General features: G+C 37.1%; 1 protein-coding gene across 1 annotated transcript; it reads right to left on the bottom strand.

The window, feature by feature from the left end:
* Positions 1-18,358: 18,358 nt before the first annotated feature.
* LOC131901568 (probable alcohol sulfotransferase) lies at positions 18,359-56,133 on the bottom strand. Its single transcript, XM_059252682.1, has 6 exons — positions 56,001-56,133; positions 54,718-54,926; positions 52,955-53,081; positions 33,789-33,883; positions 22,655-22,832; positions 18,359-18,471 (listed from the first exon to the last, which is right to left on the bottom strand). The coding sequence occupies exons 1-6, from the start codon at positions 56,131-56,133 to the stop codon at positions 18,359-18,361; spliced, it is 855 nt and encodes a 284-aa protein (XP_059108665.1).
* Between the last annotated feature and the right edge of the window lie 15,956 nt (positions 56,134-72,089).

Genomic DNA, 72,089 nt, shown 5'->3' on the forward strand with positions numbered 1-72,089 from the left:
CACAGGAGGTTATTCCAATTGTTTTGTATCTGTTGAGATTTGCTTTTTGGCCAAATATGTGGTCAATTTTAGAGAAGGTTCAATGGGGTGCTGAGAAGAAGGTATATTCTTTTTTGTGAGGATGGAATGTTCTGTAGATTTTGATTAAGTCCATTTGAGTCATGACATCAATTAAGTCCTTTATTTCTCTGTTAAGTTTCGATTTGGGAGATCTGTCCAGTGGTGAAAGTGGGGTGTTGAGGTTTCCCACTATTAATGTGTGGGGTTTTATATGTAGTTTAAGCTTTAGTAATGTTTCTTTTACATGTGTGGGTGCCTTCGTGTTTGGGGCATAAATGTTCAGAATTGAAAGTTCATCTTGGTGGATCTTTCCTGTGATGAGTATGTAATGCCCTTCTTGATCTCTTTTGATTGATTTTAGTTTGAAGTCTATTTTGCTGGATGTCAGGATGGCTACACCCACTTGTTTCTTAAGACTGTTGGATTGGAAAGTCTTTTCCCAGCCTTTTATTTTTAGGTAGTTGTCTGTCTTTGAATTTGAGATGGGTTTCTTGTATGCAGCAGAAAGATAGGTCCTTCTTTCATATCCATTCTGTAAGCCTATGTCTTTTTATAGGTGAATAAAGTCCATTGATATTGAGGGATATTAATGACCAGTGATTGTTCATTCCTTTTATTTTTTGGTGGTGATGTGTGTGTGTACTTGTCTTTGTTGGGGTTTACTGCTGTGGCTTTATCTATTGCCTGTATTTTTGAGGGTGTATCTGACCTCCTTAGGTTGGAATTTTCCTTCTAGTGCTTTCTGTAGGGCTGGGTTTGTGGATAAGTATTGTTTAAATCTGATTTTGTCATGGAATGTCTTGTTCACTCTGTCTATGATGATTAAAAGTTTTGTTGGGTATATTAGTCTAGGCTGGCATCTATGGTCTCTTAGTGTCTGCATTACATCTGTCCAGGTCCTTCTGGCTTTCAAAGTCTCCATTGAGAAATTGGGTGTTATTCTGATGGGTTTGCCTTTATAAGTCACTTGGCCTTTTTCCTTTACTGCTCTTAATATTCTTTCTTTATTCTGTTTGTTTAGTTGTTTAATTATTATGTGTGGAGGGTACTTTTTTGGGGGTCTAGTCTGTTTGGTGTTCTATAGGCTTCTTGTATCTTCATAGGCATTTCCTTCTTTAAGTTGGGAAAGTTTTCTTCTATGATCTTGTTGAATATATTTTCTGTGCCTTTGAGTTGGTATTCTTCTCCTTCTTCTATCCCTATTATTTGTAGGTTTGGTCTTTTCATGGTGTCCCAAATTTCTTGGACATTTTGGTTCATGACTTTGTTGGCTTTAGTGTTTTCTTTGATGAATCCATTTCTTCTACCATATCTTCCACACCAGAGATTGTCTCTTCCATCTCTTGCATTCTGTTGGTTGTACTTGCATCTGAAGTTGCTGATCATTTACTCAGATTTTCTATTTCCAGCATTCCCTCTGTTTGTGTCATCTTCATTTTTTCTATTTCCCTTTTCAGGTCTTGGACTCTTTCCTTCATTTGTTTCATTGCTTTTTCATGATTTTCTTTCAGTGCTTTATTGTTTTCTTCCAGGACTTTGCTGTTTTCTTCTACTTTATTTGTCCTTTCCTCTAGTTTTTTTATAGCGTTTTTCCCATTTTTTTTGTCTTTTCCTCTATATAAGCCTCTACTTTCTTCATGATGTTATTCATAAGACTGTTTTCTTCTGCCTCTTCCAATTTTTGATGTTCTCGTCTAGATGTTGGAGGAGGGCTAGGTTCTGGTGATGCTGTATTGCTCTTCATTTTGTTATGTATTTCTGCCTTGACATCTGCCCATCTCCTTGTGGTTCGTTCTTGGTCTTATCAGCACACTTGTTTCAGACAGAGCTGACAGATTCAGGAAGTCTCTCTCTCTTGTCCAGATGGGAGCTCTCTTGTCCAAATGGGAACTCCGGGGCAGGATGGGAACTCTTGTCCAGATGGGAAGTCCGGGGCAGGATGGGAGCTGGGGGCCGGTCTCTTAGGCTCAGGAAGTGGCTCTGGTCTTGGGCAGATGGGCAATGGCCAGGGCCTGGAGATTTCAGTGTCTGCTGGTGGGTCTTGGAGAAGGGGATCCTTCCCAGTAGGGCTAGAAGGGAACCTGCCTGGTGGCCAGAACCTGGGGCCAAGTTGGGCAGGTCTTCCCTGGAGTGGCTGGTGCCCAGGGATGGGGTCTAGGCTGAGCCTGGACACTCACCTCTGGTCCAGAAGGGAAGTCTGGAGGCAAGATGGGAGCTGGGGGCTGGTCTCTAAGTCTCAGGAAGTGGCTGGGGTCTCTGGGGGATGGGCGTGGGGGCAGGGCAGGATCTCAAAATAAAATTTTGCAGCTTGATCAGAATACTGTCTTGCTGTCAATTCTTTGTGTCTCTTGTCCCTTTCATTTACCATTCCCCCTTCTAGGGTCTCTGCTGAAGATCCCGCTAGCCGGGACATCAAACTATCTTGTAGAACACTCTGGGCATGGATATGCTCAACTATCAATAGCAGTCTTTTCTCATACTAGTCAAACAAGTCATGCCTCCATTTCCAACATACTTGTATCACTTTGCTACTCCGTTTTTCCCACATCTCCATTAATTATTTGTTCATCATAATGGCATAGGAAACTGGGGTGTGTCATGCAGTATATCACTTTGCCCAAACAGCTTTACTTACTAATAATGTACATTGCAATGAGCTGTTGGTCTGGTTCAGGGCCTCTGCATTCTGTTACACCATCAATACTGGACCCTCACCTAAACACATCTTGGATATGCTACTATTGCTCACAATCATGGATATCCTGTGACTAGGTTCTGAAGGACCAGATCTTTTCACCTTCTCCACCAGCTCATAGATAGGGTCAATGTTGGGGTGACCCAGCTCAAAGCCCTAGATTGGGCCTCACAGGTAGCTAAGTTATTTAGTGCTGGTCTTTGCTGTGCCTTCTCCCACCCCAGAGGTGACAGGCAAGGGGCAGAGTCAGTCCTGACTCTTTTTAAGCGTCATTTTATTTTATGTGTAGAAGTGATTTACTTGCATGTATGTGTTTGTTGCATACGTGTCTGGTGCCCAAAGAGTCTCGGCAAAGGCATTTTGAGTTGTCATATAGGTACTAGATATTCAATCCTGGTTCTCTATAAGAACAGTGAATGCTTTTAACTGCTGTGCCTTATCCCCATCCACACTTGATTAAATGTTTAAAACATCATCTTAGTTTAATTTTGGTAGTTTTTAATCTATCTAGAAATTCATTCATATGTCTTAGATTTTCCAGTTTAGTGGAAAGTTCTTAAGGTAAACTCTAATAATTTTCTGAATTTGACTGTAGGTTGTCATAATGACTCCATTTTCATGTCTTACTGTATCAGCATTGGCATTCATTCTTCCTTTTGGTTAGTTTATCTAAAGTTTGTCAATATTGTTTGTATTTTAAAGGAGCAAAATCGATTTCATTGACTCTGTGGTTTGTTTCCTTGTTCAGCTGTTTTCATCTCACTAATTTCGTTAATGTCAGTACTTTCTTTCCAGCTCTTGATTTTGATGTGTAACTTGTTCTTTTTCCAGCGCTCTAAGGTGAAACATTAACTAAATAATTAGAAATCTCTTTGATTTCTTAATGTAGGCATGTTGACCTTTAAATATCTCTCTTAGGACTATTTATTTTACATCTCAGATTAAATGATGTTATGTTTAATTTTCATTTTATTGAAGGAGTCTTTCTACTCTTGGTTTCTTCAAGAAATCGTTCATGAGTATGTTGTGATTTGTTTAATCTCCATGAGTTTGTTTAGCTTTTAGAGTTTCTCTTAATTATTTGAAGCTATTTCATTGTTGTCAGGTTGAATAAAAGGAAATATTTCAGTTTCCCCATATTTGGTGAGATGTTCTTTGTGTCCTAATATATGATGTATTTTAAAGAAAGTTCCATGGGCTGCTAAGAACAATTTGTATTCTGCAGTGTTTGTATACAATATTCTTTAGTTGCCTTTTCAGGCCATTTTGCCTTTGATTTCATTTAATTCTGTCTACTTTATTTTGGTATGATGGATTAATTCTTAGAATGAACTACTATAATACCCAGTGATAGCGTGTGGCTTTACATCTAGTAGTATTTTCTGTATAGTACTGGATGTACCTGTTTGTGGAATTGTACAGTTCTCTCCATGAATTGTTCCCTTAATTAGTGGGAAGTGATATTTATCATTTCTCGTTAGATGTGTTTTTAAGTCTATTTTGTCAGATTGCATTAGCAACAGTTTCTTGTTTTCAAGCTCCATTTGCCTCAAACATCTTTTTTTCATCATTTCATTGTAAGGTTACATATGTCTTTTATGATGGAGCAGAACAAAAAATACTTCATACTTTATTATTCTAATCTCCTAACCTGTGTCTTTTGATTAAGGAATTGATTCAATTATAATTAAGATACTACTGAAAGGTGCCTACTGATTAATGTAATTTTGGTGATTTTGCCAATGTGCTGGAGCTGTTTTCCTTTTATTATTATTATTATTATTATTATTATTATTATTATTATTATTATTTTAGTATTTGTTTAGCTTTTCTAGTTTGCTTTATCATTTCTGTGAAAAAAAACACTCTTACTAGAATCACTGTAGGAGAAGAAATTATTACACTTTCTGGTCACAATTTATCTATGGGAGAAGTCAGGGCAGTATCTCCAAAAGGAACTGAAGCAGAAATCATTTTACTAATCTGCTTATTAAATTCTTCAGTGTTTCATGCTCAGTTAGGATTCTCATACAACTCAGTCCCAGCTACCTATGCTGTAGGCCCAAACACACTGATTATCAATAAAGACAGCATCTCAAACACCTGGTAACATGTCTGCCTGATGAGGACAATATCTTAACTGAGGCTTTCTCAGATAATTCTAGGTTGTGTCAAGTTGACTGGTGAAATGAATTTTGCTTGTTGCACTCTTAAGGATACACCTGTATTTCTCTTAACTGGGTCATTCAAAAGAAATTGATATCTAAATCTTATCATCCAGGAACAGAAAGTTCCTGTGTAAGTAGCAACACCAACGACTGTTAGTCTATTGTAAAATAGTTTACTTTCTCATTATAAAATTCAATATTCCCCAGAAATCTTCCTTACACAGCTGTATCTCTTGTTTAGTAATGCAGTTTCTCAAAAGTCCCCTGTGCAACCATTCAACACATTCTTTTCAGTTATTGCCATGGTTCTTTTCTTCCCAGGAAATAGTAACTTAACTTGTGATAAAATATGTAATAAAACTATTGAGCCAATAATACCTTGAGGGCTCAGGACAAGGGCTAGAATTCAAATCAATTCAACATGAGATAAACTACAGGCCTTAGAACAGGTGGTACAAGACAGGTTAAATTCCCAGCATATTGAAGAATCAATCAGACCTTGGAATTCTCCTGTATTTGTTATTTTAAAGAAATCTGGTAAGTGGAGAATGGTAACAGATAAAAGATCTTTTTAAAAGGTAATTCAGCCAGTGGGCTCTCTACAATCTGGAATTCCTTTGTCTTCTCTGTTACCTAAAGGATGACCTCTTATAGTTATTGATTTAAAAAAACTGTTTCTTTTCACTGGGAAAATGAGACATCTAAAGGAAAAAGACAAATCATCCAAAAAAGTCCCAAGAAATATGTAAATTTGCCTGTTGGTATATGGTATATCATATATTTAATAAGATAAAATTTCATAAGTCTTCCTTAAAGATCATTTCTGCTGATCTCTACAAGCATATAATGCAAATAGTCTTTATGCAGCCCCAGTTTAGTTAAAAATTACAACTATTTTTGGAGGTGGAGCATGGCTCTCTCTTTTTCTAAACCCAAGCATGTTTGTTAAAAGAAAATAAAAAATCTCTGTATCAAATCAGAAGATCCTTCTGAAATGGGATAGGCAAAAAAATAAGAGACTACTCATTTGCCACTAATCTCATAATTCCTTGGTTTTATTTTAACTCTTTAAAACTTTTCTTAATATATAACTTTATATATATATATATATATATATATATATATATATATATATATATATATATATATTAAACTTTTGACATGATATTTATGGTCAGAGAGTATTAACTAATCCTAGAAAAAGGCTTCATCTAGCTGCCTGTACATGATGTTGGGTATGAGTCTCTATCAGTTTTCTGCAGAGTACCATGACCATACCTAACAGTGATTTTGAAGTCTCCAAAAATGATGAAGGGACCCCACAATAAGGATTCCATCAGGAGGATAATAATACCACTAAGATGATAAACACCACCCAAAGATCAGCTTTGGACTACAAACTGCTCAGGACAATTTCAAGTTGGCTAGCTGAGATGATCCAGCCTGAGATTCTACTTAAACAAAGACTTGAGAAATAATCTTTTATTATTTTAGACAAAAAGGGGAAATGTGGTTATACATTGTACACCTGGATAAAACTTATCTGGAGATCAGAGGACAGAGCCAGGCACTAGATTAGAAAGAGACCAGACAGTGATGGCACATAGCCTTAATCCTCTCACTCGGGAGACAGACCTGTCAGCGTTTCTGTGAGTTCAAGTCCACAATAGGAACAGAGCAAGATGTGGTGGAACACATCTTTAATCCCAACTCTTTTTTTTTTTTTTTTTGAGACAGGGTTTCTCTGTGTAGCTTTGCGCCTTTCCTGGGACTCACTTGGTAGCCCAGGCTGGCCTCGAACTCACAGAGATCCACCTGGCTCTGCCTCCCAAGGGCTGGGATTAAAGGCGTGTGCCACCACTGCCCGGCTAATCCCAACTCTTGAGATCCCATGTCTTTGCTAGGGAAGCATACAAGCCTTTAATCCCAAAAAGTAAGATGCCAGGGCAGAAAATGGTATATAAGGCCTGAGTAAAGAAGAAGTTTCTCTCTTGTGGCTGAGGATTTTGTATAGGTAAGAACGTGGCTGGCTTGTTCTGTTTCTCTGATATTTCAGCTTTTATCTCAATATTTGGCTCTGGGATTTTTTATTAATAAGACCATTTAGCAATTTGTGTTAAATACCTATTAACTGATTTTTCAACAATGAAATTTTTTTTTTTTTTTTTTTTGGTTTTTGGAGACAGGGTTTCTCTGTGTAGCTTTGCGCCTTTCCTGGAACTCACTTATAGCCCAGGCTGGCCTCAAACTCACAGAGATCCGCATGGCTCTGCCTCCCGAGTGCTGGGATTAAAGGCGTGCACCACCACCACCTGGCAACAATGAAAATTTAAATACAGATTATAAGCAGTAGCAATGATAATATATCCAAAATTTTCATCTCATTGTGTATATTTAAGAAATTCATGTAAGCTTCAAGGATTTACATCTTGGATCCATCTGTCACAACTCATACTCTACAGAAGTACTCTGGTCAATCAATAGCTTAAGCTTCCCTACTTACCTACTGTCAATTCCTAACATTGGGATCGATCTATCTAACTATCTACCTATCTATCTGTCCATCTAGCTATCTAACTCTGATACTCTTAGTCTTCAGACTACTTTCACACCCAATTACCCATAGATCTGGAAGTTTCAAGCATATACCTAAGAAAAAGTTTTTCCACTATGCTCATTAACTCTTTTTTCTCCAGTCTATATCTGTTTCATCAAATTTCTAATTATTTAAAAACTATAAACTGCTCCAAATTAAAATCAGCTACCCCTACACTTGCTGTAAACCATATTAACTTGATGTTTCTGATGGAATTCCAAACTGGCTTGAGCCTGTGGCTTTAACCAGAATTTTCATACTGCTCTAAAGCTCTCTGTACTTTGCTTTCCCCAGGTTGTCCCTGTATACCTGGATAGCAATCAAAACAGATGTCTCCAACCTTAAATCAACTCCTTCCATCCAATCTTTGATACGCACTCCAAACATCCAAGGTCTTGACAACACCATTGTAATTTCAGCTAAGAAGCAGTTACAGAACAGATCACATAGGCCTTCATTACCAAAAAACAGTCTGGAATGTCAGGGCCAAAAAAAACACCTAGGACAAATGGCTAAATTGGTGCCTATTAGCATACCAAATGCGTGCTGGCCTCCATGCTCTCATGGCAAATACTGTTACAGAGTTCACACAAGTATTCAGCATCCTGATGCCTCTCTGCTCTTCTCACCCCAGTCCCTATCCAAAACTTACCCAGGTCATAGACTTCTATTCCCCAGCCTCTGATTTATATATAACACTGTCAATTTGATAATGCCTATTCTTGGCTCTCTTGATCTTCTTGGCCACTCTCTCTCATCTTATTCTGTTTTAGTCTTGCTTTCTTGATCCCCACTTAGTTGCTGGCCTATTCTGCTGGCCATGTTCTGTCTACTATTTTCTCTCTCTGCTCTGGACTCTTCTAGATGCCCCTAGGTTGTGGTGGTATTTTACTTGTACTGAAATGTGATTTTAATTGTATGTTAATAAATAAAGTTGTCCAGGGGTCAGAGCTATTAGAGCCATAGCAAGAGCGTGGCAGTGGTGGTGCACGCCTTTAATCCCAGCACTTGGTAGACAGAGCTAGGTAGATCTCTGTGTGTTCAAGGATACAGCCAACATTGCAGACACATGCCTTTAATCTCAATACCATAGAGGACCTGGAGGGTCGTACATATAGGCAGTGATGAAGCAGTCATGTGTTTGGGTTTACAACCAATAAGAAGGCAGAACAGACAGTCTATATAAAGACAAACAGGCAGGAAGTAGGCCCCTTTTCGGAGAGCTCTCTTGGCTGAAGCAGGAAGGGTAAGGCTCTTAGCTCTGACTTCTTGGCTTTCTTCTCTGAATCAGCTCTGTGTTTCTTATTTAATGAGATGGTTGGTTACATCTACATTTGGCACCCAACGTGACAGGAATCCATTAAAAACTGCTTAACTTGGCTTGGCGGCAGGTCCGGTTTCCCGCCTGGGCGGCCAGCAGGTCCAGTTTCCTGCCAGGGCAGCTGGCTCCCTAGCCCGGGCCCAGGTCGGCTTGGCCTCAGGCTGGACTAACCTTGAGCTACTTGCTTAAAGCAGGTGCTACAAACAACTCAGGCCTGCCCTGCCGAACAGGGCCCCTGCCTGTAAAGCCAATGCACATGGTTGGAGCTTAAGGAAGCTAGAGCCAAGGCTTGACTAGGCTCAAGGGTGAACATGTGGTTGGATTCAAGCTCTTAGGCAGAACTTGTGGCTATGCTTTCTCTCTCTCTCTCTCTCTCTCTCTCTCTCTCTCTCTCTCTCTCTCTCTGGATTCACACCTCGGACACTAAGTGGCTGTTTTGAAATTACCTCAGATTTCTACTGTTCTACGCGGACTTGGTAAGTCACTTAACATATCAGATATTTTAAAGGAAACTATTTAAAAGAGAAATTTTTTCCACATTAAAAAAAATGGGTTTTCTGTGTACATTGGAAGAAAATTGGGCTTTGTTTGCAATTTTAGGCAGTCTGACAATGGAACAACTATATGAGAAGATTAGTGTTGATCGAAATATGCAGTTTATTACTATGCTTATCCCCATTTTACTATTTAAAAAGATAGTCAATTTAAGTGCCAGGGTGACAGCTTTAGAAAAACTTGTTAAACCTGTAAAAATTCAGACAGAAGAAATTAACAGTGAATTTGCTTCAAGATTGGATCATAAGGTTACAGAAAGAAAGCCTGTTTTCACACAGTCACCCTTAATTTGTCCAGTAACCGTACAGCAGTTGCCTGATCAAATGACTACACAAAATATTTGGGCTCCAATTGAAATGTTAGATTTATGAAGGTTTAAGGAGGCAATAGTATCTTATGGCATGCATTCCCCATATGTAAAGCAAATGTTAAACTCTTGGTCAACATATAATAGGATTGTACCACAGGACTGGCGGGGGCTGGCACAAGCTGTTCTATAACCCAGTCAAAGGCTTCAGTGGCTAACTTGGTTCAAGGATGAAGCTAAAAACATAGAAAAACAATGGAGGGATAAAGGAATACAAGTCTGCCAGGATCAGCTTATTGGAGAAGGTCAATATGCTTCAGCACAAACACAATGTTTATATGATGTCCAAACCCTAATTTTATGTTGAACAGCAGCCTTGAATGCATGGGACAGAGTTGAGGAACCAGGAAAAAAAACTGAGTCTTTTACAAAGGTTATACAAGGCCTAAAAGAATCTTTCACAGATTTTTTACAAAGACTGGCTTCAGCAGTAAAGAGAATGGTCCCTGATTTAGAAGCTAGTAAGATAATAATTAAATCTTTGGCCTTTGAGAATGTGAATGCATCATGCAAAACAATAATCAGGCCGTTAAAGGCAAAATCTGTACCTTTGGAAGATTGGATTAGAGACACGGTTAATGTTGAAGCTCATGAGCATGATGATATGTCGGTAGGAGAAGCACTTTCAAAAGGTTTGAGGAATGTTAGATGTTTTGGATGTGGAAAGCAAGGACATTTGAAAAGGGACTGTAAACAGGTCATTCCTAGAAACAATGTTCCTTCAAGGAACAATGGCAACAGAATGTCCCTTCCTTCTGGAGTATGCAGAAGGTGTGGTAAGGGAAAACACTGGACCAACGAATGTAGATCAACAAGGGGCAGACAGGGTAACCCTTTGCCTCAGTCTTCGGGAAACTCCCAGAGGGGCCTCATGCAGGCCCCAATAGCAAATCCAGTTCAAACCTTTCCTGCAGTCGTAGAGGAAACCCATACTCAGAGCAAATAAATAACCAAATGCCTATTGGAATAAATCATGCTGGTCAGGATGATGAAACAAAGAGAATAGAAAATTCAGGAGAAAACATAAAGAAAATTTTTTGGCAAACTTCTATTAATGAACAAAGACCAAAATTATCGATAAAAATAAATGGTGTTTTGTTGTCTGGTCTGGTAGACACAGGTGCAGACGTTACCATAATTGCACCAGAATTTTGGCATCCAACTTGGCCTCTTCAGGAGGTAAACGTTCAACTGTTAGGAATTGGGACATTATCTCAGGTGAAACAGAGTGCAAGATGGCTCGAATGTATAGGTCCAGAAGGACAGAGAGGAAAATTAAAACCATATGTGGCTAATATAGCTATGAACCTGTGGGGTCAAGACTTGTTGCAACAATGGAATACTCAGATTAACATCCCTCCAATCTCAGAAACAAATCATAAATTAGCACGTGTTTCTGAGAGAAGTATTAGAAGGCATTATTCTGAGTGGTCACCAGCCATCCATATTATACAAGAACAAGGCACAACAAGTGATGATCTTCCAAAGACACCAACAGCTCTACCTTTAAAATGGTTAACAAACAAGCCTGTATGGGTTCAGCAGTGGCCTTTAACAACAGAGAAACTACAGGCTTCAGAAGAGCTGGTAGAAGAACAGTTAAATGCTCAGCATATTGAAGAATCAACCAGCCCTTGGAATTCTCCTGTATTTGTTATTAAAAAGAAATCTGGTAAATGGAGAATGGTAACAGACCTTAGAGCAATTAGCAAAGTAATTCAGCCAATGGGCTCTCTACAATCTGGAATTCCTTTGCCTACTCTGTTACCAAAAGGATGGCCTCTCATAGTTATTGATTTAAAAGACTGTTTCTTTTCAATACCCTTACAAGAAAAAGACAGAGAAAGATTTGCTTTCACAGTGCCTACTTATAATAATTCTCAACCAGTTAAAAGATTTCAATGGAGGGTCCTCCCACAGGGAATGTTGAATAGCCCAACTCTGTGCCAATATTTTGTACAACAGCTGTTGGAAGTGATATGTAAAAAATTTCCTAAATCTATAATTTCTCATTTTATTGATGATATTTTACTAGCTGACTCAAATGCAGATACTTTAGAAAGATTGTTTCAAGAAGTAAAGAAAATTTTGCCTTGCTGGGGAACACAAATTGCTCCTGAAAAGCTAAAAAGAGGAGATTCTATTAATTATTTAGGATGTAAAATAGAGCTACAAAAAATTAGACCCAAAAAGGTGCAAATTAGGAGAGATAGACTACAGACTCTTAATGACTTTCAAAGATTATTTGGAGATATTTCTCATCTACAAACTATTGTTGGGGTAAAAAATGATGAACTGCATAATTTGTTCAAAACCTTAGAAGGTGACAAGGACTTAAATAGTCCAAGAGAATTATCACCTGAAGCTGAGAAAGAATTGGCCTTGGTAGAAAAGAAAGTACATGAAAGGCACGTGGATCGGATCATCGTATTGATCCAAAGCTGGATTGCATTTTGGTTATTTTACCTTCTAGGCATTCTCCTACAGGAATATTAATGCAGAGGGAAGATATTATATTGGAATGGATATTTTTACCAAATAAACCAAATAAAAAATTAAAAACTTATGTGGAAAAAATCTCTGACTTGATTTGGAAAGTAAAATTGAGACTTCGTCAATTGGCAGGAATAGACCCAGCAGAAATTGTCATACCTTTAACTAAGGAGGACATTGAAAAATTATGGACAGAAAGTGAACCTTGGCAAAAAGCTTGCAGTAATTTTTTGGGAGAAATTAACAGCAAATATCCCAAAAGCGATAGAATTGATCTTATAAAGAGAGCTGATTGGATCTTGCCTCAAATTGTATGGGAAAAAACCATATCTGAAGTTCATACATTTTATACAGATGCCAACAAACAAGGAAAGGCAGGTTACAAATCCGAAAATTTAAGTAAAGTGGTTCAAAGTCCTTATAATTCAGTTCAAAAATCAGAATTGTATGCTATTCTGTTGGTATTAATGGATTTTTCAGAACCTCTCAACATAGTAACTGACTCTCAGTATGCTGAAAGAGTAGTATTACATATTGAGACTGCAGAATTTATCCCTCATGCTTCAGAATTAACTTCACTATTTATTCAATTACAAGATACAATCAGGAAAAGGAGTCATCCTTTATATGTAACTCACATTTGATCCCATACTGGTCTGCCAGGCCCTCTAGCACAAGGCAATGATGAGATTGATAAGTTATTGACAGGAAATGTGCTGGAGGCCTCAGAATTTCATAAAAAAATCATGTAAATAGTAAAGGTTTAGAAAAGAATTTTTCCATAACCTGGCAACAAGCCAAAGAAATAGTAAAGAAATGTCCTACTTGTTCCTTCTACAATCAAATGCCATTACCAGCAGGATGTGACCCAAAGGGTACTCAAAGGAATGAAATCTGGCAGATGGACGTGTTTCACTTTGCAGAATTTGGAAAATTGAAATATGTACACCATACTATTGATACTTATTCAGGATTTCAATGGGCAACTGCTTTGAGTTCTGAAAAAGCTGATTCTGTAATCATTTGCTAGAAGTTATGGCCATCATGGGTATACCTGCACAAATCAAAACTGACAATGCTCCAGCATATGTCTCTGTTAAAATGAAACAATTTTTTGCTTATTACAATATAAAGCATATTACAGGCATACCACATAATCCTACATGTCAAGCAGTTATAGAAAGATCAAACAGAACTCTAAAGGATATGCTAAATAAACAGAAAGGGGTAACAAAAACCCCCAGAAATAGACTGCATAATGCTCTATTAACTTTGAATTTTCTTAATGCCAATGAGAAAGGAACAACAGCTGCAGAGAGACATTGGATAATAGAAAAAACTACAGAATTAAATCAGCCTATATACTTTAAGGATGTGCTGACCTCAGAATGGAAACCAGGGTACGTGTTATGTTGGGAACGAGGTTTTGCTTTTGTTTCTACAGGAGAAGATAAGCTGTGGGTACCATCAAAATTGATAAAGGTTCGTTTTGAACAAGAGAAACCTCTTAATTAGAGGAGGTGATAGTTCATCAACCAGCTTGAACATCCAATTTAAACTAACTTATACCAGTAACCCATGCCTTTTCATTTAATTAGATAATAACTTGCCAAAAAGGAACATAACCAAAATTAGTCTTAGGGAAAGGTTTTTGTTTTTGTCTTTTAGGAGAATGAAGGTTAAGGAACCTGAAGAACACTGGACAAATGAGTCAACTGAAGAAAAGGGACAAATTATCTATCCCAGGAAACAGAGTGAAACAGTGTATGGGTATATATTATCTAAAAAATTTTATGTCTTCCTAAATGTTTGTTTCTGCTTTTCTCTAAAGATTTAACACTATTGGTCTTCTAATAGTCTCAGTTCAATTAAAATTTAAAGCTGACTTTCAAGTTGGAGAATGGCTCTCTCCTTCTTTAAACTCAAGCATGTTTTTAAAAGGAAAATGCAAACTCCCTGTATCATGCCAGAATAAAAGAGCCATCTTCTGCTATGGGACAAGGAAAAAGCCAAATTAATTAAGGGACTATTCTATTACTAATCTCAACTCTGTGATTCTATTCTGATTCTTTAAACTTTTCTTTTTTTTTCAAAGATTTATTTATTTATTATGTATACAGAAGAGGGTGCCAGATCTCATTACAGATGGTTGTGAGCCACCATGTGGGTGCTGGGAATTGAACTCAGGACCTCTGGAAGAGCAGTCAGTGCTCTTAACCACTGAGCCATCTCTCCAGCCCCAACTTTTCTTAAAGTATAAATTTTATATCAAAATTTACAAGATTAATATATATATATATAGTTATATATACATTTTAAGCTTTGTTATGATATAAATGGTCATATAGAGTACTAACTAATTCTAGAAAAAAGGTTTCAATTAGCTGCATATATATGTCTTTGTGTTCGAGTCTCTTATCAGTTTTCTGCAGGAAATCACGGCCAGGCCTAACATCAACTGAAGTCTCCAGGAGGAAGATGGGGCCCAACAACAACAACAATTCCACGTGGACAATAATAATATCACTAAGCTGACAAACATCATGTACAGATCAGCTTTGAACTACAAGGTGCTCAGAGAAATTTTGAGATGACTAGCTGAGATGATCCAGTCTCAAAGACTACTTGAATAAGGACTTGAGATAAACACTGAACTTTGGCATTATACAGAGACTGGATAATAAAGGATATAGTTACCTTTCCTAGAATTTGACAATTAACCTAAAATTTTTCTTTCGGGATAAAGATAACTTCGCCCATACCCAGCAGGAAGCAATTTTAAGAATACGACGCCCACATTTCCAAAGAGGTGGTGTGGGGCGGGTGGTTTTTTTGGTCTTTTAATGGGTTTTGGGTCTAGGATAATTTTCATTGTTTAGGGGGGTTGGTTACAAGTTGTTGTCAAGGGTTAGGAAAAAGGCTAAGCAAAGGAAATTAGATTTAAAGTTCTTGTTTTTTTAAAAAAAGAGAGAAACAAAAGAAAAGAAAAGAAAAGAAGAAAAATACAATTACTAGTTTTAAATACTTTACATTGGATTGGATTGTTTTATATTGTATACAAATTATATATATTGAAATTGATATTGCTAGAAAATGTTATATGTATATTTCTAATTGTACTTATACCGTTCATTTAACAATGCAATTTTCTGATCCTTGAATGTTATTATTACCAACTATTAGGATATTAAGAAATGAAAGTTAGTAGTTAGACATTACAATAGAACTTGTAGTCATATTAGATATGTTTTAAAAATTGAGCAGATATATTTTAGACAGGTCATCTTCAAACCCTTCAGAGATCTACAGAATATGGCATTTAAAATGTTTTAGTAACTTAGAAAATATTTCTTTTTTGAGACATGTCAGCTCCTGGCAGTACCAATCTACTTCAGAGAAAATATGGGCATTGAAGAAACTGCGTATGGAGTTAACTTTCATTGTGGCAAAAGTTAGCCACTGGACAACAAAGTATCCTCGAATCAACTGCTGACAAAATGGGCAGACAGAACATGAAACAAAGGACTACTGAGCCGGGCAGTGGTGGCGCATGCCTTTAATCCCAGCACTCAGGAGGCAGAGCCAGGCGGATCTCTGTGAGTTCGAGGCCAGCCTGGGCTACCAAGTGAGTCCCATGAAAGGCGCAAAGCTACACAGAGAAACCCTGTCTCGAAAAACCAAAAAAAAAAAAAAAAAAAAAAAAAAAGGACTACTGATTCTTGCCAAAACAAGTGTGGTTATGGCTTTATCAAAAGGCATCTTCTGAGGCCAGGACAATATGGCACCATCCCTGAAGTGGCCTTCGCAATTCGAAAAGGTACAGTGCCCTTTTCTTCGAAGGCAGCTGAACAGGCAGTGGGCCGATGGCTTCTGATGTGCTATGGAACAGCAGCTGAAACAGTTATTCTTGAAGAGTAACTAACCTCACACCTCTCAATACTAGACTGACATTTGATAGAGGGATGTGGAGAAGAAGGGGATGCTGAGATGAAGCCATATATACACAGCCAAGAAGAATATACAGTTGAATTAAAAAACCATCAACAATTTCCAGATTTTAAAATCCTGAATCATGACATGACACTAGTGGAATTCAGGTGTTTCTGGTACATGGACTGCTCTCACCCAATGTGAGGTTGAACTGTTGACCTTGTGTACATCCTACTTCACAAATGAGTCTGTCAGATACGCTAAGCCTATAGGCTGAAGACGATGCCCCAGCACTGCGGAGAAACCTCAGGTGACTGTCCAGGCAGTTGGCTGTTTATGTCAACTCACAAATTTTTTGGAAGTTGCTTGCATGCACTTCCTGTTTTTATTTTTGGTAGCTAATATTTCTTTCTTGGGTCCCTGAGGGAGCTGAAGATTAGTTAGTTATAGTTGAAGGTTAGTTAGTTATAGTTGAAGATTAATTAGGATAGAAAGTGAATTAGATACATTTTGGGCTTACCAAAATAGGATAAATAATGAAATTACTTTCTCTGAATTTGTCAAATACAAATGGACTAGACATTGTTTAGATATTCATTACTTGTATATATTTTATATAGTTATTGTACTTTTGTATATAGTTTTTCCTTTGTTAGTTATAACCTTTTTCTTTTTTTTCTTTTTATTAAAATAGAAAAGGGGAAATGTGGTGGTACTTTACTTGTACTGAAATGTGATTTTAATTGTATGTTAATAAATAAAGTTGCCCAGGGGTCAGAGCTATTAGAGCCATAGCAAGAGCGTGGCAGTGGTGGCGCACGCCTTTAATCCCAGCACTTGGTAGACAGAGCTATGTAGATCTCTGTGTGTTCAAGGATACAGCCAACATTGCAGACACATGCCTTAATCTCAATACCATAGAGGACCTGGAGGGCTGTACATAAAGGCAGTGATGAAGCAGTCATGTGTTTGGGTTTACAACCAATAAGAAGGCAGAACAGACAGTCTATATAAAGATGAAATGACAGGAAGTAGGCCCCTTTTCGGAGAGCTCTCTTGGCTGAAGCAGGAAGGGTAAGGCTCTTAGCTCTGACCTCTTGGCTTTCTTCTCTGAATCGGCCCTGTGTTTCTTACTTAATAAGACGGTTGGTTACATCGACACTAGGTATATTCTCCATCATACCTAAAATAAATAACTTTGTCGAATCATAAAAAGGAAAGGAAATAAATATTGCATTATTTCTCCATTCTGAACATCCATATTTAAATATAAGTGTGTCTACAGGACACTCAAGCAGAGAGGTGCTTAGTGGGAAAAGAAAGTACTAACATGAGTGAATGTATGGAACTTGGCAATAGAGGAGCAATACTGAGAAAATGACAATGATGTGCATGCATGAACCAAAGTTTCCTAATGAAACCCATTATTGTATACACCCAGTAAAAATTACCAAAAAGAAGAAAAAAACTGAAATGAAAATACACAATTGTGAGCAGAAATGAAAATTTATAAAGATCTACCATAGACTACTTAAATTAGGTTTGAATGTCTCTATAAACATGATTTATTTATTTTGCCCAAATGTCACAGACTAAAAATTATCTACAAATTTCTGTAGTGTGTTTTATATTTCAGATATTACAAGGGTTGTTTTAAGCTGGAATTCTGTGAAGCAAATTGGACTTAACTGGCAATGTATAGTAAACCAGTCATAATAGGAACAAATATTTGATGACTCAAGACTACAAGATTCAGGGCTGGAGAGATGATTCAGAGGTTAAGAGCACTGTACTACCCTCATAGAAGACCTGAATTTAGTTCTTAGGACACAAAGAAAGGAGCTTACAGTACATGTAATGGCAACTACTTGGGATCCAATGCATTCTTCTCCTATAAAGGTACAACACACAGAAATGTATGTGCACACCCATGTGCATGATGCACACACACAAACCCCCCCCCACACACACAGACTCACATAAAACAACCAACACTACGCCACTTCTACGACCACTATTGCTACTGCTATTATTACTACTAATACATTTTAGAAAAAAACTACACAATTCAATAATAGGATGTATTATTCTATGACCATACCCACTCAGTCACCTGTACAAGGACAGAAAAGTAAACACCAGTGTGCATGTAAGATTTTAAAGTTTTAAGAATTTATTTCCATGGAAACAGCCCTGGAGGAAAACCAGCCATTTTCTCCTGGAATACTTTATCAAAGGTTTCAGCTTCAGTTACTGTAAAGTGATTCTTCCAGTCCCCAGCCACACCTGGAAAATGTGAAGCAGACACAGAGATAGGTTAATGATGATTATAAATCTGTTCTCGTTCCTTTATTCACATGATGTAACCCTCTGCGTAAGTAGGAACACACAGTCAATAAAGTAGAACTAACAGTTACTCTATGGAGAATGATTCTTATGCTTTGAAAAATATGCAAACAGACTTGTACCTCTGTGTAAGTAATGTCTACCATTTCTTATACCAATATATCAACTCCACAATATAACAACATAAACACTGGATCTATATTTTTAATGTCCAGATTATTTCTCCTTCTCATTAGACATTCTTCCATTATACTATTGAGCTCAGCAGAGTTTCATACCTCAATTATTCAAACACATTTCAATTGTTCTTTCTTTCTTTTAGGGTTTACTTATAACTGTTCTGCAAACTATACCAGCAACTTTTAAAACACCTTTTAAAATTAATTCTAATTATGTGTCTGTAGCTGCATATGAATGCACATGCCTGCAGAGGTTGAAGATATCAGATACCATGGAGCTGGATATAAACACAATGGTGAGTTACATGTCAGTCATCTTGATATTTCCATCAGATACAAGAGACACAGATACTGTCTGCTGAGAGCATCCCAGGATGTCTGTTCTCAGTTAGTATGGATTTTGGTGATGTGTGAAGATGATTTCATTCCCAGTATTTTTTTGAACCATACCTTGGTTCTCATAACCACATTCTAGGAGGTCTTTAGGTTTGGACTTAGAGATTTCAAATAGTCCACCTTCTCACATTGTATTATGTGTTCCTTAACCATGAAGTGCTGATGTGTTCCACATAGTCACTTGTTCTTTTGTTTCCTTATTTGTGTGATGGTGACCATCTCTTCCTATCTCCTCTCCATGTAGAATTCTACAGGTCCCATCCTTGCTGTATTTTATTTCATAGCTGTGACACTTTGATGAATTTCCTCTTTTTAAACATGCTTGAAATATGCATGTAATATGTTTGAAAAGTAAAGTATTTCTTAAATTGTCAAAGGCTTCATTTATCAAAGTGTATCAGACATACAAAACACTCTCAGTATGGAATTATTGATAGGATTAATGAATGAGTAAGGAAGATAGTGGCCTTGTTGCCATTTTGCTGATGAAGAAAAATTAGTCCTTGAGATCTTACCAGCATTATAGTGATGCATGTAGATTGGAAGCCAAAAGACTGACAATAGAAGTCATGTTTTTTCCTTACTAAAATACAATCTCTGTGTATCACATAAGTTAACTTTAAATGTCCAGTGGTACACATTAAAGGAAATATAATTATTGATACACAATATTCAAATAATATACCATTACTTGCAGTGACTGTAAGAGTTTCATCTATTAATAATGCAATCTATCAATGCCCATTGCTACTTTCAGCTTCATTATTATACTCATTATTGAAACAAGTTGTGTTATTGAATCCCACAGCAATCTTGATCCTCATAAGCCAGACTGGATGCTGAGCTACCAGAATCTCAGCAAATTCAATGTGTCTGCCAAATGGAGTGAATCAGTCCAGATGAGAGAATCATGTTTGTGGAGTGTACACATGAAGTTCTCAGTCCAACCATCTCAAAATCTTGTGTACCATTCATGCATATATTTTTCTTCAGTGCTTCTTTCTAAAAACCTCCTGATACTCTGATGTGTCCAGGGTCAGTCTAATCCTAATGCACAGTGGCTTAACTCTTGTTGGAAAGGAACTTTCTCCTAGTTTAGGAGGCTGCAGGTCTTATAAAATGTTGTTGTCCATACCCTCCTGGCTTTTTTGGCCTGTAGATAGTGGGCTTCTCCATAGGTCTTCTTCCCTCTGTGTCTCTTAATATCTTCTTTGTTACACCAGAGAAAATGATTACTGACACAAGTCCTCTTGTCTAGTAAATATCTACTGTGAACTAATGAGGGTCAAAACCTTGGAAGTTTGTCAGAAGACATTTCCTCTCATATGTCTTGATTGTGACAATGTCTTTAAAAAAGTTATGTCAACCAAACAGAACATCTCTCTGGTCTGTATTTCCTGAAGTATCTAAATATTGAATCATAATGACCAAAATTGTTTGTGGAAAATTTTTCATTGGAGCTTTAAACTAAATTAAAACCATCTAGCCAGATAAGTGATTCTCCCAGGTAAATAGTAGCTCTTCAGATTATCTCTCTAGAGGCAAGGAAATATATCTCTCTGGTGTCCTGAGAAAAGCAACTAAAGGACATCAAAAGTAAGTCGAGAGAATTCCTCTTGTTCAAAGCTAGTATAACATTTAACATAACTTTTCATGCATTATGATTTAAGGATTAGGTATCTAATGGTAAGTGATGAAATAAATTTTAGAATTAATCTTTGACCTGCTAATACTTTCCAGATTAAAAAAGGAATCAATCTAATGTAGGAATTAAGATCAACATTTTCCTCATTCTTCTTATTCTTTTCAAATTGTTTCCCACCATATGCATCTCAGCAACTTCTGCACTGGAGTCATGAATCAGGGTGAAAGGCATAATGAAGTTTGTCTCCCCCTTCATTGACCTCGTTTCCTGTGGGATGCATGGCTTATAGTGAGTTTAATACAAGGAAAACAATTTCTCAGAATAAAAGTTATCTTCAAATACAAAAGAAATGGGTGTCTTATATGACCATTATGATAATTAAAGCCCATATGACTTTAGGGACCATATCCAGTTTTTTGAAATAACTACTATATATTTTTCTCCTAAAAAATATAATACAAGGAAATACTATGTTTTAGAAGAGACTAAACTAAGATCCCAATGTGGTCTCATTCTGGAAAAACATAGATGGAAAAGAGGAAATTACATTTTTCCTCATGTAATTTTGTTCCAAATTCTATTTCATCTCCTCCAGTGTGTCTCAGATAAAACTTTTGTTAGTTTCAGTAGCCTTTCTCTATTAAACAAGCCACCATTTTGTTTTGGCATTTCATTGAAGCCATTTATGTACACATACTCTTTTATCTCTGCAGAACTATTATTCATTTCAGGAAATCCAATAATGGGCTATTTCTTTTTTTTACTTGAGATCTTCAGTTCTTGTACAGAGAACTCTATCTCCTTAGACTCTGGAGTAAAGGAGTCTAAGGTTATGTGTCAATGGCAGTGGACCCTCCCATAGGCCTCAGTTCTTAGTATATAGATGACCATTTCTTGCATTGACATGTTTGTGTGCCCAAATCTGAGTGTAATTTCCTCTTGTGAGGATACCAGGAGTATTAAATTAAATGCAATACACTAATGACTTTAACTCACTTATCTCTCTATATATTCCTAATGTCCTTAGAGTCTTGTGACCTGATCCTCACACTGTAGGTTGGAGGTTGACTGAAGATTAAGAATGAAGCATGTAAGTAATTAGAAGAGGAAAATTAAATACCTAACTCTCCACTTCCTGCATTTATTCCCAAGTTCTTTAGTCATCCCCAAATACCTCACATCTAACTCATTCCTTCTTAAACCCTGAGTCCCACCTCACCAATTATTCACTAATTTGGTGTGGTGTATTCTGGCAGTCACTCCTCAACTGCACAGCTAGGAAACCATACCCAGAATTTGCTTATAGCATAGAGAGGTGGCACAGACATAGAGAAGATGGATATTCCCATTCCAATGGAGACAATTCAGAAAAAAACAGTAACTATGATCATGAAGCAATCCAAATTGAGCTTGGCAAATGCCATCATATTTTAACACTGGAGGATAATTCACTTAGTCCTTATAAGTTCTACTCTTAGCCTGTAGTGTATCAGCAACCTTGACCTGTTGGACATCTTTTGCAGCAGTGAATGGAAGTGTATTTTGGGATTATCATCTAATATATACCTTTGGTTCTTTCCATTAAACATTTTCTTTAGAGTTTAGGGCTATGATACAGAGAGCCTAACAAAGACTCACAAAAACATGTCTCTCATATTCCATTGAGGATATTAGACACAACCCTCTAAAAACCCAAGATCATCTCCAAGATGTTTTCAGAAACTTTTCAGAGTTTCTGAAGTCCATGTCATCACCACAGAAAGATTCCACTGCAAGGTCTCTGAGAAACTATGAGAGATGAGCAATGAATGTTGACACATTCACAACAATTTCTTACAGCCTCATTGGAACAAAAAACCCTCCACATATTCTGACATATTTGGGGACTAAAGAGTTTCTTCACCTTTTCTCATGAGGACCAAACCATTAGTAATTATATCTTCTGAGATAAGACTAAAATTAGACATTTTGTTTTCTTTCATGGCTTGGAAGGAGCTGTACTTGAGGACCAGATCTAGCTCATCTGGCTCCAGTTTCTTTCCTAGGAAGTCACAGATCTTCTCTATGGTTCCCCTTGTATTCTAAAAGAAGAATCAAAACAAAAATGAGGTTAATAATTAGAGAATTCTGAGAAAACAGATGCAGAGAAGGTAACTACAGATGGAGGATGGAAAAAGAAACATGAAGAATGAAATGGTACCACGAAATGAGAAAATATTGAATTGGGTTTAGGAAAGAAGCAGGCCTTGTAAAGAGGGCAAGAGTCACACACAACATTTGTATATTTAGTCAGCTTGCAATGTGACTGATCTCTGGCCCCTAAAACACAGAAGCTGTGATTTTTTTTATGGAGGAGTTAATATTAGACGGGTTTCATTTAACTTAGAATGTCCTCAAATTTACTTTGTATTGAATGAAGACCTTAAACTTTTGATCATCTTGACTTCAACTGTCTATTGCTATATTCACAGGTGTATGCCAATCTACTTACTAAATGCAATGGGATTTTTGTCTTGAGACAGTATGCTATGGAGGGAGTCCTATCTGGTCTGATGCAAATTGCTGTGGAGACCAGACTGACCTCAAACACAAAGAAATTTTTCCCCTTAAGTGCTAGCATTAAAATTGTGCACCACCATACCTAACCTGCCCTCAGAAGTTTAAAGATACTTATAGAAATACTTCTAGAAAGCAGTCAATGTGAGTGAAGGCAATATGCACAAAAAATTTGATAGAGGTTCATGTTTATGTCAAAGGATACTTTTTCCTATGGGTAACTGAGCAAAGCATAGATTTAAAACACTTTAATAAAAATGTTCTCAATAATTTTTACTTGGGGCTACTGCCAATATGTTATTTTGTTTTGAATTATGATTTCATGCTGTTACTTAGATGGGCATCAAATTCACAACCTTTTTACCTCAGACCCCCCACTGGGATTATAACTGTGCACTGCCACAACTGGCTCAATTCTAGAAGTTAGTCATAAGAATGCAAAATTTTGGAATAAGGAAGACTTTGCTTAGAATCCAAGCCCTACAAATGGGCTCATAAAGGAATTTTTGGCTCTAAACTTTTACTACAAATTTTATCACAGATTCAGTTAATATTTAATGTAAAGGTGAACAACCATGGCAATAACTGAAAACAGTGCATTGAATGGTTGCAAAGGAGACTTATGGGAAAATGAATAAGCATGCAGCAGAGGTGGTTAATGAAGTTTCCTGGGAAAAATTGAATTTTATAATGAAAAATTCAAATATTTCTCAAAAGACAAAGTATCTGATGGATGGCTTTGTTTTTTACATAGAAAATTTCTACCCCTGGAAGATAAAATCAAGAGAGCAAAATATTTTGGAATGATTCAATTTTTCTGTTTTTGTTTATCCTTAATATATTTCATCAAAGATTACTTTTCTGACTCATGCCAGGGAAGTAGGTTGGCTGACCACATATTTTCTCCTTTTCCTCTTTTCTTCCAGTTCCAACTCTGAAGTGTCATACCAACACCTCCCTCCATCAGGAGTGGATCCCAAAGAGCTTCTCCTCTTATCCTGAGTCTTCCAACTCATAAGATTATCCCAAGCCCTTACTTCAACTGGCCCTCCTTGGGAATCCACAGATTACTCTGGCCAGGGAAATGTAAGCTAACTATAGATTTTTGGCTCACTCTCCAATCCTTTGAGTCCCATCCCCCAGTGTTATCCCCAGTTCTGCATCAAAACACCTACATCAGACACCTCCATCTCTAGTGGATTTCAGAGACCCTCCCAAATACCCCTACCATAAATTGTTGATTGGTCCCACACCTCAAGTCAATCAACCATTTCCCAAGAACCCAAGGCAAAACTGGGTATGGAAGTAGTAGACTCAATGCAGAGCTTTATCTCTCCATTTCCTCCTCAAGTCCATTCTCCTAGTTTCACCCTCATCTCTTTGCAGAACACCTGCTATAGTCTCTCCCCAAAATTCCCCAATATGATGTATATACCATAGGCCTTATTCTCCAAAGTTCCTTCTACCTACTCATTGTTTTCCCCTCACCTCCAGATAAAGAAGACACTCAATAAGGACCCACAGGTCACTCTGAAAGCAAGTAGGCTAACTGTAGATGCTCACGTCTACCTGTGTTATCCCAAGGCCAATCATTCAGTTTCATTCACAGCTTTATATCCAAATTTTGCTGTGGCCTGTCCTCACTCAGCACCCCCTTTCCAGGTGGTTATCTATGCAGTTCCTGCAGAAAACTCTGCTTTCTTCCATGCTGGCGTCCTTCCTCCCCACTCCTAGACCACCTTATTTTCTAAGTGCTATGGAATGTTCCTGTACTCTGTATAAATTATGCCCAGCTGGTTCATTGAAAAAGCTGACTGACCAATAGCCAAGCAAGATACAGTTAGGCAATAAAATCAAAGTATGGGGGAGGAAATGAAAAGCAGAGTGGATTGAGCCACTGAAGAAGCAAGATGTTATAGGCAGGTGAAACCACAGGACATGTGGCAATACATAGATTAATAAATATGGGTTAATTTAAATGTAAGATCTTGTTAGTAGCAAGCTTGAGCTATTGGCTGAGCTTTTTGATGTTAATATAAGCCTCTGAGTGGTAATTTGAGAACTGGCTTTTGGGAGAGAAATGTCCATTTACATATGGCACCCAATGTGTGTCCCACAGTGCTGGAGGTCCTAAAAAGGCTTCTAGACACATAAAAACAGAGCCAAGAAGCTTTATCATTCATGCCTCTCATGTGGGCCACTATAGAGAGACACATCCCCTGGCTGTGACGTGTGGACTTGACCTGCAGCATGGCAAGTTATTACAGTCTCACACAGGATGATGTACAGAGAGGCATCTCCCAGCCACATGGTAGGTGGCAAATTTAGGTTTTTTTGCTCAAAAAGACAGAAAGGGTTAGAGGTACACAGTAAGGACAAATTTAGACATAAAGGCCTCTAAGTTGATCACAGTTTGTTTGGAAAACGTGTGTAGGCTTGGGATAGGAAGAGAAAGGATAGAAACAGTCATAGATTTAAAATGATTTAACAATAATTAAGTAAAATTCTTAAAAAAGAATTCGAATAAAAAAATTATGATAAGCCATGTACAGTCAAAAAACACAGAGAGTCTAAATTCCGTATTATGTTGTGTGTTGTGTTTAGATTTTTTGACTGTTAATGAGTGAATGATAACATCTGAGAGACATTTGATTGTGAAAGCTATTAAATTAAACCAATCTATATATTTAAAATTATCTTGATTTCAAAATTTAAGTCAAAAGGTATGTTAATTAGAGGAGAGGATATGCTTTTATTTCCACAAAAAATAAGAGCCTATGGATTCACCTTGGGTCAAAGAAAATCAGGTTTGATCAAGAAAGATCCCCTAAAATCCTGACTACAGACATGAGAAAGCAAACCTAAAGTAAATACAAGAGAAATGGTGTATATTTTACCTGCTCCAACATAAAACAAAAAAAAAATTATTTTTGGCTAGTTTGTGTACAATGCACAGTTTATATTTTTAATAAAGATACATATATATAATATATAATATATATATATTATATATATATTTTTTCTTTCAGACCAAGTGGACAAAATACCAATAAAAATGTTGAGGGTGATCCAACATCCAAAATAGCATTAATATGGCTAGCTGAGCTGACCCAGGCTCACAAAATATTCAAGCCAAATCTTAACAATTATCCTGCTTTTCTCAGAGTTCCTGAAATTTTACCAGTACCTACCAATCAGCTGTAAGTATTCTAGAAATCTAGACCTACAGTCCCAAAATATTGATTATAAATGTTTGTTTTCATTTAAGAAGGGTTGGTTGCAATTTGAAAGTGATCATAATCTCTTTCTAAAAGCAGAAAGGGGATATGATACAGAAATGATGGAAATAAATTAGATCATTATGATAGGAAAAAAGAGTAGATTATGGAATATTTAATCCCCTCAAACAATTGTTAAACTCTAAATATTTTACATTGGAATGAATTTTACTTTATTTATATAAATTTAATGTTACTTTTGTAATAATGTATGTATACTACTACTATTTCTTAAGGCAATTTTTATGCAACTCAATAATAAATGTAATGTATAATTAAGCAATACAGATCAGTATTCATCTGTAATAGTCAAATTTATAGTCTTGTCAGTTAGATGTTCTAGGTATACAAACATGTATTTTAAATAGATAGGTAATCTTCCAAACATTCAAAGAACTACAAAATATGACATTATAAATGTTTTAATAATTTAAGCTTTTCATGAAAGTGAGATATGTCTGTCCTGGCAGAACCAATCTACTTCAGAATAGATGATGAACATCAAAGAAACTGTATGGAGTATTTTTTTGTTTTTGTTTTTTAATAAATAAAGCTAGTAATGTGGTCAATGAAATGGCCTTTGCTTCAATTGCTGTCAGTCTCTGTAAAACCTGGGTCATGATAATGTAACAAGTGGTAATTGCCAAACTTTGCCAAGACAAGGTAGGAAGTCTTTCAGAATTCTCTGCTTCACACTAAAGTCTGCAAAATATTCCAGGACTGTATGCCAAAGATGGATTCCCCATCATTGCAGAGGATCTTTGGGTGACTGTTGATATAGCCTGATGTCCCTGTTTTTAAGTAATATTTCATCCTTCTCGGATTTGATGGAGTTGGAGAATAAGTAGTTATAAATAAATATTTCTTAGTTATAACGGAAAGAAAATTAGATACAAAACTTTAGACTAAGATAAGTTAGATAATAATTTTATCTACTTTTGCCAAACGCAAAGGGATTGGGTATTGGTACTGTAATTCTTAATAATTTTTCCATTTTATATAGCTTTACTATGCTAATGCTAAAACCTTCCTATTAATTTAGACAAAAAAGAGGGAAATGTTGTGGAATATTTCTATACCCTGTGTAAATTATGTTCTGATTGGTTTAATAAAGAAGCGTATTGACCAATACCCCAGCTGGATGAGGTTAGGTAGAAAACTAAACTACAGAGGGGAAGAAGAAGGGCACAGTTGACAGACGCAACTGAGATGCCCAAGGAGCAAGGTGCTGGAGGACAGGTAAAGCCACAGGACTTGTGACAATACAAAGATTAATAAAAATGGGTTAATTTAAATGTAAAAGTGAGAAATCAAACCAAAATTATTCAAAAAAGAATTTGGAGGATATTTTATACTTATTCAGGTAAAAATCCACCACGATGACATTTCAATTCTTGACATTTATTCTCCAAATGCAACAGCACTCATATTTGTAAGAGAAACATGACTAACACTTAAATCAAATGCCAAATCCCAAACATTTATACTGGGACACTTCAGAGGCTCATTCCTACAAATGGACATGCCATCCAGAAGAAAATTAAACAGATAAATAATGGAATTATCAAACATTATGGTGCAAATGACCAGGACATAAACCTATAGTACATTTCACCCAAACACAAAGGAGTTATACGTGTTTCCCAATCCCTAATAGAACCTTCTCCAAAATTGATCATATACTCAGTCACAAATCAAGTATCCACACATCAAAAAAATTGAAATAACCCACTATATACTATGAGACCACTGTGAGTAAAATTTGCATTTCAAAAGCAACAGACACTATAAAAAGCCTATAAAATCATGAAAACTGAAAAACTCCCAACTGAATTAACAATAAGTCAAGAAAGAAATAAAGTTATTAAACACTTCTTAGAATTCAATTAAAATTATTCCATGACCTACTGAATCTAATGGGACACAATTAAAGCTATGTTAAGAGAAGCCGCATAGCACTAAGAACCTGATACAGAAAATCTGGTATATTTATATAATGGAGTATTACTCAGCTGTTAAAAACAATGACATCATTAAATTTGAAGACAAACTGATGGATGTAGAACAGATAGTCATGATTAAGGCAATTCTGACACAGAAATACAAGAATGGTATGTACTCAATCATAAGTGACTATTACGTAGAAAGTAAAGGAGAACCAAGCTACAACTGACAGACCAAGAGAAACTAAATAACTAGGTATGCCCAAGGGGGTATGCATGAGACTCACTGTGAGAAAGTAAAATGAACATTGCTAGTGGATGGAGGAGGGACTTAGAAAGGAGAATGAGGATGGGAACAGGAGGGATCATGTGGGTGGAGGATGGGTTGAGAGAGAATTAGGAGAGACAATGGGATATGGAGCATCACTGGGATGAGATGGAAACCTAGAGCAATGGAAACACTCAGGAATCTATGAGGGTGACCTAGTAACATAGACTATGTCAGCTGATCTAGCCATCTCCTGTAACCAGGCAAGATTTCCTGTGGAAGGACTGGGACACCAGCCCAGCCACAAAGCCTTCAACCTACAATCTGTCCTGCTGACAAAAGTTGCTTGGGTAAAGATGTGGCAGAAATTGGGGGAATGAACAAGTAATGACTGGCAGAGCACAGACCCATATCCTGAGAGGGACTCCCCTCTGTGGGCTAGCACCCAGAGGCAGTATACCCCAGAGATTTAGGATAGCAAAAATGTGAATGGCAAAGGAAGTCAATGAAATGATACACTGCTTTTCTCATAGATTGATGTTTAGTACAACTGTTCATCACATAGGCTTCACCACAAAGCAACTGATGGAAAAATATGCAGATACTACAGCCAAACATTAGGTGGAGCTCACAAATATCCTTCAGAACAGGGCAAGGCTGGAGTGTAGGGCCCAGTGATATCAAAGTCACCAAAAGAAAATCCACAGAATCAACTAACCTGGGCTCATAGGGGCTCATAGACAGAACAAACAACAGTGGACCTCCATGAGACTGATATAGGTGCTGTGCATATATATTACAGTTATGTAACTTAGTGTTCATGTGAAACTCCTAATAATGAGAGCAGGGGGAGTCTCTGACTCTTGTGATTCCGTTCAACACCCTTTTCTGATACCAGATTACCTCATCCAGCCTTAATAGAAAAGGAAGAGACTAATCACCTGGCTATTTGATATACCATGGCTACCTGAAATCATTGGGAGGCCCACCAGTATCTGAAGAGTAACAGTGGAGGGGAATGGAGTGGGTGGGAGTAGTGTTGGAGGAAGTAGGAAGAGGGGAGTGAGGGAAATTTTGGTTTGGATGAAAAAACAAAAATAAATAAATAAATAAACCAAAAATAAATCATGAATATAACTCTCTAACCTAAAGAAGGAAATGCCTATCAAAGTAAAAAAATATGAGGAACCCAAAATAGACAACAGAAAAAAACAGACAATCAGGAAAAAAAGTTCATTCAGCTCATAATCATAATGAAAGAACTGAACATGGAGAACAAGTTATGGATGGATAGTCAAGGCCTGGAATGGGATAATCAAATGAGAAGGGAGGAGAGGGACTTGAAGGAGGGAGGGAATATGAGGAGTGACAGCTACAATTAAGGAATACACCAGTGAATGTATGAAAACCTAGTACAATACATCTTCTTAAAATATATACACATATGATTATCATCTAAATAATATTACCAAATAATGGGGGAGATCGTTTTCCAAATGACCATCTCTTGTCTGGTATTGGGTTACACCTAATAAGTTCTTGGCCAAAGGGATTCCACAGGACCCCTAACACAAGCCTTTGCCAAGACTATAGGTTGCTCTCCACAAACTGACAGCAAGGACTCATTGCTGAAGACAACACCTTTATCACTCATCAACCATGGAAATGCTGGTGATTACATACAGCTTTAAGCTCCGCATTCCATCATCATTATTAAAAGATGGTACTATGCATACTATCTAAAGAGAAATGCAAACGTTAATCTAGCCACAAATACTTTGATCTACAATTTTGTCCTGAGAGATATGCTAGAGTAATGTTTGCACAAAGCTCATGGGAGGAAATAACCAATAATTTATTTTACTTAAGGCCCACTTCATGAGATGGAATCCATACCTGACACTGCTTTGCTGACCAGAGGTTAGATAGCCTGGGGACCTAGTGTAAAGGAAACTAATACTGATCTAACAATTTAGTGACAAAATGACTCCTAACGATATACTGCTATGCTCAGATTTGTGCCTTGTTCAGCCATCATCAGAGAAGCTTTCTCCTGAAGCTGGCAAGAACAAATAAGAGACCCTCAGACAGACATTACACAGAGTGAATACTTTTGAACAAATCAGTTCTTAATGGTATGTTTCCACTAAATCCCTCCCTCTATAGCTCAGAGAACTCCTACTCAGAAGAAGAAAGTGTAAGAGCCAGAGAGGAGGGAGGACATGAAGAAAACAAGGCCCTCCACATCAGCACGAGAAAAACACATTGAAGCCACATTCTGCAGCATGCTGCACTGTGCTCCATGTCTGTACCAGTTCTCTACTTATAAATTAGAGTTTCTAGTTTCATGGTTTTATGGGCTTCCCAATTGATCAAACATAGAGATCACTGATTTTTGTGCCATTTCTTGTGATGCTTTTGTTCTGGTGATTTGTCTTGTCCAACTCTAAGATGAAAGTATTGTTTCATCATATTGTACCTTATTTTGTTATAATTTCTAAAAATGAATGAATGAAAGAATGAGTGAATGAATGAATGAAAATCTAGCCACTGGGGTAAAGGTTAACACCTGAACTGTCATTTATACCTGCTGAGAGAGGGAAAATCATGTTTCTGCAGTGCAGTGACCCTGTATATATCAACCACTCTAGGGCAGTCTTCATGTTCAGGAGTAATTGACTGACATATAATAGACTCCATAGTTTTGTGTGTGTGTGTGGGGGGGTGCTCACATTTGGTTACACTTTGGTGTTTTACTTTTGTTCCTTTTTTTTATTAGTATTAGAAATTTTCTATTCATTTTACATACTGACCACAGATCCCTTTCCTTACCTTCCTCTGACCCCCATAGCCTTCCCCCTCAACCCACATCCCCATTTCCGTCTCCTCCAATGTGAGACCTACGATGGAGAGTCAGCAGAGCCTGATATACTCAGTTGAAGCAGGTCCAAGCCCCTACTCTGCTGTGGATATCTATTGCTCTGTATAAATAAAAACCGATTGGCTGGTGGCGAGGCAGGAAGTATAGGTGGGACTAACAGAGAGGAGAAAAGAGGAAACAGGAAGGCAGAGGAGAGACTGCCTGGAGCTGCAGCCAGGACAAGGAAGATGTAAAGTACCGGTAAGCCATGAGCCACATGGCAAAGTAAAGATTAATATAAATGGGCTAAATATAAGAGTAAGAGCTAGACAATGATAGGCCTGAGCTAACAGCCAAGCAGTTTAAATAATGTAAGAGTCTGTGTGTTAATTTTATAAGTGGGCTCTGGGACTGGCAGGACTTGGCGGCGGGAGCTGGAGAGAAATTCTCCAGTAACACTACTCCTGCACCAAGGTTGTGTATGTTGTCCCACCCTAGGATGTGTGAACTCTCCAAAGCCTGCTATGCACAGGGATGGTCCCTGATCCCACTGTCAGGGGGCCCATATAGCAGAGCAAACTACTCAACTCTCTTGCCTGTGCAGAGGGCCTAGTCCAGTCTCAAAGTGTTTTTCTCTTTTGCTATTGTTTTCATTTGGGAAATTTTTTTAACAAGGAATTTAAAGTTGGATGTGTAAGGAAGGGGAGACGATTTGGAAAGAATTGTGTAAGGGAAAGAATCTGATCAAAATATATTTAAATTGCCATGTGTGGTGGTGCTCGACATTAATCCCAGCACTCAGGAGGCAGAGGCAGGCAGATTTCTGCATGTTCAAGGCAAGGCTTGGCTACAAATTGAATTCCAGGACAGGCTCCAAAATAATATATAATTAATAATTGTTTTAAACAATAAAATATATAATAAGAGAAAATAAAATCAACAAAAAAGTTACAACTATCAGCAGCCTTTGTCATCACTAGAATCTACTTCTATAAGGTTAGCAGTGGCTGTAAGACTGCTTCTCCTTAACTAAATTTTTGAAGAATTCTGAAGCTGGACAAGTATTTTTTCTGACAGACTGCTTGCTCAGGACAATTTTGTTTTGCTCAATAAAAAGTACAATTGATATCTTTATCATTGATTATAAGTGTGTAAATGATGGTTGCATTTCACATATAACCTTCAAACTACTTAAATTTTTGAATTGCTAATCAAATGATAATACTTTCTTACTTATATGCTTGGTTTCATTATTATGTGCCCATCATTAGAGGGAAGATTTTTTTTAATTACATGAAAATAAATTAGACAAATGAACTTCAAAATTATTTTCCTGAGTAGTCTTTTGAAACAAGGTCTCTTGTACCCATGGTTGGCCTCAAACACACCAGACAACCAAGGATGGCCTGTGGTTCTTAGTCAGTCACTACCTCTCAGTGCAAGGTTTACAATTATGTGACACCCTGCCAAGATATGGGTTTTTTTATGTTTAAAGTAAGAGATATTTGTGACATGCACGTATTACTTAAAAATATTTATGACTTTCAGTGGGACATTTCAATGAAATGAAACCTGCAAAATAACATAAGGGTATGGCCTATCAGAGTATTTAGATATATTTCATTACTTAGTGTTGAAACATTTTAGATATTCTCTTCTAAGAGTATTGAAATTTCCAGTGTCTCCTAGCTAACCATGCAGAAACCCTCAGTACTTCAGAGCACAGGACACCTTCCTCCCTGAAAGATTGCATGCCTTTTTCCCCTCTTCTTTTCATCAAAGGGAGATGGCATACATTTCGGCACACCAGTGGTGTGACACTGTTTACCCCTTCCCCACTATCACTGGGTTATCAACTGTATCAAAATTGTTGCATAGACAGAATTGAAACACCACTAGAACAAGTTTGAGCTACCCCAACCTCCTTCAGGGTTAAGTAGGGTGACTAGGAGGCTGGAGAGTAAATGACAGATGCACCTTAATAAAGGAAATAGGGTATAATATCACATTTAGTGATTCTTCATGACCCTACCAGTGATAGAGTAGGTGGAAAAGGGATACTGAACAATGTGGGGTGCTGCATGGGCTGAATTGCTAAAGGAATTTATGATTGCTGTAAGAATGACAGTTACCTTTTTCATGTCTTCATAGCTGAGTAACAGGAAGTTGTCATTTCCTCTCATAGACAGCCAGCCACGGGTGTGCTCAAACCATGATCCATATAGCACTGTGTGAAAGGGGAAGGAAATTATTGATTACAAAGAATAAAATTGAGGTCTGCCTGTTATTATTCACTTTCCACAAATGGCAGACACTTTACTAAGAAAAACAAAACCAGTATTTACAGCATTTAATGTGATATTTTATATAGCCATGTCAGAGGAGCAGTAGGCAGCAACTGAAGATCAGTAGGTTAGTCCACCAGGAAGGAAAGTTCTAATGGGTGAATCTCAGATAGGTAAGGCCCCAAAGGCTTTGGCTCTAGAATGTCTTTTGCTAATGTTGCCCCTTAACATTTTTGCCACTGTTATTTTCCTATGGTATCTAGCATGGTGTGAATGCATGTGGGAAGATCCCCACTTCCCTTAATTTATTATGACTATCTCCAGGAAATATCCCATTCTACTGGGCATTTTAATTTGTGGATTATTATAAAAATGATTCCCTCCTAAGCTATTCTGTTTAGAGCAATGATTTTATACAAAATAATAGTGTTGGTTTAAACGGCATTTTGGTTATTTGGGTTCTTTAATAAATGTAGTAATTGAATATGATAGAGTTTAGTTGAGTGTAGAAACTAATAAAGTCAAAAGCAAGGTATGGTGTTTCCCCTGCCCATGATAAAGCATGGACTGCAGAGGATAGAAAATAAGAACAAGGAAATTACACATACCTAGTTTCTTTTGAGGATCCATATGGATTGTGGTTTAGATTAATGATTAAGAAAAACAATTGTGTTGTAGAATATTTTTAAAAGTATGTTACTTTTTTATGCTGAATTTGTTTAACTCTGTGAAATTGTGTTATTGCACCTTTCTAAACACCTGATGGTCTAATAAAGATGTGAAGCCAATAGTGAGGCACGAGAAAGGACAGAAGGGGCTGGCAGGCAGAGAACATATAGAAGAATTCTGGGAGTAAAAAAGATCAATGAATGAGAAAGAAATAGAAAGACATCAGAGTCAGCCAACCAGATACACAGCCAGTGCCAGTAGGAGTAAGAATAAGAGTAAGATTTACAGATGTAAGAGAATGGGAAAATCCCAGAGGCAAAAGGTAGATGAGTTAATTGAAGTTAAGGAAAGAGGGCAAGAAACAAGTCAAACTAAGCCCAGGTGTTTACAAGTAAGAATAAGCCTCCTTGTGCGATACATTTGGAAGCTGAGTGGTAGACCACCCAAAAGAGGAAAAATGAACAACAACACAATTGTGTCCCAAAAGTTAAGCTAGCTCAAGTTCTTTTAATCTTATTTTTAAGAGATGTGACATGGGCTTCAGTGTGCATCATAGCTGAAACAAAGCTTTCAATGTGACTTGCAGATAAGATAAGATATTTTTGTTAATAACTTTGAGGTGAAAAACCTGTGGAAAACATCTAAAGCTTAGAAAGGCACATAGTTGAGTGAGGGACTCATTGAGGTCAAGAAACACAAACAACGCAGCCTAGTTATTATTTGTGGATGGATATTTCTTGTTAGGATGGTTTGGCAATCCAAGATGATGATTAATTCCTTAATTCCTTAAATCCTGATAATTAATTCAAAGACAGAGATTAATTAATGCCCAATTTGCCCTATGCTTCCTGATACAAAAAAAGCTATTGATGAAGGAATACACAATCTGAGTATTTAAAAAACAGAAGACTGATTGTTTTTCATATATAATAACTTAGGTTTGTGACTCTTTTAAGATTATTTATAAGATTACCATTTGAGATAAGTAATAAATCATTGATCTTTCCTTTGTAACCACAAAATTTAGCCTGGCTGTAAAAGAATGGCTGAGAAATACATATTACTTGTTTATATTCTTTTAATCTATACCAAGTTGCTTGGATATGAATGTATGTGGGTTCTTCGGATAATTTGTTTTACATCCATAATGTGTAGGATGTTTAAACATTTGAGGGAAATTGGAAATCATGTTTTCTAACTGTATTCATTGTAATCATGCACTTGAAAAATAGACGTTTTTTTGTAAGTTTTATATTGCCTGCGAGATTTTGTTCAGATATATAAACCTTAAGAGAAACATAGAGAAAATGATGGAGAAGTATAAATGTTTGTGCATATTTCCTCCTTTTTGTTGGCCCCAGAGAGTTAAATTTTGTCCTCTCTCTCACCCCAGCAAATTAAATTTTACACCCTCTGATAGAAAATTCAAGTTAAGTGATTAGTTTGCCGACTCCATGGCTTCCCCTTCAATCCTTGAGCTCCTGAAGGCTGGTCATCATTTCAATGATACCATTTACCACACACACACAGTTAGTAAGCAGATAAAATCCAGTTCATTAGTGAACTCATCACCTCACAGATTTACTACTGATGCCATGAGGAGACATCCTATTAACAAGTAGCAGTAACAAAGGCATGAGTTGGTAAAATGTGATCACCACAGTATAGGAAGCCAGAGGATTCTGAGCATTTCCAGGTTGGGACTTTTTATTACCATCATGTCTGAAGAACACTATTAACTCCTTCTGAGGGATATCTCTTTCCACTAACATTCATCTCTCAGGTTCCACAACTTGTGGATAGTGACTCCTTAAGACCAAAGACACCAAAACATAGACAGCTAGAGATGCTCAAGACATAGTCTTCCATACTCAACCCAATGCTTCATTTACATTCCTAGTACTATTTTAATGTGTTTTCACTAGTCAGAGTGTCCTGACTGTTCCTCATCTAGTTGTGCTGTCTCTTCATGCCTCACCCGCCATTGCAGGCTTGTATTGTTCCCCATTATCTCAAGAACCAACTGAATTAGTCAGGAGAGAAGGTAGAGACTTAAGCCAGTGCCAGAGTAGTAGGATACATGAATTCAATGAATCTAAGATTTGATTGAAACCTGGTGGTGTTAAATGATCTACAGAGAATGTGTAGATATAAAGTGAGTTGCATAATATATGAGAGAATTAAGTCACTTAAAGAGATTGAAAGCTCGGCTCATGTGATAGCTCAATGGAAATCAACTGCCTTGTATGTCACAAGACCTGAGTTTGGATCCTCAAAAACCATTCAAACATGTGATGCAGCCTGTTTTATTAAACCTAGTACCCCTTCTATGACATGAGAGGTGGCGACAGGAGATTGCCTACATGCTTAGGACCTGCCAATTTGCCACACACAGGGATGTACAAGAAGAAGGAGATTGTCTCAAACAAGGTAGAAATTAAGGTTCAACACCTGATATTATCATCTGTCTTTAGCATAAGAACACCTACATTTTCACATTTGCATGCGCTTCATCATAAACACTAATACATACATGCATAAAAAGAAAAGCTAGAAGCCCAAGTGAAATGTTGTGTCACACATATGTAATGCCAAAATTAAGAAGGGAGAGCCCGCCGGGCGGTGGTGGCTCACGCCTTTAATCCCAGCACTCGGGAGGCAGAGCCAGGCGGATCTCTGTGAGTTCGAGGCCAGCCTGGACTACCAAGTGAGTTCCAGGAGAGGCGTAAAGCTACACAGAGAAACCCTGTCTCGAAAAACAAAAAAAAAACAAAAAAAAAAACAAAAAAAAAAAAAAGAAGGGAGAGCCCAAAGACCAGGGATTCAATGTAATTTTCAATTACATGATGAATTTCTTGTCAACTTGGGATACAACAGATTCTGTCTCAAAACCAAAAAAACCAAAAGCATGTTAGTGAGTGCACACCAAAAATAAGCCAGTGAGAAACACTGATAATAATTAATAGCAGTTCTGCTTTGGAAGTTGTTTTAAAAGGTATTTGTTTGGGGACATGAATTACAAAGTGTACGCCAACAAGGCTGTGGTTAGAAGATTTCCTGTGTCCTGACCTGCTGGCAGTAGGGACACATCTCTCCCATTCGCATCTCCCAAGTAAACACACAGAAGCTTATATTAATTATAACTGCATGGTTATGGCTCAAACTTTTTGCTAGCTATTTTTTATATCTTAAATTATCCCATAACTATTAATTTGTGTATCTCCACAGGTTCTGTGGCTTTAACTACATCCCATTACATGTTGCTCCTAGGGTGGCTCACTGGCATCTCTTCTCTCCCTTCTTCCTGTCTCTTTTAATTTCCAGCCTGCCTCTAAGCTGCCTTGTTATAGGTCAAATGGCTTTATTTATCAACCAATCAAAGCAACACATATTCACAGCATACAGAATGACATTTCCCATCTTCTGTCTAAACAAAAGGAAGGTTTTAACTTTAACCTATTAAAATTATGAATAACAAATGAGTTATCAAGCAATAATTACAGTTACAATATCTAGTCTATTTGTATTTTGTAAAATTAAAGAAAATATTCTATCTGTCCTACATTTGTGAGTCTAAGTTTTCATATGTAATTTGTCTTTTATCATAACCAAGGAAAATTATAATTAGAACTATCTTGTCTTCAACTACATCAAAGACCCCAGAAGGATATATTATTTAAGTAAACAAGAAATACATTGTATGCAACTTCCAAAAATCTAGAATGACAGAGAGAGCTGGCTACCTGGACAGTTACATGCAACATTAGGGCATCCTTATTCAGTCTATAAGCCTAGTGTCTCTCAGTTGCTTCTTTGTGTCCTGTGGAATGTCTGACAGTCTCATCCGTTAAGTAGAAACCTGAAGAACCATCTTATTTTGAAAAGTTCAGTGGTCACCTTTTATGGGTCCTGGATGTCCACTTTATACAACATATTTTCTAACAGTCAAGGCAAGGACAATTTTTTTTTGTGCAGTGACTAACTTTTGCAGCAAAGAAAGCAAACTTCATAATGAGTTTCTTCAAGGCCCATTATCTTCTCTGAAGTAGATTGGTGCTGCCAGGAGCAGACATGTCTCAATGTCCAGAAAGTCAAAGTTCTTAAAACATTTTAAATGCCATATTCTGTAGGTCTTTGAACTGTATGAAGATTACATGCATAATTGAAATATATCTATGTATATCTAGACAACTTAACTAAAATGACTACAAGTTTGATTATCATAGATGATTAACTATGAATATGTATTTCTTAATGATACATTACAACTTTAAATGAGTTGCACAAACAAAATACTTCCAAAAAGAGTATAAATATACATACAGCATAACAAAATTTATTTTAAATTTGTATCAATAAACTAAAATCTATAGCAATGTAAAACATTTTTAAACAATTATCTACCCTTTCAGCCTATCTTAACTATAACATTCTCTTTTCCTCTTTAGAAAGAAATTGCATTTATAATCAACCTGCTTTAAACAAAAATAAACATTTATAAACAATATTTTGGGAATTTGGGAGTAGCTTCTTATACTATCCATGCTGGTTGAGGGTGCTGGTAATCTTAGGGGAATCCTGAGAAAATTTGAGATAATGTTCAAGTCCTGGGAAGCCTGGTTATAACCTTTCTTGATAGGTACCATCTGTTAAGGTTCAAGATGTCTAGCTTGATCAAATTTGAACCCTCTTAATATGGAACAAATCCATAGCCTCTTAGTTTCTTTGGAAACAAAAGCAGAGCCTCATTTCCAAAGCAATGTATCCTTAGATCCAAATTTTGAAGTCAAAATACCTTTAAAATACATATATTGGTTTAACTTAGACTCCCATATAATCAAATGTCTTTCTGCAGTTAAAAATCCCAATGACAATATAATCCAAATTCTGTGTATGATTTCCATGTTTATGTGGCTCACTTTTTATATTACTTTTACTGTCTCTTTAAAGACTTTACTTTTTAAAACTTTTTATTTTATATAAATCTATATTCCTTCATTTCTCTTCCAAGCCTATATTTATTTTTACACTCACTGTAATCTCTTTAGGGTTTATCACATTTGAATCTGTCTCATTGTGAATTTATTGCTTTAAACTGCAGTGGCTAGTACTGAATTGTCAGACTCTGCCTACCTCAGCTTTTCAACAGGGTGGAGATAATTCACCACTGTCTCTGGGAGCCATGCTCTCCACTGACTCCAGGAGGCCATGGGTCTGTGCTTCCATCCAGAAGTGTGTAGCCCAAAGCCTCTTCCTTTTTTCTTTTGTGTGTACTAGCAAAAACTAAATCCACCGTGCAGCATGAAGATGCCTCTGTATACTCTGGGGGGAATCTGCCATGTTACTGGTCAAGCCCACATGCCACCAACCTGCCATACTCAAGCCCTCAGGCAGCAGTTGGCCACACAGACACACTAGGAAGCTGTTTTCACCTCCTTTTAGAATCCTTTTTTTAAAAAGCTTTCTCAAGTTTTGGGTGGAAACTCTTGCCACATGTTGGGCACCAAATGTAGCTTGAAGCTTTCCTACAGCCGCTCAGACACAATTTAAACACACAGAGGCTTATATTAATTATAACTGCAAGGTCATGGCTCAAGTTTTTTTTCTAGGTAGATAATTAAATTATCCCATAAATATTAATCTACATATCTTTACATGTTCTGTGGCTTTACCTGCGTCCCAACACATGTTGCTCCTTGGACAGTTTGCTGGCATCTCTACCTGTCTCTCTCTTTGTACTTCCTGCCTGCTTCTAATCTGCCTTGCCATAGGCCAAATAGCTTTATTAATCAACCAGTTGGAGCAACACATATTCACAGCATACAGAAAGACATTTCCCCCATTACAAAGCTGTCCTCAATCTTGGTACATAAACAAAGATGGCCTTGAATTTTTGATCTATTCATCTCCACCCAATTAATACTTACATCATCCTACTCGTATGTAAATTTATTATTTGTTATATTTGAATAGAAAGGTGTCAATTTTGAGACCTAGTGGCTGTACCCACAACAAACAACCACAAAATTTTAGTGTCAGTGGTGAGTAATATTCAATAACCAGTCAAGTGTGTTCTTGCCACCTGGAAAACTTCCAGAGGAAGTCTGAAAGCTCCAGTTACAAATATGTAAAGCATGACATCTCATAATATGACAGAAAGGAAGATTACCATCAATAAAGCAACCTGTTGAGTGAAATCAAATGAAGGTATGTATCAAGGTTATATTATCACATTAATAATTACATTAATGACCAGAGTGAGGTTCATAAGTAAACTGGTAGAGAGAGAGGGGAGGTGTAGGGGAAGAGGAGAGAGAGAGAGAGCAGTAAAAGGAGAAAGAGAATGGGGATTTTAAACATGTATATGTGGATAAAATACAAATCTCTAGAAACTTGTGGATAAAGAAATAAATTTTCAATTGTTTATTGTATTTTTATTTTTGTACGTTTATATGTTCTTATGTGAGTACAAGTCTGTGTGTGTGTTTGTGTGTGTGTGTGTGTGTGTGTGTGTGTGTCTACAGAGGTGAGAGTGTTGGTTTCCTCTGAAGCTAGAGTTACAGGAAGTAGTGAGCAATTCTGTGAGGGCTCTGGGAAACAAAGCACCTTCTTCTAAAAAGCATTAAGTTCTTTTGGCCAGAGCGGTCTGTCAAACTCCTATGATAATATAATTTTAAAGAATAAGTTATATTGTAAAATGAAAAGTATAAAGTAGCACAAAATGATCTCCACAACAAATACATTGTAAATGAATTAACTAGTGATACAAAAAGGAATGGTGTGGTAATGACATGACAATGGGTAAAATGCTTGTCATATAAACCTAATGACCAGACTTCAGTCTCTGTAAACCGTATAAATTAGAAATGGACAACTGACTCCACAAGGTTTTTCTCAGGTTCTTCCAAATGTTCTGTGAGAGGTGTATACTCACACAGACACTTATGCACACATGTACACTAGATCACAATAAATAAGAAAAATTTAAAAGAAAAATATATCACGGTGTGAAGGCAAGGTAAAAGATGTGTGACAATTCAATAAGAAACAAAGATAATATAAGAAGAAGATATGAGTGGGAATTCCAAGATATTTGTCACTCTATGGAAAAAAAAAATCTAAGTGATGTTACATTAAAATTACCTACTGTTAACTTGCCAAAACCTATATCTGCTTTGGAACAGATATTTAATGAGGAATTATCTAGATCACATAAGCCTGTGGGTATATCAATGAAAGATTATCCTGATTGTTAACTAATGACGTAAAAGGTGAAGAATTATTGTGGCAGCCCCATTCTCTACTCAGGTGGGTTCAGGAAAGCATAAAGTAAGAGAATATTAACTGAAGGCAAGAAAGCAAGAGCAAACATATTTATTGTCTCTCTACTCTTGTCTGTGAATACACTGCCTTAATTACCTGCCTAGGCTTCTCATCAAAATAAACTGTAACTTGGAGTTGTAAAATAGATTAACACTTTTTTCTCTAGGTTGCTTTTTGTTCAAACAGATGCCAGTTAAGATAAAGGAGGAATTTAGAACACCATATATACAAGACCACAAAGTATGTTTTCCTCATAAAATTATAGTTGAAGAAAGTACATTGAAACTGGCAAGGGAGAAACACCAAGTCAAATGTAAAGGAAATTCTGTCAGAATAACAGATTTTTCAACTGAGATTTTTAAAATGCAGGAGGGCCTGGGACTGTATTTCAAGTTCTAAAGACAACCAATGACAACTCAGACTACTGTACCCATCAAAACTGCTTGTCATAAATAAAGGAGAAAAAATTATGCTAAAAATATGAAAATGAATTTATGACCATCAAAACAGCTCTACAGAATATACTTATAGGAATCTTTTCCAGTAAAGAGAAAAAATGAATCCACAAGGCTGCAAAAAGCAAAAGTTAACTTCAGTTTTTAAGTTGACTCAACCTAGAATTATCTGAGAGAGTCTCATTTAAGAGTTTGTATAGATCAGATTGGCTGGTGACAAAGTATTTGAGTTGTTGTCCTGACTGATGATTGGTGTGTTGGAGCCTACAGCATAGGTGTGACTGGATTTTATGAGAAAGACAACTCAGCATAAGACACTAAAACAAGTTAACATGCAGATTAGTAAAATGGTTTCTGCTTCAGTTCCTTCTGGAGATATTGCTCTGACTTCTCCCATAGATACATTATAATCTGAAAGTTTAAGCCAGATAAACAACTTCTTCCCATACATTGCTTCTGGCAAGAGTGTTTTTATCACAGAGACCATAAAGCAAACTAGACCAATAGTTAAATAAGAAAACAACTCAGTCATCTTGGTTAAATCATCAAAATGAGAGGAATCAACAAACATCTTTCACTATTGTAGTTGAAGTGCTGTGGGATGTCTTGTATGCTGTGAATATATGCTGCTAGAATTGATTGATTGATAAATAAAACACTGATTGGCCAGTAGCCAGGCAGGAAGGATAGTGTAGGCGGGACAAGGAATGAGGAGAACGCTGGGTGGAAGAAGGCTGAGTCAGAGAGATGCTGCCAGCCTGCCACGGGGAGCAGGATGTAAAGTACCGGTAAGCCACAAGCCACATGGCAAGGTATAGATTTATAGAAATGGGTTAATTTAAAATATAAGAACAGTTAGCAAGAAGCCTGAGCCATTAGGCCATACAGTTTGTAAATAATATAAGTTTCTGTGTGTTTACTTGGGGGACACTAGTGGGAGAGGTTTGCCCTGACTACTGGCAGGACGGGACACAAGAAAACTCCAGCTACAGGCTAGTAACTGAATATTAATGGTGCCAATTCCTTAATCAAAAGAAACAGTGTAGGACGTTGGATTAAAGTCCTACACTTTAGGATGTTTATATTTGTTGTAGGCCATCATATAAGACAGCTATAAACTTACAATGAAATAATGGAAAAAAGAGATTCTGGAAAAATGATGCTATAAAACAGGGATATGTTGTTGATCAAATATGACATAATAGACTTGAAATCTATTGAGCAATGATATACATTACTTCCTACTGCTTAAGGGAACAATTCATGGGGAGAACTGTACAATTACAAAGACAGGTTCACCCAGTTATGCACAGAAAATACTACTAGATGTAAAGATATAAGCAAGCATCACAGTACTTTCATTTCCAATAGTTAACACTTCATCCCAATAGAAAATAAATAGAATTAACTGACATCACAGGTAAAATGGTCTTAAAAGACATCTATAGAATATTGTATCCAAAAACTGAAGAATACACCATGTTCTCATAAGTACATGGAACTTTCTGTAAAATAGATTTGTACAAGGTCAGAAAGAACACCTTAACAAACATAGGGGGATTAAAGTAATTCCTTATGTTCTACCCCAAAACTATAAAATGTCTGTAAATAAATAAGAAAAACTCCAGAACATAAACAAAATCATGGAGAGTAAACAACTTACAACGTAATGATGAATGAGTCCTTGATAAAATTAAGAATTGAAAGATGAAATGAAACAAAAATACCACAATATTCTTTAACCTATGGGATACAATGAAAATGCCCCAAGAGGGATGTTTAAGGTTCAAATTAACTACATTATAATGTCAAAGAGATTTCTAATGAATTAGCTAACGAATTACCCTGGGGCTTTGGAAAAGGAATACGTCAAACATCAAAATTAGTAGCTGGAAAGAAAACACGGACATTAAAAAATAGTTAGTGAAATGAAAACAGCAGGAGCAACCAAACAAATCCAGAGAGTCAATGAAATAGTTTGTTCCTTCAACATATAAATAATATTGACAAAACTTTTAATAAATATAGACATATTTCTAAATGGTTTTATTAAAGAAAAGCCATGAAGCCAAATATAGGGGTGAAAGCCTTAGAGAGATCAGGGAACTAGGGAAAGCCACCAGCCAACCTTAACTCACCAACTCTGCAGCTTCCATAGAGAATGACTTCCTATCTACCCAGTCTTATATTACTTGCTGTTTGTCAACTGATTGGTCTCCTAGCCCAGATACCTCACTTCCTCTTCCTACACAGCTCAGTCATTTTCTGTCTCTCTGGACAGACTTCCAGGCCTCTATGGTTGGTACTGGGATTAATGGCATGTGTCACCATGCTTGGCTCTGTTCTCTAGTGTGGCCTTGAACACACAACGACCCTGCTTGCTAAGTGATAGAATTAACGGCATGTTTTACCACTGCCAGACTTCTTTGTTTACTTAAAATGGCTTTCTATTTTCCCTGATCTCAGGGCAAACTTTAGTTATTGATGCAAAAGTAAAATGTGACCACATTTGAGCACAAATAAAATATCACCATGGATAAACTAAGAAAAGGAAGAGAAACAGCAAAAGATAACACAGTAAGTCATGAAAGGGAATAACTCATTATGACAAGCACCAGTGAATTCAAAGATTTATTAAAGTTTACATTAAAATCATTCCACTAAACCAGAAAATCTAAAATATATGGATTAATTTCTACATAGGTTAAAACTTATCTAAATAAAACTAAGATGATATTTTAAATTTTTAAATAGGTAGATGTAGGAACAAGGCTCAGAAGTTAAAAATATTTACTTTTCTTCTAGAGGGTCAGGATTCAATTTCCAGTACCTACATGATAGCTCACAATGCCATCTTCCCGCCTCTGTGGGCACAAGACACATATCCAAAACCACACATACATGCAGCAAAACCCTTCTACACATAAAATATAATAAACCTGTAAAATAGTCAGGCCTGACCCTGCCTCTCATCTGCCACCTCTGGAGCTAAGGGAAGGCATAGCAAATACTGTGGCTGAACAACTCAGCTACCACTGAAGCTCATATCCTCAGCTTTTAGTTGGCTCTCTCCAACATCTACTCTATGTATGAGCTGCTGGAGATGATGGAAAGAGCTGGTCCTGTGGAACCATAGCCACAGGATTTCCTTGATTTTGAGCAATAGTAGGATATCTGAGAGGAGTCTGGATGAGGGTCCACTGTTGATAGTGTAGCAGAAGCCAGAGGCCCTGAACCAGACCAGCCATTTCACCAGGCAGGCTACCTGGAAAACAGGACCCCAAGAAAGACACAGGGATCACCCAATGACAGATAAATGGAATGAGATCTACATGAACAGCCTGGACATGAGTGGGGGTAGTGAAGGGCGAGGGTCAAGGGAAAGAGAGCTTGGGTGAGTGGGAGATCCCAGCTGGATCAACAACAGAGAGGGAGAACAAGGAATAGGAGACCATGGTAAATGAAGACCACATGAGAATAGGAAGAAACAAAGTGCTAGAGAGGCCCACAGAAATCCACAAAGATACCCCCACAACAGACTGCTGGCAATGGTCGAGAGACAGTCCAAACTGACCTACTCTGGTGATGGGATGGCCAAACACCCTAATTGTCGTGCTAGAAACCTCATCCAACTACTGAGGGATCTGGATGCAGAGATCCATGACTAGGCCCCAGGTGGATCTCTGGGAGTCCAATTAGCGAGAATGAGGAGGGTTTATATGAGAGAGAATTGTTGAGACCAAGGTCGGATAAAGCACAGAGACAAATAGCCAAACAAACGGAAACACATGAAATATGAACCAATGGCTGAGGGGTCACCAACTGGATCAGGCCCTCTGAGTGGGTGAGACAGTTGATTGGCCTGATCTGTTTGGGAGGCATCCAGGCAGTGGCACCGGGTCCTGTGCTCATTGCATGAGTCGGCTGTTTGAAACCTGGGGCCTATGCAGGGTCCCTTGGCTCGGCCTGGGAGGAGGGGACTGGACCTACCTGGACTGAGTCCACCAGGTTGATCTCATTCTGTGGGGAAGGCTTTGCCCTGGAGGAGATTGGAATGGGGGGCGGGCTGGGGGGAAGGTGAGGGGGGAGGGAGGGGGGAGAACAAGGGAATCTGTGGCTGATATGTAGAACTGAATTGTATTGCAAAATCTTAACAGTGGCCATTTCTAATTGGAAAATGTAAAGTTGAACATTTATTTATCCTCTTTATCTTTCCTCTCTATTTCCTAAGTAGTCTATAATGTATGTGTTGGCTATATCTTCAAAAAAGTACAATATGATATGTGAAATTAAGTTAATTATAAAATAAAAATATTAAATAAATTTTTAAAAAGTACAATAAACAGTTAACTCCCAAAAAAAAAAAAAAAAAAAGCAAAATAAAAATTTTAAAAAAAAAGAACATTTGAAATTAAAGCTTTTGGGGTAAAAGGGTATGTGGTATGACACACAACAGCACCCAATGTAACTATAATGAACAAATATGTGGTGGGTAGATGGGGAATACAGAGGAGTGAACAGGTACAAGTATGCCAGAATTGGAGATGTGAGAGCTGTGACTGGTAAGAGAAAATTGCTGATGGATAGCAGAGCTTGTCATTTCCCCAGAGGGGTCAGTGAGATATTTGTTTTTTGTTTTCGTTTTTATTTTTTTTTCATTTTTTATTTCCTTTTGGGCGGCAGGATACAAGGTTGGAGGGTAGATATGAAAGGACAGGGCAATGAGTGGGACTGATATGCATGATGAGAAGTTCCCAAAGAATCAATAAAAATTATGTTATAGAAATATTCTAAGGCCTAAAACAACAACGAGTTTGCAAAAGTAATTAAAAAATCTCTAAACAAAGAGAAATGTTCAGACCAGTTGAATTTTTCCAGACCTTCAGACAACACAATGTAGTGGGTAGCCATTCCAGCATTGATCTGGAAGTTCCAACCCCCATTGAGACTGTCACGCCTACAAGGCGGGGCCAAGGGAGGCGCCTGGGGACCCGAGATCTGGATCGGCGCCTGCCTGCTCGGTTCTGGGACCCTGGATGGTGGAGGTGGACCAAGCAGAGCTCCAGAGAACACCGCTGGACTGTGATACACCTTCCCCAGACCCCGCGACCTACCTATGCCTTAATTTGTAAGTTATGCCATTAAATAAATCTCCTTTTAACTACGTGGAGTGGCCTTAATAATTTCACCAATAACACAAAGATTATTGAACTGTTACATAAAAGAAGGAAAATAAGGCTCATTACCAAAGTATTTTTGAAGTATCATCTTGATACAAAGAACAAAGAAATATTAAACAACAAAAAAATCATATAGACCAAGATCTATGATTCACATAGCTGCAATGTTTCTCAATAATATAGTTTGATAACATGTTCAGGAACTTATCAGAAGACAGTAAAATGGCTGAACAGGTAAAGTTGTTTATTTCCAAACCTGAAGACCTAAATCCACATGGTCAACCTGCACATTTGGATATATATGGACCCACACAATATGCATATATATGTACATGCACATCTACAAGTACACACACACACACACACACACACACACACACAAACATACACTATATCAAAACAACCATTCATTATGATCAAGTTGACTTTATTCCAGAGTCTCAGTGATGGGCTGGTTCAATACCCAAACATCAATCAATATAAATTAAATATTATAAATGGACTCAAGAACAGAAAACGCATTGTAATCTGTGTAGATATAGAAAAGAATTTTTGATAAAATTTATCATCACCTCATGTATAAAATGCCAAAGAACTTAGAATAGAAGAAATATCTTTCAACATATTAGTGGACGTACATAGGAAAACTGTAGCTTACATTCCACTAGGTAGGGGGAAATCCAATACATTTCCAGTACAAGCAAGAAGAAAATGAACTGAATTCCTCCAGTCTTATTTAATAGAGTACCAAATTCTAAGATAGAAAAAAAAATAAATGAACAAAAAAAAAGCTGTACAAATAAAAAATCAAGTCAAAGTACCTACTCTTGAGTGATACAATTCTATCAGTGCAAGACTGAAAGTATTTAGCAGGGATCACTTAGATCTGATAAAGACTTTTAACAAAGCGACAGGGTACAAAATTATCAAACATAAACAGTTTTTCTCTATACCATTGATGAACAAATTGAGAAACAAATCAGAGATATCAGTCTATTACAAATGTCTAAAGAATACACCTCAGGGTAAATCTAAACAAGTTTGCTGGCTTCTAAAAATGTCCCATATAATGTTAAGGTTTGAATACTTGGTTCGAAGTTGGTGTATCTTATGGGAAGATCAGCAAGTATGAACTTGCTGGAGGAAATATGTCACTGGGGTGGGATTTAAGGTTTCAAGGACTAGCACTGTTTTGAGTGCTCTCCTTCTGCTTCCTGTTTGTGGGTTGAGGTGTGAGATCTCGGGTGTTACCCCCATGCCATGCCTGTCTCCCTGGTGCCATGCTTCCTGTAATGGTAATGATCAACACTTATCGCTCTGGAATCATAAGTTCCAAACAAAGCATTCCTTCAATAGGTTGCCTGGTTAATGGTGTTTTATCACAACAATAGAAAAGTAATGAATACACCCAGGAGGCAAAGCCCTCATTACTGAAATCCTCAACAAATTGAAGACAGAACCTTATGCATATATTAGAAGATGGAAAATGTTCCCATGGTCACAGACTAGAGAAATTCATGTTATGAAAATGCCCAAACTAACAAAAGCAATGAACAGACTCAATATAATACCAATCAAGATTTTAGTGTTATTCATAGAAATAAAAATTAGTAATCTTCAAATTATTGTGGAATGGTTGGATGCTCATTCTTAAATTCAACACTACAGAACTGTCTCTAATCCTCAGGGATCATTGCAGAAGAGGGAATGTAAATAATGTAGAAGCTGAAAAGAGAAAGAGAAGGGATGGAATGTGCTGACATGTGAGCATGACAGAACAAGTGTACTCAAGATCTTAAAACAACTGAAGCAGCTACAAAGATCATGCATAAGACTAGCCCAAAAATGAGGTATCATGGACTGATGAGGATACTCACTGGACACTACAACTTCACAATGAAATTATGAATACTGAATGATTCTGGGTAGTAGGAAGACACTGTCCTCAGTTGGGTCCATAGTGAGGTGCCAGCTAGGTTTCCATAGGTGGTCCAAACCCCACATTCCCACAGAAGATAAAAATCATGGTTAAATTAAATGGGTCACAAATAAAGAGATGTGAAAGTTATAAAAGATAACTGTAGGGAATGGGGGTTACTAAATGTGAGAGGGAGATAAGGGAGGGAAAAGGATTTCAATAAGCAGAATATAATTTATAAATCTTTGTAATTTCTAAGGAACAAATTCAATAATAAATTCATACAAAAGCACAAACAATTCCAGATAATAAAAGCATCTTGGAAAAAGATAGGACCTTATTTAAGTTATACTACAGAGATAGAGTAATGAAAACAGCAAAGTACTGACACCAAACAAACATGTGGATTAATTGAAATGAAAACCAAGACATAAGTTCACACAACTGCAGGCACTGTATTTTTGACAAAATATCAAAAACATGCATTGGAAGAAAAATCTTGGTATCTTCAGTACATGGCATTTTAGAAACTAGATTGCTATGTGTAGAAGAATGAAGTTCAATCTTAATCCTTCATCACACACGCACACACGCACACACACACACACATTCACACCAATTGTAAATGTATCAAGACCATCAAGAGAAGACACAACACTCTGACACAGTTGAGGAAAATACAGGAAGTGTACTTTGAGAGGTAATCACAGGTAAGGACTTTCTTAATGCTACTCATCTCACTCAGAAAATAAGGCAAATACTCAACAAGTGGGACCCCTTGAAATTAAAAGTTTTCTATCCACCAAAGGAAATCATTAACCATGTGAAGATTCAGCTAATAAAATGGAAGGAAGCTTTGCCAGTTATATGCTTCCAGACAATGTGTATCTAGTATCTAAAAAGAATTAAAGATAATAAAATATTTAATACAAACAAAGAAATGGATCAAAACTTGTGGTATGGAACTAGAAACCATACCATAAAAGAAAGAGAATGCCTCATATGAATTTTGAAAGTGTTCATCAACATTAGCTATCAAGGAAAGACAAATAAAAACTAAAAATTACTTAGGAGTCCATCTTATCTATGTCAGAATGGCCATTGTTATTTAAAAACTTATGCCAGAGCTGTAACACAGAGAAAATGCATCTCAGAAACAACAAAAAAGAAAAAAAAATAAATGTTTGAAGTGTATGTTGAAAATGTTTGAAAATAAAGATAACTCAAATATAAAGGGATGAGAAAGGAGTAGTTGCAAGTAATGGACAGGAGTGTTGAATGATAATATAGGCTTATATTTTTCTTGTTCTAAATTTCTCATGGATTTGGGGGTCTTGTGGTCCAAAATTGGGTGAAATATAAGCAATATTGAAAGTATAACATTTAATATGAAGTTTCCCATCTTCTCTTTTGGAAACCAATTCTAACTGTACATGAATTCATTAAATTGCATAGACTCTGAGTCTCAATAATTTTGGTGAATCTGGTTTTTATTTATGTACAAGTTGCTTTATAATAAAATTTAGTTGTTTTTTTTTTAATTTTCATAAAAATTGTGGGGAAAGAAAAACACTGTTGGGACTGAAAACTGCATAGCCAATACTTAAATCACTGTGGGAATCATTAACAAAGATGAAAACAGAAATTCCATATCACCCAGCTATCAAAAATTAGGTATATACTCAAACTAGGTAGGTATATACTACTATAGACATAGATATATACAACAGCATATACTTGAACAGTTGTGCTAATTGCAGCTCTATTCACAATAGATACAGAACAGGTTTAGCCTAGATGGCCATCAACTGAAAATAGATGAGATTGTGATATGTACACACAATAAAATTTCATTCAGCTTTAAAGATGAAATTATGAAATTCACAGTGGAATATTTGGAACTAGAGACTGTAATTAATGAGTTAACACAAGCACAGGTAGACAAACACTGCATCTTTTGTCTCATATTTGGATCCTAGACAAATTTTTAGCATGTTTACCTTGATCTATATATAAAGGAGAGGAAGGCAGAAAAGAACCACTAGAAGTGTAGCAAGAAAAAAGAGACCTTAAGAAGAGAGAAGTACCAGGACACATATGGTATCAATATGAAGGAAGGGAATATGAGACTGATCGTGTGGATGCAAAGATGGGGTGGGTAAATTAGGGACAGAATTAAGCAAAACCAAGAATATATAAAAATGCCATATGCCAACTCATTAGTTTGTAAAGTCATTTAAAATTTTACTAAAGAGTTTAAATCAAGGCAACTTTCATGAGCAGATACTACTGCTCCCAGAAGTTATTGGTTATAAATGAAAACTGCATTGCTATTATTGGGATACCTCTCTAAGAGTTGTTGCCTAAAACGGGCCTGAGGATCCAAATAATGTAGGCAATTGTCACTATTGTCAGTTGCCCACAAAAACTGATTGGGAAGACCCTATTTCTTTCTTTTTTCTTTTTCTTTTTTCTTTCTTTCTTTTCTTTTTTTTTTTTTTTTGCTTTCGAGACAGGATTTCTCTGTGTAATTTTGGTACCTGTCCTAGATCTGGCTCTGTAGACCAGGCTGGCCTTGAACTCACAGAGATCCACCTGGCTCTGCTTCCCGAGTGCTGGGATTAAAGATGTGTACCACCACTGCCCGGCTAGACTTTATTCCTAAAGCCAATCTCATAGTCTTGTCACACAACGTAAGGAAAGAAAATTGGGAATGAGCTGAAATACGCCTATTCTGCTGAATAGTCTTCATTGTAACAGAAGGTTTATGAATGATTCTAGTGGGACAATCTTGTCAATAATATTACTATATGGACACTGATATCTATATTTCAACCATCCATACAACATACACCCACTGGTGCAATAACTGCAATTGTGGTATCAGAGTAACCAATCATTTTCTGATTGAGAAGTCTTCACATCTGATATAGTCAGCATGTTCAAATATTCATGATGAGGAAGAAATAGGTTGTTGCTATCACTGTTGTTCTGTTAACCACAAGGTATAACATTTTAATTAGTACTAGAAAGACTAGATACTCCAAATATTGCCAGGATTGTTAGTCATAGGTCAAGCTGTAGCTGTGCCATTAGGCAGTGGCTTGTGGGAACAGGAAGACTTCGCAATTAGGTTTGTAATGGTAATGATCCTTGGATTGGTTGGTAGAGTGTAGAGGAATAAGATGGAGGGAGCCAAGTTAAAATACAGAATATACTAAAGGCTTGAGTTGTAACCAAGTTAGATAACATAAATGACTTGGGGGTTAAATCCCAGCATTAAAGAAACTGAATATTGAAGTGAGTGCTTATAGTCTTAGAACTCATGAAGGGCAGAGAGGACGAGCAGATATCCAAGTTAATCCCTATCTGCATAGAGAATTCAAGGCCAGGCTAATCTGTATCACAACTTATCTCCATAAATGTAACTGAGCCTCCCTCAACCCGTATATTTAACAGGACACTCACGATTTCCTTTGAGGAACCATTCAATGTAAGTTCTTAGTGACTCTGGATTATCAACAAGGTTTGTGTTACCTTGGAAAAAATAACCAGACACAAGAACATCTCTGGGATTTCTGATGATATAGATCACCTTAAATGGAAAAACATGTAAATGAACGTCAATATAGTTGTAAACCAATTTTATCTGGCATAGTTTATATGAAAAGTCAATCAAATATCAGTGAGGTTTCCAAAAATATTTATTATTTTTATTTGAACAAAATATGAACAGAAGTGCAAAATGTCTATATTTATCAGAATTTTCTTTTATAATTTTGATTTACAAAAATGTAACAGCAAAATGACTGAGGTCAGTAATACTGTAATAAAACCAACAGCAACAATAAAAAGACAAGATTGATTCAATACTTGTAAAGATCAATATTTTACAAGGTGAAAGACTATCCATCCACTGTGAAAGAATGTTTTATATACATGGAATAATGCATACTGTGCTAAATTTATCTTCAAAATGACAAACTAATTGGTTTCTGTAACTGTAACTATAAAAGAAAACTCTCAAAAGAATCATTATGCAGAGTTTAATGCTAAAGTTTCATTGCAAAATGGTGAACACAAAGACCCATGAGCACCTAAAAAATGCTGAGATTGAAAGAAATGGGAAAAGCATAGCAATTGGTTATACAACACCAATTTCTTAGCCCTGAAAACATAATACAAGTAACATTGTACATACTGAGCAGATTGTACCAAGGTACTTAGGACTATGTAGATACATATACAGATGTAACAACAAATAATGAAAAAACACAAATTTGTAAGACAGAGAAGAGGGGTATGATGGTAAGCCTGGAGATAGGAAGAAGGGGGAATAATGTATGTAATTATAGTATAATCTCAAAACAGAAGAAATAGTTTAAAAAAATTAATGAAATGAAATAAATATTTTGTCCCAATGCTCATTGTGACATTATTATATAATTCATCTTGTGGGCCTTAATTTCTCCAGACACAAGTTTTCTAAATCCACATAAGACACAAATATAGCTTTATGATCACAACTTCATTGTGATAGTTTCAAGAGACATTATTTTCTACATTTGTCTTTGTGTTTAAGCATAAATAATAATAGTTTCTAAGGTGTGGGGATTTCCACAAAACTTTCTTATTAACACTGAGCAAAGATGTGTCAGAACCTGGATATTTCTGATTCCTTTAGGAGATCCCCTATCAGTGATGTCGGTGATTTTTGTGGCTACTGATCTTAATGGACAGTTAGACACAGCAAGACACAATGGATACAGATAAGCCATGGTTGTTGAACAATCTCCCAGATTACAGCATTAGTGCCTGTTCAGGCTGCTTCCCCTATGAGCAACTCTGCTTGGGTGATTCACCCATTAGGTTTCGGCTATATGTAGAACCAATTTTAGCTAAATGACTTTGATGACAACAAAACAGTAATATCCACTGTACACTAGAGTTTGACCTCTACTTGACCTGTATGTGTAGTCCCTGAATGCTCTACTGTGATAACACAGTTTTTTGCATTATATCTGCCCAGGATCACTGAGAGGTGGTTGATATCATGGTATTCTGATATAGTCTGAGGAGGGGACAGATTAGTATCACCTAGTACATGAAAATCCCAACTTCCCTCTCCAAATCTACACAGAATGCATTTCAGGCAGAGGTCCAGGGCCCAACACAGTAGAATAAGTTCAACGAGCATTTGGCCAAAGATTTCTCAACCACTGGACACTTACCTTGGCCTTGGATCTGAAGAAAGACTTGGGGAAAAGATGGAAAGGGAGGTGGGAGGTCATGAAGCGTGGTCCTTCCTTATTGATTAATATTGGAAATCCCCTTTGAGTCTCTATCCAGGGTGAACGGTCCCAGATAGGCACAGATTGGATCCATTTGGGATTTCCCTTGGTCTGAATCAAGCAGACAATCTCAATCAGCCAGTTAGTTCCTGAACAAGAAGGAAAAGTTATTGACACTCATATCAAAAGCACTTCTGAAAAGCCTTCAATAGAATATACAACCATACAGTTTACAATGTAGCTGTTTCCAAGCACAAAAGCATGTGGTATTTGCAATATCCACATCGTGTAAGTACAAAATATATTCTTCCAGAAGATTGAAAATACTTCACCTAACAAAACTGAGAATCTTTACTCAGTAAACCCTACCTGCCTATTGAACATTCCCTTCAGTCAAGAACCATTCTGTTTCTGTGAATTCAACTATTCCAGATATTTGTCAGGGATGCAGTCATGGTATCTGTCCTTGAGATTGAAACATTTTATTTAATACAGTGTCATTAAGATGCATCCATCCTGCACTGTATGTATTAGTACTGCTTCTCTTTAGCTTAAATAAATTCCATGGTCTATTTACCATACACACATGTATTTGTGATTATATGCTCATTTGTCAATGAGTGTTTCTCTAGCATTATTCTCTGGGCTATTATCTGAATCCTTTTCCTGCACTCCACTGTCCTTAGATTTTTCATGTTATTGCCCTTTGATGTTAGCAACCTAATACTTAACCAATGGTTACTGCTTCTGCCATCTGCCACACTCCTACCCCGAATGACCATGATGCCTTTCTTGCTTCCTTGAGTTTTGAGACTCTTTCCTCTACTTGAAGAAGGTCCATGGTAATTCTTCTGACGTTGTCCTCTTCTCCACATATTCTTACATTCATGCCTTTGTTTCTTGATGCTCTTTTATCTGTTTATTCTCATCAATATCTCTTCCACATAGAGAGAAACGAATGCCACAATCTGCTTTAGGAAACACTGTCATTGCTCCAAGGATCAGCTCAGGCACTGCTAGTGCCTAAACTGCTCCACTGACAACATTGGTTAGGTTAGAGTTCTTCCTCTTAGTATTAATGCTCTCAGATACAGCTCTTCAAGCCCACAAACCATTGAAAACATGAGATATATAAATCATTCCATTCACCACCTAAATGAAGGATGATTAAAGCCCAAAACTTCCACAGACAGTTCAGGATCATTCTCAGTGATGTTCCTTACCTGATTTAGGATAACTCACTATGACTGTGTCTTCATCTCTGATCACAAACTTATCATGGCTTTCTTCAATAATTTCTCTTTTATACACTATAGCAGGGAAAGCTATTCCTTCAAACCAAAAGTAGGCTGACATCCCAAAGAACTCTTTCTTGGTGCTGTAAGAATTCCAGCATTGATCACTGTTCAGATTAAAGCAAATGCTGAGAGGTAAAATTTATAGTGCAGTCAAAAAATCATTAACATCCCAAAGTTTGTACTGAAATGAGCTGCTGATAGGAAGAAATAGAGATTGCAGAAACCAGTCAAAGGTTGCTGTATTAAGCAACTGTGAACTTATTCAGAGATTATTCTAGAAAATTGTGAGCCTGAGGTCATGGCCCCAAACCAGAAACTCAATAACAAGTACTTAGATATTGAAATAAGGCTTAGTTAAAATATTTCCTAATACAATTAAGTATTCACAATGGTTTCAAATGTGCAAAAAATTTACAGAGACCATAAAAAATGTTGCCCTGAAAAAAAGTTGCCATGTACAATCATTTTTTTAAAGTAGGGATTGTTTTCGATATATATAGTGCCTTTACTATACCTCAGCCTCGTTTTTCCACTCCAATGCTTTCCTTCCTTTCCCATATTCATGATCCCTTCTTTAATTTTCACTTCTATGTTGATAAGTTCACACATTTACATAACATACAGAGTCCATTTACTTCTCTTTGTATGTGAATATATCCTTAGATGAGCACTAGGGTTTGAACAACCAATATGGGATTTCCCCTCCTGAGGCAGTTGATTCTACCTTCATTGACTTGTTTTGCTTTGTTTTATTTTTTTCATCTAGGGATAAGACAATGTAAACTTTCCCCTATCATTATTTGGGTAAAAACTGGTGCCATTATGGTGATTCATTTGGGTAAGTATACTGGTGAGGGTTCAAAAGTGTGTTGCTCTGTCATGTCTGTAGGATATGTCCTATCAACAGATATCCTCAGGCTCTGTGTTTCTACAAGCCTTATGTAGAACGGATTCAATGTAAAAAAGTTTTGAAACTCTGTGGGTTTGGTCCTGGTTTTTGGCACCAAAATGTAGTTAGGTTTTGCAACTCTGTGGATTTGGTCCCAGGTTTTGGCACCAAAATATGAATTTTGCAACTCTGGGGGAAAGGTATCTTTACTATTTACAGAGTCAGGTGACACCTTGAGCTGCTAGGACAGCCCTGACAGCAGGAGCTGCAATGAGAAAGCTCAGCCCTAGAGGGTGAGGTATCTGGGATACCTCAAGCTGCTAGGACAGCTCAGCCCTGGAGGCATCCCAGATACCTTGACTTGCTTAGGACAGATCAGCCCTGGAGGGGAAGGTCTCCCAGATACCTTGAGCTGCTAGGACAGCTCTGAGGGCTGGATCTGAATGAGACAGCTCAGCCCTGGAAGGGAAGGTATTCTGACTTCTCAGGAAAGCCAGGCCTGGAGCTGCTAGGACACTTCAGCCTTGGAGGGGAAGGTACCCTGACTGCTCAGTAGAGTCAGGCCTGGAGCTTCTAGGACAGCTCAGCATGAAAGGGTGAATTAAGATCTTCACACCTAAAACTCTTTTGAGAAAGGAATTTATTTGGGAAAGAGGATTCCAGTAGAGTGGTTGCCTCTAACAGGGTTGAGAGAATTGCCCACAACTGAACATGCAGGGTGCTCTATATAGAATATCTTGGGGGTGGAGTCAACCAAAGATTGGTTAGTTTTTTCTGCTCAGGGTTTGGTTAGTTTTATGGGTTAGGGGCAGAGTTAGCCTTGATCTCAGAGCCAAACTGTGTTTTTTTTTTTTTACTGGCCTTTCTTGGCTTTTTGACATTAATTCTAAGGCTAGGGCATATTTCTTTCACTGACTCTGATTCTAGGGACCAAGTGTGTTTCTTTGGTAATGGTTTCAGAGTCAGGGCATGTTTCTTAGGTTCTGGGTTTGGGGATAATTTTTCTTTCTCTGGCTCAGTTCCCAGACCCAGGCTGTGTTTCTTTCCCTGGTTCTGGGCTCCAGGGTCAGGTTGGGTTACTTTAACCAGCCCCTTTTCCCATATTCACTGCAGATGTGTCAACTGGAGTTGGGTACTTTACAGTGAATTATTTGTGGAACTTTGTGATAGTCTCCATATATTACAAAAAGAAGCTTCTTTGATGAGGGGTGAGAACTATATTCATCTGTGTGTATAAAGATAGGTATTTAGAAAACAGCTGGAAAGTATGCTGGTTAGTTAGACTGGCAGCAGCAGGTTCACCTCTTGGGTCTATGCCCTCTCCTTGCCTAATTGGTTGTCTATGTTACAGTACCAGACAGGGCTCACCTCTTGTTGAGTGTGCTTTAAGTCCAATTAGACAGCCCGTGAAACCTCTGGATAGGTCTAGTGACTGATCCTTTCCCTTTGCAGCTTTTCACTTTTGAAAGCCACTTTTCAGGAAAGAGGTTCCAGGTCAGGTTCAGTTCAATTCCCCAAATAGCTGTGTCTGAAATGCATCGCATCGAGACTTTAACAAAAGAGTTAAATTTTCAAATTCTGAGACAATCAAGGGCAACATTAGCTGATAGTGTTTTGGAAATCTCATGGATTACCCTGACCAACAACTTAAAAAGAGGTTTCTCATGCATGGTACTTGGCTATATATATATATATATATATATATATATTCCACGGCATTTGGGGTAATATGATCACTATTAATGCATAATTTTAAAAAATACATGGTAATACATGCATATTATATGTGATTTTAGATAAGGATGGAATAATAAGATCATGTTTGTCTTTTTAAACATGCTTAGTAGTATGTATCCCTCCTTCCACTCTGTCAATCTGTGTTGCACTCTGTGACCCTTTATCAGTTAAAGCCCCCATACATTTATTCCATTTCTCCCTTTGTAGTACCTGCATGCTGTTCTAGTATTGAGAGATGCTTTACCAATCGATCCCATTTTGCTTTCTTGGTTCTGCAGTTGCTTGAGGTTACAAACTTGCATCTACAGGTTCAAAGTCAGAAAGCACAAAGGAGAGAACATTTAACATCTGTGTCTGTGTCTGTGTTACCACATTCAGTATAATATTTTTTACTTTAACACATTTACATGAAAATTTCATTAATTCATTTTTTCTCCATTCCTGAATAGATATCCATTGTATACATGTATCATGTTTTCATTAGTAGTTCATTGGTTGAAGGACATTTAAGTTGTTTTTCTTTCTTATCTATTATGAACAGGGAGTAATGAACATGGCCAAGAAAGTATTTGTGAAATAGAATATCAAGTTCTTTAAACAATGTCAAGGAGTAGTGGATTTGGGCCTTGTGATAAATTTTCCACACTGATTTTCAGAGAGGCTCAACTGATCTCTAGAGTTCCTATCCCACTAAAAGTGCATGAGGGTTCCCCTTTCTCTACACCTTCTCCAGCATTTATTCTCACAAGCATTTGTTGTTTATGGTTTTTGGAATGATAGTCATTCTTGCTGAGTAAGATGAAATCTCAAAGTAGTTTCAGTTACCATTTCCTGAAGTGTAATTATATTGACCAATTTAAAATATAATTCTTACAGGCGTAAGGTGGTATCTCAGAGTTGTTTTGATTTGCATTTCTCTGATGATTAGGGATGTTGAGCAATTCCTTAAATGTCTTTCAGCCACTTGAGTTTCCTCTGTTGAGAATTCTCTGTTTAATTCTATAGCCCATTACTTGATTGGACTGTTGGGCATTTTGATGTCTAATTTCTTGAGTTCCTTATATATTCTGGATATCAGTCCTCTGTCACATGTGGGGTTGGTGAAGATCTTTTCCCATTCTGTAGGCTGTCGCTTTGCCTTGTTGACCGTATCCTTTGCTCTACAAAAGCTTCTCAGTTTCAAGAGGTCCCATTGATTGATTGTTTCTCTCAGTGTCTGTGCTACTGGTGTTCTATTTAGAAAGTGGTCTCCTATGCCAATGTGTTCAAGACTACTTCCTACTTTCTCTTCTAGCAGGTTCAGAGTAGCTGGATTTATGTTGAGGTCCTTGATCCACTTGGACTTAAGTTTTGTGCACGGTGATAGATATGGATCTGTTTGCATCCTTCTACATGTTGATATCCAGTTTTGCCAGCACCATTTGTTGAAGATGCTTTCTTTTTTCCATTGTGCACTTTTGGCTTCTTTGTCAAAAATTATATGTTCATAGGTGTGGGGATAAATGTCAGGGTCTTCAATTTGATTCTGTTGGTCCACATGTCGGTTTTTATGCCAGTAACAAGCTGCTTTTAGTACTGTAGCTCTATAGTACAGCTTGAAGTCAGGGATCGTGATGCCTCCAGAGGTTGTGTTATTGTACAGGATTCTTTTGGCTATCCTGGGTTTTTTGTTTTTGCATATGAAGTTGAGTATTATTCTTTTCAGGTCTGTGAAGAATTGTGTTGGTATTTTGATGGGGATTGCATTGAATCTGTAGATTGCTTTTGGTAAGATTGCCATTTTTACTATGTTAGTCCTACCTATCCGTGAGCATGGGAAATGTCTCCATTTTCTGACATCTTCTTCAATTTCTTTTTTCAGGGACTTAAAGTTCTTGTCATATAGGTCCTTCACTTGCTTGGTTAGTGTTACCCCAAGGTATTTTATGTCATTTGTGGCTATTATAAAGGGTGATGTATCTCTGATTTCTTTCTCCGCTTTTTTGTCCATTGTATATAGGAGGGCTACCGATTTTTTTGAGTTGATCTTGTATCCTGCTATGTTGCTGAAGGTGTTTATAAGCTGTATCAGTTCCTTGGTGGAATCTTTGGGGTTGCTCAAGTATACTATCATGTCATCTGCAAATAGGGAAAGCTTGACTTCTTCCTTTCCAATTTGTATCCCCTGAATCTCCTTATGTTGTCTTATTGCTCTGGCTAGAACTTCAAGTACTATATTGAATAAGTATGGGGAGAGCTGACAGCCTTGCCTCATTCCTGATTTTAGTGGAATTGCTTTGAGTTTCTCTCCATTTAATTTGATGTTGGCTGTTGGCTTGCTGTAAATTGCCTTTATTATGTTTAGGTATGTTCCCTGTATTCCTGATCGCTCCAAGACCTTTATCATGAAGGGGTGTTGGATTTTGTCAAATGCCTTTTCAGCATCTAGTGAGATGATCATGTGGTTTTTTTCTTTGAGTTTGTTTATATGGTGTATCACATTGACAGACTTTCATATGTTGAACCACCCTTGCATCCCTGGAATGAATCCTACTTGATCATGGTGGATAATTGTTTTGATGTGTTCTTGGAGTCTGTTTGCCAGTATTTTATTGAGTATTTTTGCATCAATGTTCATGAGGGAGATCGGTCTGTAGTTCTCTTTCTTTGTTGTATCCTTGTTTGGTTTGGGAATAAGGGTAATTGTAGCCTCATAGAAGGAGTTTGGTAATGTTCCTTCTGTTTCTATTATATGGAACAATTTAGAGAGTATTGGTATTAACTCTTCTTTGAAGATCTGGTAGAATTCTGCACTGAAACCATCTGGTCCTGGGCTTTTTTTGGTTGGGAGACTTTTAATGACTGTTTCTATTTCCTTAGGGGTTATTGGACTATTTAAGTAGTTTATCTGGTCTTGATTTAATTTAGGTATGTGGTAACTATCCAGAAAATTATCCATTTCTTTTAGGTTTTCCAGTTTTGTGGAATAGAGGTTTTTGAAGTATGACCTGATGATTCTCTGGATTTCCTCAATGTCTGTTGTTATGTCCCCCTTTTCATTTCTGATTTTGTTGATTTGGATGCTCTCTCTCTGTCTTTTGGTTAGTTTGGATAAGGGCTTGTCTATCTTGTTGATTTTCTCAAAGAACCAACTCTTTGTTTCATTAATTTTTTGTATTGTTCTCTTTGTTTCTATTTTATTGATTTCAGCTCTCACTTTGATAATTTCCTGGCATCTATTTTTCCTGGGAGACTTTGCTTCTTCCTGTTCTAGAACTTTCAGGTGTGCTGTTAAGTCACTAGTGTGAGATTTCTCCAGCTTATTTATGTGGGCGTTTAGTGCTATGAATTTCCCTCTTAGTACTGCTTTCATAGTGTCCCATAGGTTTGGATATGTGGTGTCTTCATTTTCGTTGATCTCTAGGAAGTCTTTAATTTCTTTCTTTATTTCTTCCTAAACCCATTGGTGATTCAGGTGGGTATTGTTCAGTTTCCATGAGATTGTAGGTTTTCTGTAGTTTTTGTTGTTGTTGAAATCCAACTTTAGACCATGGTGGTCTGATAGAACACAGGAGGTTATTCCAATTGTTTTGTATCTGTTGAGATTTGTTTTGTGACCAAGTATGTGGTCGATTTTAGAGAAGGTTCCATGGGGTGCTGAGAAGAAGGTATATTCTTTTTTGTTAGGATGGAATGTTCTGTAGATGTCGATTAAGTCCATTTGAGTCATGACATCAATTAAGTCCTTTATTTCTCTGTTAAGTTTCGATTTGGGGGATCTGTCCAGTGGTGAAAGTGGGGTGTTGAGGTCTCCCACTATTAATGTGTGGGGTTTTATATGTGATTTAAGCTTTAATAATGTTTCTTTTACATATGTGGGTGCCCTTGTGTTTGGGGCATAAATGTTCAGAATTGAGACTTCATCTTGGTGGATCTTTCCTGTGATGAGTATGTAATGCCCTTCTTGATCTCTTTTGTTTGATTTTAGTTTGAAGTCTATTTTGCTGGATATCAGGATGGCTACACCCGCTTGTTTCTTAAGACCTTTTGATTGGAAAGTCTTTTCCCAGGCTTTTATTTTTAGGTAGTGTCTATCTTTGAATTTGAGATGTGTTTCTTGTATGCAGCAGAAAGATGGGTCCTGCTTTCATATCCATTCTGTAAGCCTATGTCTTTTTATAGGTGAATTAAGTCCATTGATATTGAGGGATATTAATGTCCAGTGATTGTTCATTCCTGTTATTTTTTGGTGGTGATGTGTGTGTACTTTTCTTCGTTGGGGTCTACTGCTGTGGCTTTATCTATTGTCTGTGTTTTCGAGTGTGTATCTGACTTCCTTAGGTTGGAATTTTCCTTCTAGTGCTTTCTGTAGGGCCGGGTTTGTGGATAAATATTGTTTAAATCTGGCTTTGTCATGGAATGTCTTGTTCACTCCATCTACGATGATTGAAAGTTTTGCTGGGTATATGAGTCTAGGCTGACATCCATGGTCTCTTAGTGTCTGCATTACATCTGTCTAGGACCTTCTGGCTTTCAAAGTCTCCATTGAGAAATCGGGTGTTATTCTGATAGGTTTGCCTTTATATGTCACTTGGCCTTTTTCCTTTGCTGCTCTTAATATTCTTTCTTTATTCTGTACGTTTAATTGTTTAATTATTATGTGGCGAGGGGACTTTTTTGGGGGTCTAGTCTGTTTGGTGTTCTATAGGTTTCCTGTATCTTCATAGGCATTTCCTTCTTTAAGTTGGGAATGTTTTCTTCTATGATCTTGTTGAATATATTTTCTGTGCCCTTGAGTTGGTATTCTCCTTCTTCTACCCCTATTATTCATAGGTTTGGTCTTTTCATGGTGTCCCAAATTTCTTGGACATTTTGGTTCATGACTTTGTTGACTTTAGTGTTTTCTTTGACTGATGAATCTATTTCTTCTATTGTATCTTCAACGCTAGAGATTCTCTCTTCCATCTCTTGCATTCTGTTGATTATACTTGCATCTGAAGTTCCCAATCGTTTTCTCAGATTTTCTATTTCCAGCATTCCCTCTGTTTGTGTCTTCTTCATTTTTTCTATTTCCCTTTTCAGGTCTTGGACTGTTTCCTTCATTTGTTTCATTGATTTTTCTTGATTTTCTTTCAGTATTTTATTGTTCTCTTCCAGGACTTTTTTGATTTCTTCTAATTTGTTTGCCCTTTCCTCTAGTTGTTTACAGCGTTCTTCACATTTTTTTGTCTTTTCCTCTACATGAGCCTCTAGCTTCTTCATGATGACATTCATAAGGCTATTTTCTTCTGCTTCTTCCAATTTCTGATGTTCAGGTCTAGATGTTGGAGGAGGGCTAGGGCCTGGTGATGGTGTATTGCTATTCGTTTTGTTGTATGTGTTTCTGCCTTGACGTCTGCCCATCTCCTTGTGGTTCGTTCTTGGCCTTATCCGCACACTTGGTTCAGACAGAGCTGACAGATTCAGGAAGTCTCTCTCTCTTGTCCATATGGGAGCTCTCTTGTCCAAATTGGAAGTCCGGGGCAGGATGGGAGCTCTTGTTCAGAAGGGAAGTCGGGGGAGGATGGGTGCACTTCGCTCTCCTCTCTCTCTCTCTCTCTCTCTCTCTCTCTCTCTCTCTCTCTCTCTTTCCTCCAGATGGGAAATCCGGGGCAAGATGGGAGCTGGGGGCCAGCCTCTAAGTCTCAAGAAGAGGCTTGGGGCTTGGGCGGATGGGCGTGGGGTCAGGGCGTGGAGACTGCAGGGTCTGCCAGGGGTCTTGGAGAAGGGGATCCTTCCCGGTGGGGCTAGAAGGGAACTTGTCCGGTGACCAGAACCTGGGGCCAAGTTGGACAGGTCTTCCCGAGTGGCTGGTGCCCATGGATGGGGTCGGGGGCAAGCTAGGGCACTCACCTGTGCTTCAGAAGGGAAGTCCAGGGCAAGATGGGAGCTGGGGGCCGGCCTCTAAGTCCTTGTTTATATTTTGAAGGACCAAAATTGATTTCATTGACTCTGGGGTTTGTTTTCTTGTTCAGCTGTTTTCATTTCACTAATTTCATTAATGTCAGTACTTTCTTTCCAGCTCCTGATTTTGATGTGTAACTTGTTCTTTTTCCAGATCCCTAAGATGAAACATTAACTAAATTATTAGAAATCTCTTTAATTTTATAAGGTAGGCATGTTGACCTTTAAACATCTCTCTTAGGACTATTTACATTGCATCTCACAGATTAAAGGATGTTGTGTTTAATTTTCATTTTATTGAAGGAGTCTTTATACTCTTGGTTTCTTCAAGAAATCATTCATGTTTATGTTGTGAGTTGTTTAACCTCTGTGAGTTTGTTTACCGTCTAGAGTTTCTCATGTTTATTGAAGTTATTTCATTGTTGTCATGTAGAATAAAAGGAAATATTTCAGTTTCCCCATCTTTGCTCTGACGTTCTTTGTGTTCTAATATATGATCTATTTTAAAGAAAGTTCCATGGGCTGCTGAGAACAATTTGTATTCTGCAATGTTTGGATACAATATTCTATAGTTGACTTTTCAGGCCATTTTACCTTTGATTTCATTTAAGTCTGTTTACTTTCTGTTGGGATGAAGGGTTAATTCTTAGAATGAGCTACTATGATACCTGGTGATAAACTGTGGCTTTACATCTAGTAGTATTTTCTGTGTAGTACTGGGTGCACCTGTGTGTGGAATTGTACAGTTCTCTCCATGAATTGTTCCCTTAATCAGTAGGAAGTCATATTTATCATTTCTTATTAGATGTGTTTTTAAGTCTATTTTGTCAGATTGGATCAGCAACAATTACTTGTTTATAAGCTCCATTTGCCTCAAATATCTTTTTTCATCAGTTCATTTTAAGGTTACATATATCTTTTATGATGGAGTACAACAAAAAATACTTCATACTTTATTATTCTAATCTCCTAACCTGTGACTTTTGATTAAGGAATTGATTCCATTATAATTAAGGTACTACTGAAAGGTGTGTATTCATTATTGTAATTTTGATGATTTTGCCAATGTGCTCGAGCTGTTTTCCTTTTATTATTGTTTGTTTAGCTGTTGTTCTACTTTGCTTTATGGTTTATGTGAAAAAACACTCTTGCTAGAATAAATGTAGGGGAAGAAATTATTATATTTTCTGTTCACAATTTATCTATTGGAGAAGTCCGGGCAGTATCTCCAAAAGGAACTGAAGCAGAAACCATTTTACTAATCTGCTTGTTAACTTCATCTGTGTTTCATGCTCAGTTTCTTTCTTATACAACTCAGTCTCAGCTACCTATGCTGTGGGCCCAAACACACTGATCATCAATGAAGACGACGTCTCAAACACCTGGTGACATGTCAGCCTCATGAGGACAATATCTTAACTGAGGCTTTCTCAGATAATTCTAGGTTGTGTCAAGTTGACTGGTGAAATGAATTTTGCTTGTTGCATTCTTAAGGGTACACCTATTTTTCTCTTAATTATAAAAGACTCCTTTAAATATACTTCATAGAGCTGTGTTGGTGGTCATAATTTCATTTTGCATATTTTTATCATATAAATTTTTATATCTCCTTCAGTAATGACAAGCAGCTTTGATGGGTAGTCTGAATTGTCATTAGCTGTCTTTTAGAACATGAAATACAGCTTTCCAGTTTCTCCTTCTTTCCAAAATCTCAGCTAAAAATCTGTTATTCTGACAGACCTTCCTTTAATTTTGTCTTGACATTTCTCTCTTATCAATGTTAATACATATTCTTTATTTAAATATAATATTTTGAGAGGAGGTTCTTTTCTGATCTTGTCTATTTGAGGTTCCAAATTCTGCCTGTATCTGAATTTGTATCCATTCTAACAAAATGCAACTTAGCGAGAAAAGGGTTTGTTTTGCTTACAACTCCAGAGTACAGTATAGTATTGATAAGAAGTCTTGGTAGGAAGTTCAAACACTGCATTCACAGTCAAAATCAGACAGACAATGTGTTTACTCTTGCTTTCTTACCTCAAACTAGCTTTCTCTTCCCTTATACTTTTGTGGACTCCTATGAGTAGGGAATGATGCTGCCCACAATGTGATTCATCATTCTACATTATAAATGAATTATCAGGATACTCTTTCAAAGACATGCCTACAGGCCAATGTAATCTACATGATTCCTCATTGCAAATCTCTTCCAAGGTGGATATAGGTTGTGTTAAATTAACAATAAAAGCTACTAAACGTAACATCTCATTTCCTAATTACAAGAAATGATCATAAAATGTTTTCTATACCTATGAAACTTAGATTTCATCTTTGCATAGGGTAACAGATATCTTGGAATTCCTCCTTTTATCTTCTTATTCTGTTATCTTTGTTATTACTGGATCATCCCAAGTCCTCCATCTTGCCTTCACACTATTATTTTTTTTCCTTTAAAAATATCCTTTTTTAGAATTTATTCATTTTTTCACTTTTCTTTATAAAGAGATTTTTCTACTCACTCCACATACACTCACAGATCTGCCCTCCTCCCTCCTCCCAGCCCAGCACTAAAAATATCTTATTAATTATGATCTAATGTGTATGTGTGCAGGAGTGGCTATGTGGTTACACACATTTCAAAGAACATTTGAGAAACTTGAGAACAATGTTGCAGAGTTACTTTTCTACTTCTGATTTATGTGGGTTACAGAGACAGATTGGTTATCAGGTTTATATGTTAAACACTTTTTTTTACCCATTGTTATCTCATAGTGCCACCATTCCCTTTTGTATATCTATTTACTTTATTTACAATTTATTTGTTGTGTAGAGCGTCTGTGAAAATTTCTACACTTCCTTGTTCAAATTGTTTTTATAACTTACTCTTCAAAATTAAGTCATTAGTGCTGGATAGTTACTTCAGTAATCAAAAGTACTTAGAAGTACTAGAAAAAAGTACTTAGAAGAGTGGCATGTGTTTCCTAGCACTCACATTAAGTAGCTCAAATTGTTTCATGGCTACAGCTTCAGGGAACTGACACTCTTCAAACTTCAGTGGGCACACACACATATGCACACTCACACATACACACACAGATTCATACTTCTATGAAAATATGCAAGCATATACAAAAATTAAAAAAAATCTTTTGAAAATGATTTCATTAACTACAAGTTTCTAGGGCCTTGCATGCTATCTGAATGCCCATGTGAAACCTCTCTCTCTCTCTCTCTCTCTCTCTCTCTCTCTCTCTCTCTCTCTCTCCCTCTACATCTTTCCCACTCCTTCTCTGCTTCCCCACCTCAGTCTTTACCAGATGATTTATTCTCCTCACTCTGTTCATTGATGTGATAATTAACAATGTTATATAACCTTGATTCATACCATCAATTCTTTTCACTCAACATGTTTTTGTATTGATGGGAATCATTCATTCCATCATTATACAAAATATTATTCTTCCCATCTCTGTCATGCAATCTTTCTGTTCTATTAGCATACTTCACCAGGAGGCAGGTATTTACTTGTTTGTTTTTTGAACATTACTCCCTGTTAACACATAGATTTTACGGTTGTTTTTTGTTAGATCCAGCCATTAGATGTCATCACTTGATACACATCAATGAAAATGTAACAAAATAATAAATATCAAGGCTGATTATTATGATGTAAGCCTTCGATCACAACATTCATGGGACAGATTCAAGTAGATCAATAGTTCATGACCCTCCTCATCTACATGCCAAGACTGAGACAACCTTATTGACATACCCTTTGGAATCCCTGCCTCCAAATAAACACATATTTCCAATTTCAATTCCAAGTCAGAACCACTGTTAATTATCAGCTACATTTATGACTGGTTATTTTTGTGTTTTTGCTAACAGAGTTTGGCTTTTTTTACGGCATCTGATGTACTCCAGGATGGCCACAAATGCTATGAGAACTGGAAAATGACACAGAATTTTTGGTCATCTCAAGTCTCTTTCTTCCTCCTGCGTTTTAGTATCACATATGGATGCCATCACATTTGACTTGCCTTTTAGCGTTTTTTATGTGCATAGGTGTGTTTGTTTATGATGGTGTGGATACAAATGTGTGAATATGGTTGTTCTTCTGCCAAAGTTTGAGTACAGAAGAGAAGCAACAAAATCACATCTATTATATATTGGTCAACTGCTCCTGAACATGAAGATTGCATTGGAATGATTGATATACCAGTTCACTGCATTGAAGAAAAACTGAATTTCCCTTTCCCAGCAGGTATAAATGAAAGCTGAGTTGTTAACCTTTGGCTTAGTGCATAGATTTTCATTCATTCATTCACTCATTAATTCATTCATTTTAAAAAATATGGCAAAATAAAGTAAAATATGTTGAAATAATATCACCTCACAAAGCTGGACAACACAAACCAACAGAAGGAAAAGAGCACAAGGGAAAGCAGAAGCAGAGACCCACATGTTCACAAACTCAGGAATCCCATAAAATAACTAAACTGGAAGTTATAACTTATAAACAGAAAATTGGTGCAGAGTGGAGTGGCACTATGCATGTTGTACCAGTCTATGGGGTCATATGTGCTTTCCTTGTGTTGAAGTGGAAGGCCATGTTTTTGGTGTCCTCCTTCTTCCCTGGCTCTAACATTCTTTTTTCTTCCTCTGAAGAGTTCTCTGAGCTCTAAAGTAAGAGATTTGGTAGAGACAGATGATTTAGGGCTGATTGTCCAAGAGCATCTCAAACTCTGTTTATTGTCTGTCTGTTTGTTCCCAACTGCTTTGGGATGAAATTTCTCTAATGTTGGCTAAACGAGGCTCTAATCTGAATATAGCAGAACATCATTATTTGTCATTTTTCACAATATTTTAGGAAAATATTATTTGGTTTTACCCTAGTCTCTTGCCATCAAAGCAGTGTCAGGTATGTATCCCGTCACATGGAGTGGGCCTCAAGGAAAATATTTTACTGGTTGGTTACTCCCATGAGATTTGTGGCATCATTGATCTAGCATACATATCTTGCAAGTAAGATTATGTAAATGAATGTTTCCTGTTCTAATTGCCTGGTCCCAAATAAGCAACACAGAAGGTGAATGGGAATTTTGAATGATTGGCTGATAACTTAGGCTTGTTACAAGCTAACACTTACCTTTAAATTTACCCATCTCTGTTAATCTATATATTGCCAGGTGGCTCATGGCTTTACCTGTCCTCTAGCAAGTCTTGCTTCCTGGGTGGTTGGCTGGCATATCTCCTAACTCCACCCTTCTTCTTCCCATCAATCTCAGTTTTGTTTTTTTCTCTATTACTCCCATCCAATCAGCTTTTTATTAACTAATGAGATTAAATATATTCAAAGTGTAGAAAAGGATTGCTGAACAGCAGACATCATTATAGATCAAAGGATTTGAGTCTGGCTTCATGTCTACATTTCTCTTTTGATTGTGTGCAAAGTAAGTTCCTCTACCAAAGATGCTAGAAACTAAGGGTGAGAGCTCTATGTAGTCACCAATCAATCATCTCCATGTTCAATGAATTCTGAACGTGTTTTCTTCAAAAATGGGTCCTTTATGTCAGTTTGTAAAGAGGAACCTACAAACTGTGTTGTTTAAGGTTTCAATAATGTCTCTTTGCCAACAATTAAATTAGACTTAATCCAATCAAAGTAAAAGAAAATTACTTTGGTGTCTAGAGATAGACATTTGGGACACCATCTACCCCATTATTAGTTTATATTATTTATATGGTATTCATATGTATGTACATTTATATTTGTTTACTTATATATTTATATATTATATATTATATAAATTATAATATTTATATAATTATTGTACTGGATTTTTTCTTTTTCCTCTATTCTTCTTATTAAACTTATTATTTTTATGCTGTACCAGATATCCTGAATGTATTGTGCCAGGAATATTTTAGATTTAACATTTTCTCTGACAAATGTCTACATATCTTTTACATTTTCTTCAATGCTTGAGTTTCTCTCATCCATTTCTTGTACTGTATTCATGAAGATCATCTCTGAGGTTCCTGATTGATTTCCTAAATTTTTGTTTTGCATTTCCTTCAATTTGGGTTTTCTATATCTAATACTCTTTCCATTTTCAGGTCTTGAATGGTTTTATTCATTTCCTTCTACTGCTTCTGTTTTCACAGATTTCTTTATGAGAGTTATCATTTCCTTTTTAACTACCTGTATCATCTTCATACAAGCTTTTTAGTGTTCTTTTTTTAATTTTTATTTTGCAATACAATTCAGTTCTACATATCAGCCACGGATTCCCTTGTTCTCCCCCCTCCTGCCCCCCTCATCTTCCCCCCCGTCCATTCCCCATTCCCACCTCCTCCAGGGCAAAGCCTCCCCCGCGGACTGAGATCAACCTGGTACACTCAGTCTTATTCTGCAATTATGTTGGAATAGTCAGAGCCTGTTGTAGTATAATTTCTGGGCTCTAGTGAAGCCATACTGTCTTGGATGTTATTGACTGTGCTTTTAGGCTGGCATCTAGGCATCTGGGATTGGGAAAATTGTAATTCTACATGCTGATATCTGGTACTGTCTTTGCTGGGTTGGTATTTCCTTCCTTATTTTCTGTTGCTGGGTCTGGTACTTAGGATAGTGTGTTGGCTGTGAGTTGCCTGGTAGAAAATTCTTCTGGAATCCTGATAAGTGTGGCCACTGGGGGTTTCAGGTAAAATATCTCCAGGTTTACAAAGCTGACATTTAAGATTAGAGATGATCTAGGAGGAAGGCATAAGCAGGTCCACAGAAGGGAAGAGAACAGATTATTCCATAGGAGTTACTTAGTTAGTTACCTGGGAATAGGACAACTTAGGGAAGTCAGATCACAAGAGAAAGTTTGAAATGAAGCTGTGAATGAGACTGAAAATTGGACTTGGAAGAATGGAAGGAGAGATCAAGATCTGCAGTTAGTCTAATTGTTTCCTGGTTAGAGTGGCCAGTAAGTTCTTAGATAGTATCTTCTGGATTTCATGATTTGCTAGGACAAAGAAATGAGAAGGGAGAAGGAACTTTGGTTGTTAAGATCTGTGTTATCTCCATGAGACAGGGGCATATGTGGGAGGGAGGCTGCAGCAGGTGTTGTACATAGAGCTTGAAATGAGACTAGGAGACTGGACATGGAGAAGCAAATGGAGAGGTGAAGATCTGCATTTAACCTAACTGTTTCCTTGCCTAGGTTGGTCTGTCTGTTTTTAGGGAATGCTTGATTGAGTTGAGGTGTGGGGCAAATCCTTGCATTGTGGTAGAGATGTTAGCAGGGATCTCAGACATCCACTAGAGATGTGGGTGGCTAAGGCAAGTGCTCTGCTGCAGAGCTGGGGCTAAGGCTGCAGGAATAAACTCAAAGGAATAAGGAAGGGTAAAGATCTGTTTTTAGGTTAGCTCTTCCTTGGCCACAGAGGTTGGTGGGTTCCCAAGGAGGCCATGTTGG

The sequence above is a fragment of the Peromyscus eremicus genome, unplaced genomic scaffold, assembly GCF_949786415.1.
Source record: "Peromyscus eremicus unplaced genomic scaffold, PerEre_H2_v1 PerEre#2#unplaced_112, whole genome shotgun sequence".
Taxonomy (NCBI): Eukaryota; Metazoa; Chordata; class Mammalia; order Rodentia; family Cricetidae; genus Peromyscus; species Peromyscus eremicus.

Excerpts from the sequence above, each read along its gene's own strand:
- LOC131901568 (XM_059252682.1), bottom strand. The coding sequence starts at position 56,133 with ATGTCAGCCTACTTTTGGTTTGAAGGAATAGCTTTCCCTGCTATAGTG. Across the intron at positions 22,833-33,788 it reads GCTATGAAGACATGAAAAAG|AATACAAGGGGAACCATAGA; the intron begins GTAACTGTCATT and ends TTCTTCTTTTAG. Across the intron at positions 18,472-22,654 it reads TTTGGTCCTCATGAGAAAAG|GTGTGGCTGGGGACTGGAAG; the intron begins GTGAAGAAACTC and ends CACATTTTCCAG.